Raw genomic sequence first — 72,089 nt, forward strand, 5'->3', positions numbered from 1 at the left:
CTCGTGCTTAGCAAGAGGTTTGTCGCTTCTATGGGGGAGCTGGAGTATCCATTAATGGTTGAAATTGTTGATGATCGTCTCGTGCGAGTATCGAAGGTTCAACGTGGATGTATATTGGAGTTATTTATTGAGCGATATCCAATTAACTTGGTTCCCATTCCCTTCAACGAGAACAAGGTTATTATAGGGATGGATTGGTTGAGCCCCAATGGGGCGGTGATTGATTGCGAGCATCAGTTGGTGCATATCCAAACTCCAAGTGGGGGAGAGTTAGTGATTCAGGGAGAGGCTGTTCAACGTGGGTCGGCTCTCTATTAAACAGCCAGGGCCAAGCGTTATCTTTAGTAAGGTTGTTTTCGGTTTGTAGCATATGTGATGGATACCCGAGAGAAGGGTAAAACGTCAGTGGGTGATGTACCGATTGTTTTGGAATACCCGAATGTTTTCCCGAAGGAGTTTCCTGGAGTGCCACCGAAGAGGCAAGTGGAGTTTCGGGTTGATTTGGTTCCAAGTGTGGCCCCGATAGCCAAAGCTCCTTATCGGTTAGCACATCTGGAGATGCATGAGTTGTCTACACAACTGCAGGAGCTGTTGGACAAGGGATTTATCCGGCCGAGTAGTTTACCATGGGGAGCATCGATTTGGTTTGAGAAGAAGAAGGATGGGTCATATCGGATGTGTATCAAATACCGGGAGTTGAATAAGCAAAAAGTGAAGAATTATTATCCGCTCCCGAGGATTGACGGTTTATTTGACCAACTTCATGTTGCATCTTGGTTATCCAAGATTGAACTGCATTCAGGTTATAATCAGATGAGGTTCAGAGAGGAGGATATGTAGAAGAAGGCCTTCCGGACTTGCTATGGTCATTACGAGTTCGTGGTGATGCCCTTCGGGCTCACCAATGCTCCATCTGCATTCATAGATCTCATCAATCGCATATGCAGGCCTATGCTAGATCAGTCTGTGATTATGTTTATTGATGACATCCTAGTCTATTCCAACACCCAGGAGCATCATGAGGAACATCTGAGGGAGGTATTGCAGAATATGAGGAGGGAGAGATTGTATGCGAAGTTCTCCAAGTGTGAATTCTGGTTGTGTGAGGTGCAGTTTTTGGGGCACCTTGTCAACCAAAATTGTATTCGGGTCGATATGACCAACATCGAGGCGATGATGAGGTGGGAAGATTCGAGTTTTCCATTTGAGATTCGAAGTTGACTTGGTATGGCGGGTTACTATCGAAGATTCATTCAAGATTTCTCCAAGATAGTGCTTCCTTTGACCTGGTTGACGAAGAAGACCATCACATTTTGTTGGGGGCCTGAGCAGCATGTAACTTTTGAGACTATGAGGCAAAGATTGTGTGAGGCGCCGATTCTGACCCTGCCGGAGGGTATTGAGGATTTCATGGTGTATTGTGATGCATCAATCACGAGTTTGGGTGAGGTATTAATGCAGCGAGGTCATGTGATTGCTTACGCTTCGAGGCAGCTGAATCCTTATGAGGCGAATTATCGTATGCATGAATTGGAGTTGGGGGTTGTGCCGTTCGCCCTCAAGATTTGGCAAAATTATCTTTATGGGGTTCGATGTACTATCTGATGGGTTTTAGCCAAAAGAACATCCTATGTGCTCATTGAAACCCTAATGCTTGGATCTAGGTTTCTCTAATTGTACATGCTTTCATCCAAGACTTTTAAACACTAGATCTAATAAGAATAATTTGAAATTATAAGACACAAATCAGATCTAGATCATTACCTCTTGTTGCTTGATTCATTCTTCTTGTCTTTGAAGCTTAGAGTGACAAGTGTCACTCCTCTAATGGCTTACAAACAATAATAGCAAAAGAATGATCTTGGAGAGAGGTTGGAGGCTTCTTGAAATTGGCTCTATCACTCTTAGTGTTAGGGTTAGCCGATTTCTGTTGCCTAGGGGTCCTATTTATACTGTAGCTGTTAGGGTTTCAACCACAACCCTAATGGACAGCTTAGGCCTTAAGTTATACAAGGAAGTTTCTGGAATAGGGCCTTATGGCCGAAATTAGGATTAACACATCCTAATTTCGCCCATGCATAATCCAGAAGGCTCCTCAGCCCAATACTCAACTATCACACATTTGACAGTTTAAGTCCCTGATATATTAAATTAATGTCTTTTAGTCACATAATTCATTTCTTAATTAATTCTTGTCTAATATTAATTTAATTATATGATTTCTCCATTAATACATTATTCATATATTAATAAATCATAATAACCTCTTTCTCAATATATCATCCTATCATGTTGCTTTGGTGAAGGCAACCCAAAAGGACCATGCACAACCGGGTCAAGTACTTATCAAATATAGTTACGGGCTTAGACACTAATCCAACAGTCTCCCACTTGGATAAGTCTAGTAACTACAAATGCAAATACAATTCGATTAGCAATCGTAGCTCTCAAAGACGCTATCAAACTTTGATCTCATCAGCAACCTGTCCTTTAGATAAGGGATCGCATAGTCCTCTGTTCTAGATGTCGTGCTGACAATTACATGGAACATAGTGATACTTATTGTCCAGTAGTTTGTTTCTCGATCTCTGATTCGTTCGACATAGAACTTAATTGAACACATCAATGCAGTCCTGACCGGGCCCGACACATAAGTCAAACCAAATCATTGAGGGGCCCTGATATCGCTTTTACCCTCCTAGGATAAAAGGAACAGATAAACTTCACCTTATATGCATTTACTATCCACTAATCAAATCATACACAATAATGCGTTTTATAACATCAAATTACTGATGCATTTACGCATTATCAATGCACAACCAATTAGCAAACAACAAACCATATATCTAGGTTTTAAGACCATATGATATTATCGTCTCACGATCACTCGTGATAAATTCCATGAAGTGATTCCAGCAAGCGTGGGTTTATTCCAATGGTCAATTCAAATTGATAAGCACTCATGAACGTTGTAGCAAACTTTTGCTATGTCTAATACATTTTAGATAATCTACACACCAATTCATGAAAGTCTTCATTCATACCTACTTCCAACATATGAACGACTGTGGACCGTTCGAATAATCTCATTATTCAGGAAGTCAAAACATGCAAAGTGAAACAATAGTTAAGTAATCGACATAAGACAGTAACATTACTAATAAATAACACTCTTTTAATTAATCATCAAATGTTAATTACAATTTATCTATTACACGTTTCTAAACTATCTAATCTAAACTAATATCGTCCTTCAGTCCGATGCTCCTAGCGTGCTGTAAGTGTTTAACCCTGCTTAGTCCCTTCATAAGTGGATCTACTAGGTTATCTTCTGACGATACCCTCTTTACTACGAGGAGTCCTTCCACCCTATGTCGAATTAAGTGATATTTTCTATCGAGATGTCGAGATCTACCATGATCCCTTGGTTCCTTGGTCAAGGCAACTGCTCCTTCATTATCACAAAAAATTTCCACAGGATCCTTTATGGATGGCACAACTCCAAGGTCTCCAATGAAGTTCTTCAACCATATTGCCTCCTTTGACGCTTTGCTCGCCGCTATATACTCTGATTCCCACGTTGAATCAGTTACGGTCTCCTGTTTGGAACTTTTCCAAGTCACTGCTCCTCCACTTAGGGTAAAGACCCAGCCTGACTGTGAACGGTAGTTGTCCCTGTCGGTCTGAAAACTGGCGTCACTATACGCTCGCACTTTTAAGTCATCACTCCCACCGAGGACTAGAAACCATTCCTTAGTCCTCCGAAGGTACTTAAGAATATTCTTGACTGCGGTCCAATGTGCTTTGCCAGGGTTCCCTTGATAACTGCTGACCATGATCAAAGCGAAGGCCACATCAGGGCGAGTACAAGTCATAGCATACATAATGGAGCCAACTGCGGAAGCGTAAGGTACTCGGCTCATCTCTGCTATCTCGACTTCGGTACTCGGACTTTGAGTCTTACTCAACTTGGCATTACTTTGGATTGGTAACTCCCCTTTCTTTAAATTCTCCATACTAAAACGTTTTAGTACCTTGTCCAAGTAAGTATTCTGACTAGGTCCTATTAGTCTCTTACTTCTGTTTCTTACTATCCTTATTCCCAAAATATAGACAGCCTCTCCAAGGTCCTTCATAGCGAAGCACTTCCCGAGCCAGGACTTTACTTCCTGCAGCGTCGGGATGTCGTTTCCTATGAGTAGTATGTCATCGACATACAATACGAGGAAGCTTACTATACTCCCACTGGCTTTGACATATACACATGATTCATCTTCGTTTCGCAGAAAGCCAAACTCTTTAACTTTCTCATCGAAACATAGATTCCATCTGCGAGATGCTTGCTTAAGTCCATAAATGGATTTCTCAAGCGTACACACTCTATCGGGATGCTTCATATCGAGAAAACCCTCTGGCTGAGCCATGTAAACATCCTCAGCCAACTTCCCATTTAGGAAAGCGGTTTTGACATCCATTTGCCATATTTCATAGTTATGAAATGTAGCAATTGCTAGCATCACCCTGATGGATTTTATCTTGGCAACTGCTGAGAAGGTTTCATCATAGTCAACTCCGGGAGTTTGAGTGAAACCCTTCGCAACAAATTGTGCCTTCTAGGTGTGTATATTCCCATCCATGTCGGTCTTTTTCTTGAAGATCCACTTGCGCCCGACCGTCTTACGACCTGGCACATTATCAACCAAATACCAAACTTGGTTGTCATACATGGACTGAATCTCACTGTCCATCGCCTCTTTCCACTTTGCACACTCCGGGCCTGCCATGGCTTCCTTATAGCTGTTACGTTCGTTCAAATTTATTAGTGTACTATCACTAATATACGTATCCCCTTCTGTAGTAATATGAAAACCATATAACTGGGGTTGAACCCTAACTCTTTCGGTACGCCTAAGAGGTAATGACTCGTCTATTGGTTCAACTGGAGTTTCCTCCTCGGGTTGAAAGCCAGTGTTAGAAGTTCCTTCATCGCTCGACTCTTGAAGCTCTTCAAGGTCGATTTGCCTCCCACTGTCCCCTTGGCTTATGAGTTCTCGCTCTCGGAAAACCCCTCTCCTCGCAACGAAGACAACATTGTCACTCGGTCTATGGAAGAGATATCCAAAGGACTTCTGTGGGCAGCCGATGAAAATACATCACTCAGTATGAGGTTCGAGCTTGTCGTGAGTCTCTCGTCTTACGAAAGCCTCGCAACCCCAAACCTTGATGTGTGCTAACGAGGGAGCTTTCCCTGTCCACATCTCGTGAGGTGTTTTGGCAACCTTCTTCGTAGGGACTAAGTTAAGGATATGGGCTGCAGTCTCTAAGGCATACCCCCAGAATGAGATAGGTAGCGAAGCACGACTCATCATGGAACGAACCATGTCTAGCAAGGTTCGATTACGCCTCTCAGCCACACCATTCAACTGTGGTGTCCTAGGTGGCGTCAATTGCGAAACAATTCTGCATTCCTTGAGGTAGTCGTGGAATTCAAGACTTGGGTATTCTCCACCTCGATCAGATCTAATCATCTTGATTTTCCTGCCCAACTGATTCTCCAATTCTTGCTTGAACTCTTTAAACTTTTCAAAGGTTTCTGACTTATGCCTGATTAGGTAGATATAATCATATCTGCTATAATCATCGGTAAAAGTCACGTAGAAGCGGCAGGCATCCCTTGTGGTGGATCTAAATGGTCCACATACATCTATATGTATGAGGTCCAATAAACCCTCACCCCTCACACAAGTGCCAGTGAAGGTTGACTTGGTCATCTTTCCAAGTAAACAAGATTCGCACACGTCATCGTCCCTAAGGTCGAATGACTCCAATACTCCATCCTTTTGGACCTGGGCTATGCGCTTCTTGTTGACATGTACAAGACGACAATGCCACAAGCATGCTTTATCAAAATCATTGGAAGAATCAATACACAACACATCATTTCCTAGTTTGTCTACAACCATCACAGTTTCATATATTCCATTACAAGGCAATGCTTCAAAATATAAAACACTATTAAGATAAGCATAAATAGAACCCTTTTCATTATCAAATGAATATCTAAATCCTTGTCTATATAAACCATGAAATGAAATGATGTTTCTTGCCATATCTGGTGACTAGCAACAATTATTTAAATCTAAACCTAATCCATTACTAAGAACTAAGGAATATACTCCAATCTTGGTGACAGGCGACGATCTTCTGTTTCGATGATTAGGTTAATCCTTCCACGCTCCACATCCCTATTTCTTCTTAGTCCCTAAAAATCAGAACATATGTGAAAACCACATCCTGTATCAAGAACCCAAGAGATATCATGCGATGAATCATTAGATTTAATAGTGTAAATACCTGCGAAGGACGGCTTGATCTTCCCATCCTTGATAGCTTGCAAATATTATGGGCAGCTTCTTTTCCAATGCCCTATCTTGTGGCAGTGGTGGCACTCTGCCTCCTTTGGGTTAGAGTTGGGTTTAGCAGAACTAACTTTGGTTCCACTAGAAGAGGTACCATCATGGGACTTTCCCTTGTGGTGGCTCTTTGAGGGAGCCTTCCTCTTCTTACCTTTCCCTTGCCCTATTTCCAAGACAGGGGCAGCAGTAGGGGTTGGAGTTGATGCAACAATTTTATCTTTGAGGTTCCTCTCAGCAGTCCTTAGCAAGCCTTGAAGCTTGCTCAAAGTGACCTCTTCCTTATTCATGTGGTAGGTCATGCAGAACTGGTTATAACAGGGAGGAAAGGAATGAAGGATGATGTCAATTGCCAACTCTTCATCAAACTTCACATTCAACTTTAGTAGGCAATCGACATATCTCTCCATCTTTTACAGATGAGCAGTAAGGGACTCTCCATTACCCATTTTGGTAGTGATCATCGAAGTGATGATCCCGTACCTTTCTTGTCTAGCGCTTTGGTGGTACCGGTCCAGCAGATCCTGATGCATTTCATTGGGGTACATGTCCTCATAGGACTTCTGGAGTTCTGCAGTCATAGTCGCTAGCATGATGCAATGGAATTTTGTGGCATCACGCTCATGGGCCTCAAAAGCCGCGATCTCTTCAGCAGTAGCAGTGTTGAGCTTGATCTCCTTCAGCTTCTCATCAAGGACATACTCTTTGTCCTCGTAACGAGTGACCATTCGAATGTTGCGGATCCAATCATTGAAATTGGATCCGTCAAAGATCACTCTCCCACACAAGTTTATGAGTGAGAATGAGCCAGAGGAAGTAGAACCAGAAGCGTTGTTGTTGACGTTCGACATCTGAAAAGGAAAAAGAACAAAGTTTGATTAGAAATGAATCCCCAATTAAACACCCAAATGAGAAATTAGGGCTAGGATCCAACAACATTATTTACAAATTAGAAAAGGGATGCCGTAATCTAACAAGTAAATAATTTGAAGGTAAGTGAATGATGATTCACTAATTCTCCACCATGAAAAACGAAAAAGGATGAAGTTTTAAATGTATTGAAAACTCCTAGATCTTTTTGAGATTCATTGAACTTTTCAATGGCATGTTTAAATCTCGATATGCCCCTCTAGTTTGTGACTGGGATGACGAGGATCACAAAGCGGGTGTGAATAACCATGAAAATATACATGGTGCCCTCATTGTTACAGTCACCTATTCGATGTGCCGGTTAACCACAGACGCTCCATCGAACTATGGCAAACAATGAGTCGCCCTTTGCCTCCTTTGCTCAGAACCCAATTAGTGTGTCGGTTAACCAGACACGCTCCACTAACGTCTTATCAAGGGTACAAAGTGTAACTTCATGGGATTGCATCAATTCACTTTTGCCTAAAGTAACTAAGATTGTGAATTTTGTAAAAACATTTAGTTACTTTTATAAAGATTCATTATACTTTTAATGAGGAAAGTTTTTCCCTATCCTACCCGTTCGGCTAACGACCCTCCACCAATCAAGGAAGCGGTGGGTGAGAGTGGACACCTATTAAACGGTCATTTTATAGGCCATAACCTTATACTCCCCTTATAGATCGGCTTCGTGAATGAGGCCTACTAACGGTAAGACTAGCATTTTAAGTTTTTATATATATATATATATATATATATATATATATATATATATATATATATTAATCTTATAATATTATAAAGTATAAGGTTGAATTTTAAACTTGAAATAAAATTCTAGGGTTTGAAATTTAAATAGTTCAAATTAAACATCTTAATCATAAAATTTAGATTTCAAAACTTGAGGACAAGTTTTTGAACTTTTCAAAACACAAAGGATCAAATAGCAAATAATTTAAATTGAACAATAATTTTAATGATTATCTAAATTTGACCTAATTAAGATTATTTACAAGATAATTCACCAAATAAATTCAAATAATCAAATATTATTAAATAAGGAATTTATTATTTAAACAATTGGTAATTATGTTTTTTTTTGGTAAGGATAATCATAAAACAGTAATAAAATTTGGATTTTATTATTCAAAAACGATTTAGGTAATTATCCTTAAGCAAAACAGCAAGAAATCCCTAAAATCCCTCTAACAGACGCTCCGACTCGCCGAGTCCCCTTATGGACTCGTCGAGTTCATCCTACTCGTCGAGCCCACTCTGGGACTCGCCGAGTCTGTCAGTCAGGGGGCAAAAAATTCGATTTTAAATATTGAATGAAAACACAAAGCATCAATACAATAGAAGCCAATCAAGGCTTTGATACCACTGACGGGTTTTAGCCAAAAGAACATCATATGTGCTCATGCAAACCCTAATGCTTGGATCTAATAAGAGTAATTCGAAATTATAAGAAACAAATCAGATCTAGATCATTACCTCTTGTTGCTTGATTGATTCTTCTTGTCTTTGAAGCTTAGAGTCACAAGTGTCACTCCTCTAATGGCTTACAAACACCAATAGCAAAAGAATGATCTTGGAGAGAGCTTGGAGGCTTCTTGAAATCGGCTCTATCACTCTTAGGGTTAGGGTTAGCCGATTTATATAGCCTAGGGGTCCTATTTATACTGGACCTGTTAGGGTTTCAACCTCAACCCTAATAGACAGCTTAGGCCTTAAGTTATCCAAGGAAGTTTCTGGAATAGGGCCTTATGGCCGAAATTAGGATTAACACATCCTAATTTCGTCCATGCCTAATCCAGAAGGCTCCTCAGCCCAATACTCAACTATCACACATTTGACAGTTTAAGTCCCTGATATTAAATTAATGTCTTTTAGTCACAAAATTCATTTCTTAATTATATGATTTCTCCATTAATACATTATTCATATATTAATAAATCATAATAACCTCTTTCTTAATAAATCATCCTATCATGTTGCTTTGGTGAAGGCAACCCAAAAGGACCATGCACAACCGGTTCAAGTACTTACCAAATATAGTTACAGGCTTAGACAATAATCCAACACTATCTACACGGACCACAAGAGTTTGATGTATCTGATGGATCAACCAAATCTAAGCATGACATAGCGTAGATGGTTGGATTGTTGGGTTTTGAGCATTCTAACACTCCTATGGTGTACATGCAACCCTATAAACCTTGGATCTATGTTTTCTCTATTATACATGCAAATATTAACTATTCCAAGGTTTCATCCTAACTAGCATATTATGAAGCACCTATACTACAAAGTTCTAGTTAGATGACATACCTTTTGATGTAGCTTGATGTCTTCAAGCTTTAAGAGCTTAGCCCCAATAGTGTGGAAGCCTCAAATGGAATCACAAATCACCAAAACACCTTGGAAGAACTTGAGAGAATATGTATGCACACTAAAATCGGCCCACTCTTATTTTCACACACTTGTGCCAATTTTGTGAGCCAATGACCCCTTTATATATTATGGAGGATTAGGGTTACATCCATGTAAACCCTAATACCCATGACCTTTCATTTACATAGGATCCATGGGTTAAAAGCTCCATGGACCATCCATGAAAGCTTAGCCCAACCTAAATGAACTTGGCCCATTCCATATATATATAAGAGTCCATATTTAATTAGTTCTTTTTGATCACTTAATTAAGTCTAAATTAATTCTTGATCAATACTAATTAAATAATATGATTCCATATTAATATAATAGAACTTATAATATATTAATATAAATCATAAATATACTATTTTCAAAAGACTATCCATATAAATTGTGCCGGTGAAGTGCAACCCAAATGGACCATGCCGGGTCGGGTCAAGTACATACCAAATATAGTTATGGACTTAGACATTAATCCAACAGTATCCCACTTGGATAAGTCTAAAACTATTATTGAGTATGACTTCAAAACCTAACTGGCAATCGTAGCTCTTAAAGCCGCTGTCGAATTCTGACATTGTCAATGACTTGTCCATTAGATAAGGGATCATATATTCCTCCATTCTAGATATCATATGGACTGAGACATGGATTATAATCATTCTCTCTGTCCATTTGTTGTTTCGCGATTTTCGATTTATGATGACTGACTGATTGAACAAATCAAATCAGTCCTGGCTTGGCCAAGCACTCACATGTGTCATCGTTAAATCATCGAGGGGCCCACAGATATCGCTTTTATCCCGAAGGTAAAAGGAATGGATAAACTTCGACTCATATGGCTTGTTCTACTACTTGTTGAATCATACATAAAGGCACGTTTTATAACATCGAGTTACCAAATGCGTTTTCGTGCAATCAATGTATAACCAACTCATAGTAACAACTCATATCTCTAGGTTTGAAGAATATAACATATTATCGTCTCATGATCACTCGTGATAAAATCCATGAAGTGATTCAAATGAGCGCGGGTTGAATCCAATACTCAGAACTTATGAGCACTCATGAGTGTTGTAGCACCACTTTGTCCACCAACTTGGACCTCTACAAACCAACCCATGACAGTCTTGATTCATATCTACTTCCAACATATAACCGACTGTGGATGGTTTGAATAACTTAATCATTCAGGAAGAGCGACTTAGTTATTCTGGAAGTCAAAACATGCAAAGTGAAACACAAGAATAAATGAATTAAATATGGTATCAAACCCTATGAATATAAATAAACATTTTTATTTATCACCATACTAATTACTCATTATTCATTGTTTCGGTTTTATCAACTTTATACTTGAATTAATAACACTAGTTGTCCCATGCTCCAAGCATGTACACTATGTTTTTCTTAAATAATAGCTTTGCCATACACCAAGTATGCACTCTATGTTTGTCTATGATCCTTACTTTGTGAAATAAACCAATTGAACATAATTTCAATGATTCTAATTTCAGACTACCAAATTCTTATCGAAAAATGTGAGAATTTCAATTTCCTATTATTTATTGAAATCTGTTTAGATTTTAAACTTATATGCACTGACACTCTTGTAATGAATATGTACAAAGTCACAAAGACTTGTCAACAGTCATTATAAGGTATTCCAATGGAGATCAACTCCATGGAAACTAAGTCTCATATTCAAAGTACATTGCTTTGGACATGCTTCTTGCATTAAGTTTTCTAATCTTACACAGATAACTTCCACCTATGGAGACAACTCCATATTCTCATTTTGACTATCACTTCTGAATAAGAGATGCCTCTTTTCAGAATATGTCAATATGGTCCTTCCAAAATTAGCACTATACTTCCAACAGTCCCTGAGCAACCAATCTTTGGTAAACCTCAGATTGTCCTCGACAATTGCTTAATCATTTTAGTCATATCTAATTCTAGACCTTTTCCCTTCTTAATGCCTCTGGGCATTTGGAAAAATTTAGAAATGACAAATATTATAGCACATGCAATCGATCATGTACCCAAAGCAAATGGTACACGATTCATGATGTCTCACATAAAGACATGATTCTAGACCAATCTTTTGCTACAATATTTTTATTTGCCATGTTTTCAAAATTTGACTATGAAGAGGGATGCCGTAATCATAATCGAATTTTAAGAACGCAATATATAGAATTTCCTTAAGTTGAACCAATCCAACATGAAATTCATATATATATTCTTGACTAAAGATGATTAAGGTCTCAATCTAAGCCTTTAGAACTGAAATGAAGTATATCCGCTCCCTTAATTATAAGTGAAATGAAGTATATCCGCTAACTTGCAACACTAACAATAATTATCATGCTCCCACTAACATGATGATTATTAGCATAACACTTATGCTCCCACTAGCTTTGACATGCACTCAGAAATCAGCAGGACTTCTAGAAATTAATACTTTATTGACTTTCTTACCAAAGTTCAGATTTCTGATACGAGATGCTTTGATAAAACTTTATCAAAATCATACGCCTTTCCTTAGATAGCATGCATGTGTGTCTAAACAATTTCAGAACTATGAAAAGGGATGTCGTAATCATAGTCTCAATTGTTTAGACCTTTTGCCATCTGCTTCAAATCTACTTGGTGGAAGTGTTTCCTCACCATCATTTTCATGAATCAGAGAGAAAACTTATGACCCTTAGATTTTATGGTGTATGTGTTCTTATCCATGTGAATCGTCAAAACCATAGTCACAAGACAAGGATAATGACAAATCCAAACTCATATGGACTGAACTTATGCAATCTTAACTTCTTGCCACCTGGCAGTACAGGGCCTGCCATTGCTTCCAAGTTGTTATGCAACCAATTGAGAACTTTCAGAACTCCTATGCAAAGCCAACTTTAACTGGAATGGGCACAGAATATGTCAACACGATAGGTTATAAACCTCAAGTGGTGTGCTAGTGAAGAACCTCAGGTTTTATTCTTGATTAGTTCTTGAAATTCTTTTTAGGATCTTTAAGACTCCCACTATCCTCTTGACATATAAGACTATCTTGCCAAATATTCAAGAGATAGTGCTGATTCTTTATCAAGACAAACACTTCACACAATTGGCCTTAGTTGGTCTTTGTTTTATCCAAAACATCACAACTTACCAATTTCAAATGTACAAGAGTGGGACACTTTTACTCTTACATTTGACAAGTGTTTTAAACCTTTCTTTAAGATATGTCACTCAAGTTACAATCTTGGAGTATGACTCTAAGAATTGTTTTGGAACGAAGTATGACTCATCTTCCTGATCTAACCATTTCAACAATTCATGACTCCTCTTCTTAGTCATAAGAATGCACTAAGATGACCTTTAGAGGACTAATTGTGATATGATTTATAAATTATTAAGATGATCACAAACATGATACTAAAGTACTTTCCCATCTTTTCAGATTTGAGAAACTTTTATCTTTTTGCCTAATTTGATTCTTCCCATTTGTTCTGCTATACATTGAGACTTTTCCAATGATTCAGAATTATACTTAAACTTGTAAGTATAACCATATTTACTAAACTTTAGTAAATCACATAGTCTTAACGAGCTTTGTGGTGGACATGACCAGTGCACAAGAATGTGTACTCAATCCCTTTAGTCCTTCACTTGACTCACACATCCATGTGAACAAGTAATTAGTCTTGATTTTCCAATGCTTGAAAGTTATCATTCATCATACTATTCAACTTGCATGATTCCAAGTTTCAGTCCAATTGAAACTTGGGTGATGAGGAACTTTCCTGATTTGGTAAATTTAGACACTACCACAAATGAAAGAATCAAATCCATTTTCCAATATTGCTGTCAGTGGAATCATATAAGCAACAATTTTCCACAAATGCCATTGTAAGGATACTTCAAATAAATAAAATTAAACAATTTTCTTTTATTTTAAAACTTTGCGGAAAAACTTATCCTTACAATCCACATGGAAAATTGTTGTTATCTATTCCTTAGCAATATATCATAACTTCTTAAGCAACTGCTCAAAATTCTGATGCGATCGAAATCCACCTTCGCGATCAGAATCAGCATATACTTCCTTTAATATTTCTCTCTATTATTTGATTCTTAAAACATCAACATGTGACCCAGTCACATCATGTAATGAGGATCTCAGAATAGAACTTAACAGAGTTAGATAATGGGCTCTACCTGATGTAGAGTCAAACTTATTGACTTTAACATCCTTAGGTAAATTTGGCAGCTTTGCAATCAACGCCCCTTCCTTTGGCAAAATAAACATATGGACCCTTTGGTAATGGGACTATCTCAGACTTAGCCTTTCTCTTTACCATTTGGTCAACCGGGTTGACTATGGCCAATCCCTTTCCATTGGGAAGTGAATGCTTTTTCTGGATTTCCAGTGTCACCATTGTCACTGTCCATAAAGTTTTTGGGAGGTTGATCTTCTAATCAAATTTGCTTTACTATCGTTCCAAATCATTGCTGATTCAGCAGAACCAAGCAAATAGATATGATCATTAAGGTTCATGTCATAGTCTGTTTCATAGTAGTCCCAAAGGAACTCACTATGTGACTTAGAAAGTGATTGAACATCCAACTTTCTCAAGACTTTGACACCCAACTCTCCCGGCTTGTCAATATGTGACTTCATCTCTAAGATGTGATCACACATAGACCTTGCTTGCCATTAGGGCTTGAGTGACCTTGAACTTGTGGGTTAGGGAGAATAATTGGAGGAGGTGGAGGAAGAGAAGTATGACTTCCATGAGCCAAACTCGGGAAGTCATATTCATTAGGAAAGCTTGGTTTGGGAAGATCATTGTTCTCTAAACCAGACATCAACAATGGGAGAAATTCACGTAAACTTGATTTAAGTCCTTAATATAACACCCAATATGATATATTAAGGCTAGGACCCAACAAACTATTTTATAACTTGGAAGAGGGATGCCGTAATCCAAGCTATAAAATATTTGAAGGTAGGTGAATGACGATTCACCAATTTCCACCAAGATAAACGAAATGTATTATTAGGTTTTAATTGGTTTTGAAACTCCTAGATTCTTTTGAGATTCATTGAACTTTTCAATGGCATGTTTCAATCTCGAGTGTGCCCTTCAGGTTTTGTGACTGGGATGCCGAGGATCACAAAACAAGGTGTGAAGTAACCATGCAAATATACTTGGTACCCTTAATATTTACCCCTCAATCGATGTGTCGGTTAGCCACACACGCTCCAACGATACTATGATAAACATTAAGTTACCCTTTGCCTACCTTGTTAAGTCCAGGTTAGTGTGCCGGTTAACCACACACGCTCCACTAACAGCTTAAACAAAGTGCAAAGTGTAATTTCATGGATTAGCACCTTATTCACATTTTCCTAAGTAACTAAGATTGGGAATTTATAAGTGTTTAGTTACTTAGTATTTATCATTATATTTATAATGAAGGGATAATTATAGTCCTTGTCCTACCTGTTCGGCCAACAACCCTCCACCGGTCAAGGAAGCGGTGAGTGAGAGTGGACACCCATTAAACTGCCATTTTATAGACAGTAACCTTATACCCCCCTTAGAGACCGGTTTCGTGAATGAGGCCTACTAATGGTAAGACGACTTGCTCTTATACATATAATATATTAAACTTTTAATATTATAATAGTATAAGGGTGTATTTTAGACATTTAAAATACTTGTTGGTTTAATCTATTAATTAAACTAGACTTTTAATTTAATTAAACTCAAACCATATATTTATGGATTAATAATACTCTTTTAATTAAACGCTTTAATTAACTATTAATAAAGTCCATAAGAGTTAATTTGAACTATTCAACAAAACATCATAATTCCAATTATTAAACTCAAAATTAAAACCATTTAATTAATTATTTAAGTTATGAACCCAAGAGTTTTAGAATTCAATTCTTTTTTCATAAAAAACTTTTCTCAAATTCCAAAACTTGAGGGCAAGTTTTGTAATTCTTGAAAACCTTTGGATTCCATAACTTATGGAATTAATGGTGTTTTATGATGAAACTTTCCATGTTCCATAACTTAAGAACAAGTTATGGAATTCTTTAAAACATTAACACCAAATTTTGTAACTCCATAAAAACTTTGAATCAAATTTTTTTTTAAAAAAAAAAACTTTCATATCCATAACTTATGGAAGTTTCAAAAACCCTTAAGATCACAACTTTAAAAAAAACTTTTGAGCTCCAAAATTTTATGACAAAATATGTAACTCCTTAAAACATTTAGATCAAACTTTTAAAACTAATAAAATAATCATATCATTTTATCTTTTACTAAATTTGACCTAATTCAACTCATATAACAAATGATTCAAATTTTACAAATAATTCGTTTTTCACAAAACAAGTAATTATCTTAAAATTTGACAAACGTCATGTTTTTTTCCCTTTTTTTTCAACTTGAAAATAAAACATTTGCATCAATATAACAGAAAACAACTCATGGCTCTGATACCACTGTTGGGTTTTGAGCATTCTAACACTCCTATGGTGTACATGCAACCCTATAAACCTTGGATCTATGTTTTCTCTATTATACATGCAAATATTAACTATTCCAAGGTTTCATCCTAACTAGCATATTATGAAGCACCTATACTACAAAGTTCTAGTTAGATGACATACCTTTTGATGTAGCTTGATGTCTTTAAGCTTTAAGAGCTTATCCCCAATAGTGTGGAAGCCTCAAATGGAATCAAAAATCACCAAAACACCTTGGAAGAACTTGAGAGAATATGTATGCACACTAAAATTGGCCCACTCTTATTTTCACACACTTGTGCCAATTTTGTGAGCCAAGGACCCCTTTATATATTATGGAGGATTAGGGTTACATCCATGTAAACCCTAATACCCATGACCTTTCATTTACATAGGATCCATGGGTTAGAAGCTCCATGGACCATCCATAAAAGCTTAGCCCAACCTAAATGAACTTGGCCCATTCCATATATATAAGAGTCCATATTTAATTAGTTCTTTTTGATCACTTAGTTAATTCTAAATTAATTCTTGATCAATACTAATTAAATAATATGATTCCATATTAATATATTAGAACTTATAATATATTAATATAAATCATAAATATACTATTCTCAAAAGACTATCCATATAAATTGTGCCGGTGAAGTGCAACCCAAATGGACCATGCCGGGTCGGGTCAAGTACATACCAAATATAGTTATGGACTTAGACATTAATCCAACATGGATGTGGTGAGGGATTATGATTGTGAAATTCTTTATCACCTAAGAAGGGCCAACATGGTGGCCGATGCTCATAGCCGCAAGGCGGTTGCTGCCCCGATCAGGGATGTGGTTTGAGGATGACAACGATTACCCCACTTCTAGAGCAGATTCAAGTGGCTCAGTTCGAGGATATGAAGGAGGAGAAATGGAAGAGTGAGCGTATAGTGGGTCAGGTGGCTTCCTTTGATTATGATAGCCGGGGGTTATTGACCCGTCATCGGAGGGTGTGGGTTCCATATTGGGGCGGTGCATGTCAGGTATTGATGCAGGAGGTGCACAAATCGAGATTCTCTATTCATCTCGGAGCAACAAAGATGTATAGAGATCTCCTACCTGATTATTGGTGGCCATGTACGAAGTGAGACGTGGCCTGGTATGTGGAGATGTGCTTCACTCGTAGAAAAGTCAATGTCGAGCATTAGCGACCCCACGATAAAATGGAGCCGTTGGAAGTCCCCCTTTGGAAATTGGAAGAGATTATGATGGATTTTGTCACCAAATTGCCTAGGACGGCGCCCGGAGTGGATTCGATATGGGTCATCGTGGATCGATTGACCAAGAGCGCGCATTTTATTCCGATCTAGGAAAGCATTTCGGTAGAGAAGTTGGCAGATATCTAAATGCGAGAAGTGGTGGCATGTCATGGGGTGTCGGTTTTTGTGGTTTCTGATAATGATGTTCGATTTACTTCCAGGTTCTGGAAGAGATTCCACGAGGAGTTGGGTACACATCTGCATTTCAGCACTACTTTCCACCCGCATATTGATGGTCAGAGTGAGAGCACTATCCAAACTTTGGGGGGCATGCTACGGGCATGTGTTCTGGATTTTGGCAGTAGTTAGGATATGTATCTTCCATTGGCGGAATTTTTTTATTACAACAGTTATCACACCAACATTGATTGACCTCCTCTTGAGATGCTCTACGGGAGGAAGTGTAAGACCTTGATATGTTAGGGTGAGGTCAGTCAGCGGGTCATGGGTAGTACCGAGGTGGTACCGAAGATGACGCAATTGATTTAGTAGGTTCACAACAGACTTCAGACAGCTCAGAGCCGACAGAAGAATTAAGCAAATTGACACTGGTCAAACTTGGAGTTCTAGGTTGGGGACATGGTGCTCTTGAAGGTGTCAACTTGGAAAGGTTTCATCCGATTCAGGAAGCAGCGCAAGCTCAGCCCCAGGGATATTATTCCTTTCAGGGTGTTAACTCGGGTGGGCAAGGTTGTGTATCATTTGGATCTGCTAGCGGAGCTCAATCAGATCCATAGCACTTTTCATGACTCTCAGATGCGTAAATGTTTGGTTGATGATTATGCAGTGGTTCCATTAGAGGACACTCAGCTAGATGACCGCCTAAATCGTATAGAGAGACCAGTGGCGGTCCTTGATATGAGAACGAAGACTCTACGAAACAAGGTGGTCGATCTTGTGAAGGTGCAGTGGTAGCACCAAATGGGTTCAGAATGTAACACCCGATTCAAGGTATTTTTCATTTAGGACCCTTGGTGTGTAATTTGTTTGCAATTTTGGTCCTTAGGGGCATTATCGTAAGTTTTGGTAGAAGGGTGCGTACGCTGGGCGTACGTAATCAAGGGACAAAGCCTAATTTTAGGGTTTGGAGCCTATTTAAGCAACCCTATGTCCCAAGGTTCTCTCATTTCCCAGCCTACATTGCCCTTCTGAGTCCCATCTCGAACCCTAGATCATTTCAAGAGAGAGTTGACATTTATGTGTGTTTTGGTGTGTGTTTGATGTAACTCCATAAAGAAGAAGCTTGGAGAAGGATCTTTGATCAAGGAGGAGCTTGTAGATCCAAATTTCACTCATCATGTCCAGCTTCATTGAGGTATAAATCTTGGACCTTACTCATTCTATGCTTAGATCTAGTTATTGTGGAGTTTTTGTCACTTTTGGTCCCATGAATGAGATCTAGTCGAATATTACCACTCCAGAAGTTATGAGTTGCTTCTCTTGATGTTTCTAAGATCCTTTGAAAGCAAGAAACGATCTGCATAAACAAGGTTTGAAAACTCAAATCCTGAATCAACTTAAGATCAATGTTTGAAGTTATTAACGATCCAGTCAAGTCTTGTAAACCAGTCTTTTCTCAAAATAGAGATATTCAACAAAGTATTCAGGATATAAAATGATTAACAAGTATAAACAATGTAAATTAAAGTAACTTAAGAACAATAAGAATGTAAGAGAGAATAATTTTACTGAATGATTCTTGGTATTGATATGATAAAGAATGTTGCACTCATGCATGCAAAAAAAGTTAACCTTACATCTCCTTAAATAGGCAAGGAGTGAGACAAATAAGACAGATCCCATAAAATGCACGAACTAGAAGACAACTGAAGATCAACAGACTGTCATACCCGCATATGTTGATATTGTCCCATGTATTGTACGATAAAACAACTACTAAAAGAAAAGCTAATACTAGGAATAATTAATGCACTATATAGGCTTAGATAGCAAGTAATAAAAGGATGTGTCTCGGATAGATTTTCTCTTTGGAATAGGCATAATCTCAAAATTCTTCCACCTTGGAAAAGGCTTCACTTCGGATTGCTAAGGGATAAATTTTATGTTTTAATAATCTCCCCCTAAGTGACCTTAGCAATCACTTGGCTTATCACTTCGCTTCATCAAACACAAATAGGTAAGTACCTTGAATCCAACTTCAAACATCGATGTACCATCTAAGATGCTCAATAAATTTCTTTTTCACAGGTTCAGAAGAATCAATCTTGGCCGCATTGGAGATGAACTTATGGAGAATCTTGGTAGGAACAAGATGTTTGTCTAGCAATAGGAAAAATTCCTTTTGATTGGTCTTCTTCTTGAGGTAGATGTAACCAAGTTATGGTTCTTCGATGGGTCCTTCAGCTAAAACCTAAGCTTTAGGAAGTTTGGTAGTGATTTTAGCCAAGAATTTTTTTGTTCCAAAAAGATGAGCAAACTCTACATTTAATCGACATAATTCAAAGATGTAGTCCTTCAGGAAGCAGATAGATGAGTTATAGGCACCGATGCTTGATTCATTTGATTGACGATCTCGGAGGTGAGCAACAATGACAAGAATGACATTAGGATTTATGGAAGGAAAATCAGTATTCGAGATTGCGAAGGTAGATTCTTTGTTCTGAGAAGCGAAATATTTGTATAAGAGACAATTAAGGTCAATCTTGCTCTGGACTTTTCTACCATGACCAATTATCTTGGTGATTCTTTTTCGCGACCACACTTCCTTTTGGGGTCGTGCGTTGGTACACTACTACAAAAATACCCTTTAATGACACACATTGCGTGTCGTAAAATCCTTTTGATTGGTCTTCTTCTTGAGGTAGATGTAACCAAGTTATGGTTCTTCGATGGGTCCTTCAGCTAAAACCTGAGCTTTAGGAAGTTTGGTAGTGATTTTAGCCAAGAATTTTTTTGTTCCAAAAAGATGAGCAAACTCTACATTTAATCGACATAATTCAAAGATGTAGTCCTTCAGGAAGCAGATAAATGAGTTATAGGCACCGATGCTTGATTCATTTGATTGACGATCTCGGAGGTGAGCAACAATGACAAGAATGTCATTAGGATTTATGGAAGGAAAATCAGTATTCGAGATTGCGAAGGTAGATTCTTTGTTCTGAGAAGCGAAATATTTGTATAAGAGACAATTAAGGTCAATCTTGCTCTGGACTTTTCTACCATGACCAATTATCTTGGTGATTCTTTTTCGCGACCACACTTCCTTTTGGGGTCGTGCGTTGGTACACTACTACAAAAATACCCTTTAATGACACACATTGCGTGTCGTAAAATCCACAGATGACACGCAAATGCGTGTCAATGAAGGCCCTGTCTTAAAAGAAGACGACACGCTTTTGCACGTCGTAAAATTACGGGGCACATTTACGACGCTCATTTACGACACACATTGTGTGTCACTGAAGCCCCTGTCATCAAGGACAACGACACACAATTTGCGTGTCATAACCTTACGACGTGCATTTACGACTCACATTATATATCATTAAAGCCCATGTCTTAAATGAAGATGAAACACGTTTGTGTGTCATAAACTTCAGCAACCATTTACGATACGGATTTACAATGTGCATTTACGATACACATTTACAATGTGAATTTACGCATAATAAAGAAACAAATATATACCAAAACATTCAATTTCATCTAAATGTCAAACAAGTTAACAAAAACATTGTACAACACTACATGTCAAAAGAGGATGCTACCTAACATTTTACAAAGTTAACGAAAACATTATATACCACATGTCAAAAGACGATGCTACCTAATATTTTACTGTTAATAAATTTTTTTGTGGATACAAAATATCACCAATAAATGAAGCTTATAAAAAAAAGACAACCATTCTTCACGTATTTCATCACTATCATCATCTGTGTAGTCAACTTTGCCATCCCCGACCTCATAAAAAAATTGCATATAATGTTTCAATTATAAAAAATGATCATTTCTTGAACAAAGAGTAGTAGTATGCTATATTCAACAAATAAACATAAAATGTAAATTCTCCTTTCTTATTAGAGCATTGTATTTTCAAATAAATGAAAGTATGTTTCTATTTTGTGCATATAACATGAGCATTGTATTTTATCCATTACATATTGCTATTTACTATTATGGGTTATATATTGTTATTATCTGTAAAAAGAAAGTGTAAGTAAATTGCTATCATGGGAAAAAATATGTAAGTAAATTGCTATTAGAGAATAATAGAGTACATGTCGGTAAAAAGAGTAAAGTAGGTTTCTATTTACTCCAATTTTCCATAGGAATTAATCTAAGAAGTAGCATTCAAGAATTTACCTTGAGGTAACTGACTTTGTATGTTTGATGTATCTTTGATGAAGCTAGGGATCCTTAATTGGTATTGCCTACACAAATAATATATTACATTAAAAAAATGTACTACAAAATGAAAGACAATATTTTTGCTTCTCATCATCCTTCAAAACATAGTTTTCAGCAAAAAAAATCAACGAAAATTATTACCTCCTTGAATACATGTTCTTTAAGTAAGTCGCTATGGTGGACGTGAGGTATATCAGTGTTATCTACATAAGAATATAAATCAACATCCACAATTTATTTTGTAAATAGAAATAATCTATAATAATCTGACTAACCAAAAGAAAAACACAATTGCACACAATATTTTCATAGGAAAAGCATCTTGAAATATTATTGTATCACATCATATATTTTGCAACTCATGACAATAAAATTGAGGCATCTGCCTCTTGGACTTCGTATAATTGAAATTGTTCCGATTTAGAAAAATTATATGTAGAAAGGTATAGAGAAGAGATTATTCATATGCATTCATATTTAATTTCTTCTTTGGAATCTCGGTTCTTATAGGGTTTAAGCTGTCCCATGAATCAGAATAAAAGAAGGAATTTTAGTATATGCTCCCTTCATCTGTATCCTGCAAAAAACAATTGTGTGATAAGACGTTGGTGCCCTCCTCATAGAGAGTAGGAGTAAAAAGATGGTTGGGATTTAGGAAGATGGTTTAACTTATTAGGATTGTAGTAGCATTGATATCCCAAGCTGATGCGTCTGAATCATAATGAGTGTCAAAGGTACCCCATCCTGATGCCTCATCAAAGGCTTTTTTTCACTAGAAATAACCAACTCTTGACAAGAAAATTGATGATTCCGTCATTTTCATATATATGGTTCGATCCTATAACAAATAAAAACAAAATAATTAGAAATGAAGTGAAAGATTTAAAAAAAAATATATATATTAATTTATTTACTAGTTCTTAAACGTTCTTCACCATGAACAGAACATAGTCCAACATCCATCAAGTAACCAAAGAATATCCATCCGGTTGGAACTTCAAAATACTTTAAGTTGAGACTTTTTGCTACAACATCAAGAGCAATAGATGTTGGCATGCTCCTAAAATAAGATAAAACTCACAGATAATAAATAAAATACATGATTTTTTATAAAATTGTAAAATATGAAGAATGGTGGTGACCTGGCGACGCCCTTTAAACCGGGATATAAGTAGGGAAAGGATTGGACTGCATTGGCAGTAATGATGGAAATGAAATCGAAAGGGGTAACAAAGAACATGAAGGAAGAAGAAAAATATATGTAAGTGGTTAGCTTTTTGATATTGTTAATTTAAGTGGGAATCTAATTTTTGTTAAATGTTGGTGTTTTAGGCACATTTTCATGGGCATAAAGTTTGAAAGCATTATAAACAGGGTTTATACCCAAAAAATGAAACCAGAATTAAACCTTCAAGTTGATGGCACAAACTCCCATTCAGTTGAAGGGTGAGAGATTGTGAACATACATAAGAAAAGAGACTTATCCATGATACATCAGATTGAGAGAAGCAAGATGGCAGTTTGCCGACGTGGCACTAAACTTGCAAGGCCTTTTTCCATACATTTCCCATTATAGTTTTATAGGGATAAGATTTCTCTTCCAATGAATTGATATTTCAGATTCTTCCATGGGTTGGTAAATAACAATAGAAGGCAAAAAGCTAAAATCAAAGTAAATGGAAAAATAAGCATGTTAATTGACAAAATTACCCCTGAATTAAAAGATGCACACTTAAACATAATTAAAATGGGTTAACAATAGAAAATGGGTCAAAGACTGAGAATGAAGTATGAATGTACAAATACCTATATCAATTTCGAATATAGGGCATCCAACTTGACAAAACTTCCCCAAACTAAGTATCTAGGAGAAGTGAAAAGCGCATTTGAGAGGTTTATCTGTAGAATATACTTCACCTCTCTCAACCTTTGTGGCAGATTCTTAAAACATTTTTCCAAATTCAGACAACAAGAACGTCCTACGCCACATGAAAACACCCATCAAATCATATTTTATGCCATAAACGTTTTAGAGAAACAATCATCATAACATCAAAACTTAAAGCACATAAGCAAAAGCCTCTTCAAATAGAAAATCCAATATTAAGAAAAATACTTGCTTGTTTTTAAAAGAAAAAAGTCTACCTGTTGCCGAAATTGATGATTATGGTTTTGCAAGATAATTAGTGCAGATGTTTGGAGTTTGAGAATTCAAAGGTGTGGTTTATGCAAGAAGATATGTATAGGAGACTGTGGTAAATTCTATTCATTCAAAAATACCCAGGTCTTTTGGTTGAGCGATCGAACTCAGCACCAAGTGTCATTGTAGTCGAAGGAATGGTAGTATGAGAAAGATGAACATAAACCCAAATAGCTATTTCATTCATTCCCTATATGAAAAATAAAGACATCGCTTCTAACTTCATCTTCTATCTCGATCTGAGATACGAGCTTGGTTGCGTTATTCCATTAGGATAAACAAAAGGAATTCGGTGGTGGTGGAGGCGGCTTAGGGATTGCAGTGAAAAGGAGAGGGAGAGTGTGAAGGTTGTCGGCAGGTGGAAAGGATGAATTATATTGTGAAATTAAAGTAGGGTTTGAGTTAAAGCTATAAGTTAGATTTTTCACACTTACGATAACTATTAGGGAAATAAAGACTTCTGAGAGGTAGAAAATGGTGGAGAAGAGAGGATATTCGTCGCCGTTGACCTTCATATGGCTGCTGAGGTCCAATAATACGAAAGGGAGAAATATTGTCGCCAACCGCACAATGTTATTGGGGTTTTTTTGGTATAGGATTTGATAGCATACGAAGGAGAAGGAGGAGACGCAATAGACGGGGTTTAACTTTTTGGGATTTCATTTTAACCCTTGGCTATTAAAAAAAGCCGAGAACGCACTTCCATAGAAAAAATTATAAAACGACACGCTTTTTATGATAGGTGCCTTTCGTATTTTGGTTGGACACTAACTTTACAACACGCATAAATACGTGTCCTCTATCTTTCAAATTTTGGTAATCTGAAATTATTTTTTGGGCATGCACAAATACGTGTCCTATATACTGTGTGTCGTTCTTCGCATGTCATTAAAGGGTTGATTTCTAGTAGTGGTAGAATAAAAGCTGCTCAATCTCTCACGCTCAGTTTAGATGATAGTTTGAGGATCATCATTTGGATGCAAGGTGCGAACTTGATGTAGAAGCATCCATGTGAAGAGATTGGAAATTCCATTTGATCAACATCTTCAGTTGGAAGATCAAACTACATAAAGGGCATCAAATGTATGTCATGAATGATTCCTTCTAAGAAAAGAGCAGAAATGCCCAACATCAGATTTGGGTTGTCGTTGAGAGCTTGAATCCTAATGCTTGATCAATTTGTTCCTAATACCATCCCTCAGACTTTCTAAACGTATTCACTGGGTTGTCCGAGTTTGTAGCAATCTTTTTGTCTTTATCTTGGGGATTGTCACCTTTGCCAGAAATGGAGGAGATGTTTTGACGACCAGATTTAGTGATGAATATTTCGGATGGAGAAGGAATCAGAGGCTCTTCAAGGATATCATCTGGTTTCCAAGTAGGAGAACCTTCATCAATTCGAGCGATCCTTGGAGAAGGAATTGGAGGAAGCATGGGTTAAGTGGCTCGGAATGCATCAATTCTCATTTTGGTTTTGAGCTTGGCCATGTCTTGACTCTAATTGAACACTTCTGCTAAAGATTATGGCCAAGAGACCAAGGACCATTTCATATTTTCTGCTTCCGAAAGAACTGTCATAGGTTGTTTCCTGATGGCTTGAAGTTCTAAGATCACATTTTCAACTAAGTCTTCATCTTCTTCATCCTCTGTTTCAAAAGGTTCGACCTCCAGAATTTTATCATCGGCTGATTCATCTCGGAGCACAAAATCCGAGACGGGTTTTCATAGAATTGTTCTTCTTTCCCTTTCTCCCCTCTTGCATGCGACGACCCTACCTCCGATGCAAGTACAGACTCTGACTTGAGTTCCTCCAATCATTCGAAAACTCATTGAAAACTTGAATTGATCTTCTTGGTGAGAGCGTCATTTGCCGCGACTGTAAGAGCTTGAGCTTTGAGGTGTGAAAATATTTCATCAATAATGACAAGCTCTCATCGAATTTGTTGTTTGGAACATCCACAATATTCAAAGTTAAGAAAGTGAGTTTGATGAGCGCCGCTTACATGACCATGTTCATGGCATTTTTTTCACGAATCTCTTTTTCAAGTCGTTGAATATGTTTCTCATGATGAACATGAGTCTTCTTGATGAGATCATTGGTAGCATTAACCATATCGTCAAACATTTTAAGCATGATGGTGCTGGTGGAGATGTGATGATCGAGATTGTCATTGTACATTTGCTCAAATTCTTCGATAGTGTGCCTGAGACGAAGGGAAATGAGTTGGTCGAGTTGATTGGTTCGATCAAGTTCAGAGGGAGTAGCATCTTGGATCTCAGAAAGGGATTTGAGGATGAGCTAGAGCTTGGAATCAAGATGTGCAGCTTTCTGATCATGTTTTGAATCAAGGCTTGTGACTTTCTGATCAAGTGAATCAACTTCGGAGTTGGCTGAGGCAATATTGTCTCGAAGTCCCAACAGGGAAAAAGGATCTACAATGTTCTCATCTGAGGATCTTGTGTTTCAGGTGAAACTTTCAGATTTCTTATCATCTTCATTTTCATTACCATTTGGTTCGAAAGGATTGGAATCGACAACAGGATTATCTTGAGCTTCGTTACCTTGAATATCGTTCACGGTGCCTTCAGGAGGAGGAGAGGAGTTCTTGTTCCCTTCAATATTTTCATCATCAAATTCCTCGGAGGATGAGAAAAGACCGGAGTTATAATGTGGTTTCGAGGAAGATGGCTTCTGAAGAAGATTGAGAATTGTGGGGATCGAAATAGCACAAACGAAAGTGTTATCATATTCAAATATGATCTCCTTGGAAATATCTTCTTTAGCATTCGACTCAAGACCTGCTGCACTTGTAAATGTTGGTGGACCATGTTCAGTGATTTCAAAGTAGGAGGGAAATATCCTGCTTCAGAAAGCTTAGAATCAGAGGCAGGGGCCCCTGATTGTGCTTGTGAAGAAATGATATGGATTTCCAAAATGACTCGTGAGTGTGTTCCAAGGGGCTTCAAGGGACTTTGTTCAATACCGGCAACATCTTTTTGAGAAGATGTGGGTAGATTATGAGCAGACTCGCCGTGAGTATGTGTAAGTAATTTTGAAACTCCGAAGGGTACTTCGGAAGAGTTTCTAGGTTGGGTAGACGGAGATCCAGAGTTAGATTGAATGTCAATTTGTGAATCCTTTCAAGAGGATTCACTAGCTTTGGTTTTTTTGTCTCGAACGTTAGAGGGTGATGCCTTTCACTTGGCAAGTTGTTTGATGCGTCCTCCACAGGTGGTGGATTTGTTCTCATTCGAGGGGGTTTCAACCGAGATCGGGGTAGGTTGTGTTGGGAAAAACACAACCGAGATCTCAAGATGATGTTTGAGATGTGGTGAGTAGAATGGAACCATGGACAACATATGCTCAGGTAGACGTCTAATAGGTCAAAAAGCATATTGACTAGGTAACCTATAAGTCTTAATAGTTTTGAAAGTGCATGATGCCGCTTGGATGTCTGAGTTGAGAGGAATTGCATCATGTCTCTCTGAGTCGAGTTGTTGTAGTGTCAGAGCTCAAAATCTCGGACTTGAAATCTTGTTCGGCTTCCTTTTGACTGCGAATATCCGAAAATCATGCCATAGCACCTCCAACAGGTCGATAACATTAGTTCTTCCGGTGAAGATGTTGTAAACAACGTAGAGCCATTCTTTGCTCATGGTATCTGTACCACCATGTTTTCCGGATAAAACTCAAAGAATCAGGTGCATCAATATGGTCCAAAGACCAGGAACAACTGAGTTCCTTAAATTCTTTTGCCTGTAACTCCCCATTGTAACCGATTTGGCTAAAAATGACTGAAATTCTTCAGACGTTGGTTCCTGCACTTGAAAACCTTTGGGGTTTTCTGCATTTCCTATGGCCTTCACTACTAGAAAATAGCCCTTTAATGACGCGCAAACAATGACACGCGCTGATATAGGACATGCATTTGTGCGTTCCCTAAAAAATAATGTCAGTTTTGCAAATTGAAGGATAGAGGACACACATTTGTGCGTGCCCTAAAATTAGTGTCAGAAAAGAAAAAAAAGGAAATGCGGAGGGCGGCTTTCATAAAATGTGTTTCATCTAAGTGTGTTGTTTTATAATTTTTTAATGAAACACGCGTTTTAAGGCGGGATTTCACCCGCCTGCTGGATCCCAAAAATCAAAACCCCCAGCCTCTTCTAATTAGCAAGAAAAATCCTTGGGGCCTTCGTCTTCATAGCAGCATCGCTCCACCACCCAAACCTCCGATCTCACACCGCCAAGTGTAATCGACCATCTTCTCCAACCATTCTTTCCTGTCGCACTATACCGATAACAAAACCCCCCATCATGATATGCTAATGTTTGTATTTCTGTCAATCGAGATCAAATCATTCATGGCATAGGTGCTCATGCTTCACGTTCGTATGATAAAACCCTAACCGTAAAAACCATCATTCTCTAGGTCGAGAGCAACGATTCCATCAAGAATGTCAAATACATGATCCAGGTTCCTCTTTCTGCTCTATTCTTACCTCTAATTTTGATTTTGAAACTTCTCATCTTCTCCTCTATAAAACCCTAACTAGAAAAATCATACGGGTTCAATTGTGATTTCCTCCTCCATACTCGATCCCTACTTCTACTCTCTACGCATCTCAGGTAGGATCCATTCTTTCTCCCTTTTTCTCCTTCTTTTTATTTGTTTTCTCAGGTACAACATCATTCTCCCATACTTTTCTACTTGTGCATCCCATTCAGATACTTTTCAGAGTCGCACACAACACCACACACACATGCTCACATTTACTATTTTTAGCATAAATTTTGATACTTGTTCATTGTCATGTTCTTTAGGAACTCAATCATTTGATTCTGGCTGTTCCAATTCCAATCACCAATGCAGTTACACATTCCAGTATGGAGATGGTAGCGGGACGTTAGGTATTACATTTCTGATCTAATCCATCTTGATACAATCATCGGCGATTCAAAACCATCAAACGCTTCAGCATCTATCGTATTTGGGTAATTCATCCCAATCCATTAACCCCTTTCATTTTTCATTAAAAAAACCCTAATTGACTTGGCAAGTTCATGAACCAGATGTAGCACATCCCAAACTGGGGGTTTAACCAAATCCGATAGAGCCATTGACGAAATCTTTTGATTCAGTCAACAAGGACTCTCTGTAATCACGCAACTTTCTTCACAAGGGATCGCCCCAGATGCTTTCTCTCATTGTCTCGTCAGAAACGGTGGTGGCGGTGGGATTTTGGTTCTAGGTCAGATAATCGAGCCAACCATGATGTATACTCCATTAATCCAGTCGCAGTAAGTTCTCTTTCGCTTATCTCTTATCATAAAACATTAACAATGCTAACATGTGCATCCATGCAGACCACATTACAACATAGATCTGTTAAGCATTTCTGTGAACGGACAGCCATTGCCATTCGATCCATCATTATTTGCAACATCAGGGAATCGAGGGGGGACGATAATTGATTGTGGAATTACTCGTTCATACCTTGTGGAAGAAGCTTATGATCCTTTCGTTGATGCTGTAAGTTGAAATTGGAGAAAATTTTGTCAAATTCATTGTCACTTTCATCTAAACAACTACTTCTGACTTCCGTTCATGCAGATTACACAGTCTGTTTCATAATTCGTCCGACCTATTACCTCAAAAGGTGACCAGTGTTATGTGATTTCCTCAAGGTTTTCTTCATCAATCAACTACCCATAACCTACATTTCCTTTCATCTATGTTTTACATTGCGATGAAAGTAACACGGAAAACCTTCTGATAATATTTCAGTACGCCGAAGATATTTCCAATTGTAAGCTTGAATTTTTCCGGCGGTGCTTCGATGATTTTAAGACCCCAAGACTATCTTCTTAACCAGATGTAACATTCCAAGTTCGGAAGCAAGAAGTTGAAGGGTGCTAAGTGAAAATAAAGGAAGGGACTCGGCGAGTAGGTCTCTTGACTCGCCGAGTCGAAGCGGGTGCGTGGCACGGGGTTAAGTGGCCTGACTCGGCGAGTCGGCGGCTGGACTCGACGAGTCAGTACTGGTCGAGGAAAAACCCTAATCTTCAGGGTTGCACCCTATTTAAAGGAATTAATGAATCGTTATCCTTGGCTTTCCCCTTTCTAGATCCATTTTCATGGAAGTTTTAGGGCTTGTTTGGAGATGATATGATGAAATCTTGGTGTATAAGTTAGATATGGTGTTGAAACTCCAGATTTGAGCTCTATTTGGATCAAAGATGCAGAAAGCCCTTTTGGTTGCTATGCAAAAGCCTTTCCCCAAGAGTTAAGTCCCTTTCTAGCTTGGTTTTTGGTATTATGGGGCAAGAAGCACGTAAAGGTAGCAACTTTATGTTGCTAATGGATTCTAGAGACCCCGATCTATTGTTTGGAGCAAAGGAGCAGCTCTGTGTCACGAGATTTTGGAAATGCATGTATGGACTCGACGACTCTGGGAGATGACTCGGCGAGTCGGGCTAGAGATCAGACTTTGAGTCACGTAGTAACTCGGCGAGTCGCATGGGTGACTCGGCGAGTCTTATGATGATGAGCTTGGACTCGACGAGTTGGAAGAACAACTCGGCGAGTCTATTGAAGATTGTCGTGGACTCGGCGAGTCTGTTCTTGGACTCGGCGAGTCTGGTCGCAGAACCCCTAACCCCTTTTGGTTAAGACGCAGATCAGTGAGTCGAGGGGTGACTCAGTGAGTTGGACAGGATGGGACTCGGAGATCGTTGGACTCGACGAGTCTTGGGGTGACTCGGCGAGTAGACTCGGGTTATGGGAATTTCTGAGTATAGGGACTCGACGAGTCACGGGTCGACTCGGCGAGTAGAGTCAGTCAGGGAGGTTGACTTTGACTGAGGACTTTGACTTTGACCAAGAGTTGACCAGTTTGACTTTCAAGGGTATGTTGGTGATTTTGGTATTTATGGAATTGGTTCTTTGGTAGTGTTCGGTGGTGGAGTTCGTGTCGGTGATCGGAGCAGCTGATCTTATTCTTTCAGTCGGCAATTGAGAGGTGAGTTATCCTCTCTATATCGGCAGGGTCTACGACACCAAGGCCGACCCTTTATCGGATGGAAATCCGGGTATTGTTTGTTATGTTATTGTTTTGGTAGATCTGCATCCTGGTATTTAGGATGGTGTTATGTTAGTGACCTGGTTAAGGTCGGTACCCGAGATATAGGGTAATGTTATGCTAGTGACCGGTTAGGTCGGAATCCTGGTTAGGATGTTGATATGCTATGTGATCTGTTAGATTGTTTGTCTAGTTGAGGATTGTTATGGGATTGATTGTTTTATGTGCACATGGTTGTTTGATGGGGGTTGGGTTGAGTCGGGTCCTGCTTTGTGCTGAAAGCCAACATACCCAGGGCGGACCGGATATTCCAAAGGCCCAGCGAGCGGTCCGGATAGGCTGAAGGCCCCAAGAGGGCGGACCAGACGTACCGAGGCTCGGGGAGTGGACCAGGCCGACTGAAGGCCCGATGCGGGCGGACCAGTCATACTGTAGACTCAGAGAGTGGACCAGGTGGATTGAAGGCCCGGTGCGGGTGGACCAATCACACTGTAGACTCGACGTACATGGCTAGACTCGGAGGGTGGACCAGGTGGACTGAAGGCCCGGTGCGGGCGGACCAGTCACACAGTAGACCCGATGTGCATGGTTGTTCTATTTATGATATGTTATGAGTGTGATATGTGTGGTTGGTATTTTGGGGCTAACTCACTAAGCTTTCGGGCTTACAGTTTCAGTGTATTGTTTCAGGTACTTCAGGAGATCATGGCAAGGCGAAGGCGTGATCGTACCGCTCCTCATGTTTTATGATTTATATGATATGGTTCTGGGGGATACTCTGATGTTTAAACTATTTTGAAAACGAGTTGTATGAACGTAATGGTTTTTGAATGATTAAAATGTTTTAATTTGGCTCAAATTTTATGGGTGTTACAAGTTGGTATCAGAGCCTTGGTTTGAGTGAATTGGATGAATATTCGTGTGAATTCAGTCTCAAATCAGGGAGGGATTTTCAAAATGGTTTTCAAAAGGTTTTCGAAATAAGTAAAGGAGGATGCAGAGGGATCTTCAGGAATTGCATGATAGAATTGCCAGTAAGTAGACCCCAAAATACCATACAAGTTATTTGATTATGTGATATGTTAGAACAGCATGCTAGTACTAGGCTAGGGATCTTCAGGAATTGCATGATATAATTGCCTTATTATGTGATGCCTATTAACCTAGGGTTTTCCTTATTTGAGATATGCAGCTTTTCCTCTAGGAGTGAGGATTGAGCGGGTGTGTGTATATGGTTAGAGTGTTGTGGTGATACTTGAGACAAATATGGGTAGGTGTGGAAGGTATGCGCCCGTACTACTGAAAGCACAGTACCCATACGCGTATCAAGGAAGTCACAACTCTCTAGGGTATCGGTTATGAGATAGTCCCCAGATGATTATGAGATGTATCTAAGGGTCTCGTTGGTGTATTGTAGTATGGCGATGACGAGGCGTTTCGGGGCAGGATCCAGTTCGGGATCAGGATCGGGAGAGGGTGGTCAGGATGGGTCAGTACCACCCGAGGTCATTGGTCAGATGAGTACGGACGAGGTTGATGCCAGGATTCGTGAGATCCTGCATGACGAGGTTGTTGCCATGTTCCGGGACGAGTTGCCGGAAATGTTTGGGTCGATCAAGACTTCCATGGTTGAGTACTTTGATGAGCGCTATGCAGCTCTTGCGGAGGCGGCTGCCGCGGAGGCGGCTGCCGCGGCAGCTACAGTGGCTGTAGTAGTAGCAGGGGGAGGAACCAGTCGAGGTTTTCAGTATCGGGACTTCGATAATACGAAGCCCCTACTTTCGATGGAGTTCAGGATCCGATCGTTGCTATGAGGTGGTTGTCAGACGTGGAGGGATGTTTCTTCATGTATTCATGCCCTGCTGATCAGAAGGTGAGGTGTGCTCTGAACCTTTTGAGGCTCGGAGCGAAGGATTGGTGGAGGTTGACTACGGGATCTTATTCTGACGCGCAGCGGGCTGCGGTTACGTGGGATCAGTTTCGGGAAATGTTCAGTACCCGTTATGTTCCACGGGTTGAGAGAGAGAGGTTGGCTCAGGAGTTCCTGGAGCTGAAGCACGATTCAGATCGGTGACGGAGATCACCAGGATGTTTACTAAGAGGGAGATGTTTTGCCCAGAGTTTGCTTCAGAGCAGGCTCAGATGTCCTGATTTCTGAGTATGCTCAAGAGGGACATCAGGCAGTTTGTGTCCACGCAAAGGTGTGATACCTTGTTAGAGCTGCAGGAGGCCACCAGGCGGCGGGAGTTAGAGATTGAGTTGCAGTTGCGAGAGCAGAGGCAGGCCCCAGTGCAGTCGCAACCGGCGCCGAAACGGTTCAAAACCGTTGACTCCAGGATTGGGAGTCAGAGCAGCCACACTTGCGAAAAGTGTGGGAAGGGTCATACCGGAGTTTGTAGGTCCGGTGGTGCATGCCGCAAGTGCGGAAGAGAGGGGCATTATGCGAGGGATTGCCGTCAGTCAGCCCCGGTGCAGGATATGAGGATTTGTTATCATTGCCATCAGGTTGGACACTTGAGGGCCAACTGCCCACAGTTTGCTGCAGGAACGGTGTAGGCTCCAACACCGGCCACTTTGAGGATTACTGGCAGGGCTCAGGGTGGAGCGGAGCCTCCGAGGGCTCAGGGACGCGCTTTTCGGCTTACAGCAAAGGAGGTCAGGGTAGAGCCGGATGCAGCTGCGGGTATGTTTCCTTTTTGATATCTTGTTATCTTGTTGATTGTGTAGTATTGTAAATCTGTCTGCATTGTTCCGCATGTTTCATAGTATGATTGAGGATCTTAGTAGTTAGGAGTGGTAGTTAGTGTTCAGGAGGATTCTTGGTCGAAAGATAAGGTATATGATCTCGTTGCTTGGAATAGCGACTGCGTTGCGAGGAGTGTTCAGTCGAGATTCGAACTTCCTTGGAGTTCAGGTGTGCGGTGGTGGAAGGGTTATACGGTGAAGGTTACTCACTCGCGAGGGAGTCAGTTCATGGATAAGAGGGAATATATAGAGTAAGGGCGTTTGAGCCATGCCGGTTTTGAGAACGGTGGTTAGTAGTCGATGCACTAAGTGGGGGAGAATTAGAAAATTCTCCGGTGGAACAACATATATCCAGGGATGGTTAGCTGTTGGATTTCAGTGTTGTGCTAGCTGAGAATGTGGAGATAGACACATGGGGAAGGGAACAGACCATGGTTTTCAGAGAAAGTGATTGGTTGTTGAGAGGCCTGGGATCAGGCCGTGGTAAAAGATTCATAGAACGGATGTGGAGTTCGGAACCCCTAGAGGGCTAGAACAGACTGCATGGGAGGGATTCCCGGAAGGAATGGTTCAGGGTGATGTGTGACGGCATTTGAGCGGTCCGGATAGACTGAAGGCCGGGAGGCGTACCAGTCAGGCCGAAGGCTCGGGGAACGGTCCAGATAGACTGAAGGCCCAAGAGGGCGGTCCAGACATGTTGAAGGTTCTGAGAGTGGTCCAGATAGGCTGAAGGCCTGGGAAGACGATGCAGTCATGCTGAAGACTCTGTATGTGTTCATGGATTGATAGGAGGAGAATGAGTGAATAAGTCACCATGCAATAGTAATCGATATGGTCTGGCCCCAAGTATTGATCATGATGATGGAGTCGGCCGGAGGTTCAGGGAACGGTCCAGACAGGCTGAAGGCCCAGGAGGGCGATCCAGACATGCTGAAGGCTCTAAGATTGGTCCAGATATGCTGAAGGCCTAGAAGGGCGGTCCAGTCATGCTGAAGACTCTGTATGTGTTAGTGGATCGGTAGAGTGGGGTTTAGCTCAGTGGCACTTATAAGTGCGGTTATGGTTGTGGAGTAGACTTCCTGGAAAGGAAAGGTATGTAGCTCCGGAAGGAGTGTGGGTCCTCTGAAAGGGAGGCAGTGGAGTAAATGGATGATCGAAAGTGCTTCAGTTATTGGTAGTAAGCACTAGGAGTGTACCAGATATATGGAAGCACATACGGGTTGGATGCCCGTTGAGGTTGTGGCAATGTTGGATGATGCGCAGGCATGTTTTCGGTCTCCTTGGAAGAGGAGGAGGATAGTGGTTCCAGATCGGGGAATGGGACAGAAGAAGGTGATTCAGCAGGATAACAGACTCGGGAGCAGTCTGGACCGGTGCTGAGGACTGCATAAGGATATTACAGTCGGAGGTCAAGGACCTAGAGATCGCGATAGGGAAGTGTGGGTGGATTGCACTCTGTTGTGTCGAACCGAAGGGTTCGAGGGTAATGCAAGGACAAGGTCCTTAGTTCCGAGTATGGTTATAGGCTTGGGTTATGTATGTGGAGGTATTCCAACCTGGGGTATTCCATCATGAGGATTCGTTCCAGGTTGCTAGTTGTCAGGGTTATCGCCAATCTTTGGCGAAGGAAGATGAATTAGTGTCTTGGCGGAGCTCAGTGGGTGTTGTGGTATCCAGTTTTCGCAGGTTGTGAATGAATGTGTAAGACGGAAGTAAGGTAGTGTCTTCAGGTGGCACTTAGTTGATGAGTGTTGTCATCAGAGAAAAGAAGCCAATGGCCGGCTTGAAGCAGTTGATCAGGACCCTGCAAGGGAAGAGATGGATTTTAGGGATTCGATAGCAGTGATTGAAGGAATCTGGGCCGGTTTGATATCAGTGGATGCATTGTGGGAGTATCATCCGGAAGTTCGTGTTGCCGCAGGCTTCGAGGACGAAGCCTAATTTAAGTGGGGGAGAATTGTAACATCCCAAGTTCGGAAGCAAGAAGTTGAAGGGTGCTAAATGAAAATAAAGGAAGGGACTCGGCGAGTAGGTCTCTTGACTCGCCGAGTCGAAGCGGGTGCGTGGCACGGGGTTAAGTGGCCTGACTCGGCGAGTCGGCGGCTGGACTCGACGAGTCAGTACTGGTCGAGGAAAAACCCTAATCTTCAGGGTTGCACCCTATTTAAGGGACTTAATGTCCTCCCCTCAGCTCCCTTAGCCCCCTTTGAGACCCAGAAACCCTAGAATCATGAGTGAGAGCCATTGGAAGCAAATTGGAGCATTGTTAAGTGTTTTGTGAAGAGATCTTGAAGATCAAGAAGCTTGGATCAAGGAGATTTGTGGAGATTCAGATTACTCTTCAGCAGGAGGTCATTTTGGAGGTAATGAATCGTTATCCTTGGCTTTCCCCTTTCTAGATCCATTTTCATGGAAGTTTTAGGGCTTGTTTGGAGATGATATGATGAGATCTTGGTGTATAAGTTAGATCTGGAGTTGAAACTCTAGATCTGAGCTCTATTTGGATCAAAGATGCAGAAAGCCCTTTTGGTTGCTATGCAAAAGCCTTTCCCCAATAGTTAAGTCCCTTTCTAGCTTGGTTTTTGGTATTATGGGGCAAGAAGCACGTAAAGGTAGCAACTTTATGTTGCTAATGGACTCTAGAGACCCCGATCAATTGTTTGGAGCAAAGGAGCAGCTCTGTGTCTCGAGATTTTGGAAATGCACGTATGGATTCGACGAGTCTGGGAGATGACTCGGCGAGTCGGGCTAGAGATTAGACTTTGAGTGGCGTATTAACTCGGCGAGTCGCATGGGTGACTCGACGAGTCTTATGATGATGAGCTTGGACTCGACGAGTTGGAAGAACAACTCGGCGAGTCTATTGAAGATTGTCGTGGACTCAACGAGTCTGTTCTTGGACTCGGCGAGTCTGGTCGCAGAACCCCTAACCCCTTTTGGTTAAGACGCAGATCAGTGAGTCGAGGGGTGACTCAGTGAGTTGGACAGGATAGGACTCGGAGATCGTTGGACTCGACGAGTCTTGGGGTGACTCGGCAAGTAGACTCAGGTTATGGGAATTTCTGAGTATAGGGACTCGACGAGTCGACGGGTCGACTCGGCGAGTAGAGTCAGTCAGGGAGGTTGACTTTGACTGAGGACTTTGACTTTGACCAAGAGTTGACCAGTTTGACTTTCAAGTGTATTTTGGTGATTTTGGTATTTATGGAATTGGTTCTTTGGTAGTGTTCGGTGGTGGAGTTCGTGTCGGTTATCAGAGCAGCTGATCTTATCCTTTCAGTCGGCAATTGAGAGGTGAGTTATCCTCTTTATATCTGCAGGGTCTACGGCACCAAGGTCGGCCCTTTATCGGATGGAAATTCGGGTATTGTTTGTTATGTTATTGTTTTGCTAGATCCGCATCCTGGTATTTAGGATGGTGTTATGTTAGTGACCTGGTTAAGGTCGGTACCCGGGATATAGGGTAATGTTATGCTAGTGACAGGTTAGGTCGGAATCCTGGTTAGGATGTTGATATGCTATGTGATCTGTTAGACTGTTTGTCTGGTTGAGGATTGTTATGTGATTGATTGTTTTATGTGCACATGGTTGTTTGACGGGGGTTGGGTTGAGGCGGGTCCTGCTTTGTGCTGAAGGCGAACATACCCAGGGCGGACCGGATATTCCGAAGGCCCAGCGAGCTGTCCGGATAGGCTGAAGGCCCCAAGAGGGCGGACCAGACGTGTCGAGGCTCGGGGAGTGGACCAGGCACACTGAAGGCCCGGTGCGGGCGGACAAGTCATACTGTAGACTCAGAGAGTGGACCAGGTGGATTGAAGGACCGGTGCGGGCGGACCAATCACACTGTAGACTCGACGTACATGGCTAGACTCGGAGGGTGGACCAGGTGGACTGAAGGCCCGGTGCGGGCGGACCAGTCACACAGTAGACCCTATGTGCATGGTAGTTCTATTTATGATATGTTATGAGTGTGATATGTGTGGTTGGTATTTTGGGGGTACTCACTAAGCTTTCGGGCTTACAGTTTCAGTGTATTGTTTCAGGTACTTCAGGAGATCGTGGCAAGGCGAAGGTGTGATCGTACCGCTCCTCATGTTTTAGGATTTATATGATATGGTTCTGGGGGATACTCTGATGTTTACACTATTTAGAAAACGAGTTGTATGAACGTAATGGTTTTTGAATGATTAAAATATTTTAATTTGGCTCAAATTTTATGGGTGTTACAACAGAACTCGATGGTAATTTATAGATTCATATCTAACACTTTAAATTATACAGAAATTAGGATTACGTGAATGATTATAATCTTGAAAAGTAGCAAAATAATGATCTCGTTTCTATAGGGTGGGGCTTGACTATGGTGCATAGGGTTTCAGAAAATTCGTGGACAGGGAATTACCATTCTAGGAGGTATATATAATAAACAAAAATGTGAAAAAAAGATTACGTTTTCATTGTTTTTAACTTGTATTGTTATTAATTTGATGCAAATCTTGTTTTAAAAGATAGGATTGTTGTTTATGATCTTGGTGGTCAACGGATTGGTTGGGCGAATTACGATTGTAAGTCTAAATTTGATCTTTGGAATACTCTACATTCTAACTTGACTATTGAAAGTCAAAATTTGATGGGTTTTGGTTTCGATTGTTGATGTTATTAGGTACGTCATTTGTAAATGTGTCGACGAGTTCAAGTGGTGGAAGAAGTGAATATGTGAATGCTGGTCAGATCGGTGGTAGTAGTAGTGGTAGTTCATTAGAAAATAATCCTTACAAATTGATCTTAATTGTAGTGGCTTTTGAGTATATATATATATATATATATATATATATATATATATATATATATATATATATATATATGAGTAATTGTAATTATTTGTGTATTTGGAATGCAACATATGATAATCTGCTTGGGACAAACAAGCCTTTTCCAAAGGCGATTCCTTTACCTGTAAGTTATATATATTTTCCTTTTGAAACTTGGTTGCTAGTTATTGTAGTTTTGACTCCAACTAAAATGTGGCAGGAAATGGTGAATTTTCTTGTGGATGTATGGGAAGAAGAGGTGTTGTATGACTGATGAGAATTGTTTTTGTACTGAGATTGGTTTTATAATTATGATTGGATATAATAATTATAAAATTTATTAGCATTAGTGTGATAAATTGGTTTCATATACAACTTACTAGATTGTGATAATGCCATTTGCTTATACTGTTTTCTGTACCAGTACTCTCATAATAGGACAAATGCATGGAAAGTTTCAAATGGTGGTTGTCCGACATACCGGCCATGCGATCAAGGTGAAAATTTGGTCTTTTCAAATAAGTTCTTTTTTTTGATAAATTTACACAGACACCCAACATTTATAACCATTTTTGCTTGTGGTTTGTTATTCATGTGATCCGACTGCCACATGTCAGCAGGTTGATGAGTATGGAGGTCATGCAGAAGTTAGATTACAATCTTGTGTCAACTGAACTTTGTTTTTTATAACTAATTTGAAATCTTCTATATACAGGCGGTGTTGGTGGCAGCAGCAGGGGCGAAGATGTCATTCAGCCCTTAAAATTTCCCATGAATATATCTTTAATGGTACTTCCCATAAAGTCATGTATATATAGATTATAGAAATCACTTTTTTAATGTTTTCCAGCCTGACACTGTTACCGGTGATATTAATTTGTAATTTTTTTTATTTAAAATGATAGTTATCATAATTATCTAATGTTTTTTTGGTTGTTTAAAGGGTGATTGTACAGGAACTAGTATGTTAAAATTTGGTTGTCAGGTACTTTCAACCTCATATTTGACCTTATTACCCCATTCTTAAAGTTATTTTTGTTTTTTTGGCTTATTTTTAAAAATTGGGATTTGTTGGTTTATGTGAATCTAATGGTTGCATTATTCAAATTTGTAAGTGTTGTTGATGTGCATAGTGTCAAACAAAGTAGCTTGGATGTTGTGAAGGTGGGCAACAAGTTCTTGTAGTTCAACTATTATTGGTTGATGACATTCATCTCTTTCACATTTGATGTATTACATTTGTCTACTATTGAAATGATTATTTGTATGACATTAACTTTTATGCAATGGATTGTATTTTTTGTATATGGTATTTTATTTTCTATTATGACACATGAAATGAAAATTTAATTTGAAAATTAGTAAATCTATAAAAAAAAAATTTAAAATTTAAAATTACGATACGCAAAAATGTGTGGCATCTTCATTTAAGACATGGCCTTTCTTGACAGCGGCTTTAATGATACGCATTGCGTGTCATAAATGTGCATCGTAAATGCGCGTCATCTATAGACGACGCGGAAAAACGTGTCGTCTCTCGTTATGACAGGGCCTTCCTTGACACGTATTTGCGCATCGTCTGAGCGTTTTACGACAAGCATTGCGCGTCGTAAAAGGTTGTTTTTCTAGTAGTACTTGAGGAGGGTACCTTTGTGAACTGATACAATTTTGTAATTTGTGATCTTCGTTTAAAGAACTTCTTTTGTCGATCTTCAGTCATTTAAAAACTTTGTGCAGAAGTTGTAGAGGAAAACTAGGGTTAGGGATTTTGTTGAAAGGAATGGCGATGGGATGGAGGGAGATGAACTCGATCATGCTTCGTATAGATTCATCATAATCCATGGGACCGAAAGAAAACAATTGAGTTGTTTCTCTGAATATTAACTCAATGGATGAGGACGAAGCAGATCCCTTGGATGATTTGTTCTTAGTTACAGTTTGAATGCCATTTGAGTGGATTTGGACGCAACTGAAGGAGTTTGGAAAAGCTTTAAAGAACGGAGTATGGATGAAATCATTCTAGGAAGAAGATAGCTAAAGAGAAAAGTGGGAACGGTTAGGATTCAAAATCCTTATGTAGGTTGGATGTTTCGGGTCGGGTCAAAGAATGAAATGATGACACCTGAAAAAACGAAACAGGTTGCATTTTATGCATAGCCCAAAAGGGCTTCCTAAGTGACTGTTACGAACAAAAAATGGGATGTTTGGTTGTTTAGAAGAGGTAACTGTCGATTCAGTTCAGAAAAATACTCAATACTTTATCAGAATGTGTGCCAAAGTGTGTTTATTGAGATTTAAGAGGATAATCATAAAGGAAATTATTGTTAATGTATCTCTAAAAACCTTATCGGAATTGATGAGAATAAAGTTCTCTTAGATCGATAGATTCAAACAGATATTAACATGACAATAACAAGCAATAAGAAACAATGAACACCAACGTGAATCAAACGAATGTCGAATGATTAAAACAGCAACCCTCAGAAGAGCTCGATGAAGAACTTCTACTTTAGAGGGTACTAGGGTTACAATACTTGTCCAAAGAAATATTCAGAAGCTTTTCGAACGAGATGCATGCATGCACCATAAATACTAAACCCTAAAAACAAACACGCGGTTGGATAGGCCCAAACCGTGAATACAATTGGACCGCACTAACAAGGCCCAATGGCGCAACACATAAACTCAACAATCTCCCCTGTTGCGCCAATTAAGGCGAGAGATCACTTTGGTTGAGTAACTGTATTTTTCCTCACAGTCTTGCACAGCTTGGGGATGATGGCAAGAAGAGTTTGACGAAAAAGAATATACCACCGAAGCATATCCGTAAACATCTTTTTATCGGTTTCACTGTTCTGATCGCACCCGTGTATGATATCAAGAATATGCTCCAAGCAGGCTGTGGAGAACAGGTGTTTGTCAACAAGAGCGAACAGACATTTTTAACCTTCGCCCCTGATGAACATGACTGTATGAAACTTGGGGTCGATTTCGCCCTTAATCATCAAATTGATGTCGCTTGCCTTCCCAATTGGCTTGAAAGTGGGCTTCTTCTTTATGGCAGAGGTGATTTCCTGATCCATCTTTGTGACTTCAAGAATATAACACACCGAAATTCGCTTGATGTGATCTATAATAGGCTCATACTCCTTTTGATTAGTCAACAAAATATTGTTCAGGAGAATCCAGTCATGAGGATTCAAATTTGGCAAATCAGCCAGGGAGATCATATGAACTGAACTGTCTGAGCCTCGGGTCACTTTGAACTTGATATTGATAAACTTCCCTGCTGAAGTGGGTTTCAACACCTTGACTGTTGTGATTTTCTGATTACTCCAAGTAAGGTATTGAGGTTGAGCAAACTTAAGATAGTACTCAAGTAGGTCTCGATCAACCTTTCGGTCAGGAGAGGGGATGGCAACTGTTGACTCAAAACAATGAAAAATGAATGCCTTTCGGGTGATTGGCATGTCAAATTGAGAATCCTTGGAATTCTCAAGAGCGAATGAAAGAACCGGTTCAAGCCAATGTGTGCTTGGAGCTTCAATTACCTCCTTCTGAAGCTTTTCCATAGTCCACAGAGGGAACATAGATTTCCTCTGTTCTAATACTTCGTTCGCTTTCCTCTCCTTATCAAATACTCCCTTCGCTTTTCAAACCTTTGCCTCAATCTCTCGATCATCAGGCTTGACTTTGAGGCTTACGGTTTTAGAAGCTTTTTCTCCTGTACCAGTCACATCATTGATTTCATCCTCATCATCATCACCAATCTTCTTCTTTCGTTTGTCCTTCATATTGCCCGAAGCTTCATTACCCTTCGGCTCAGCAGTGACTTTCGGTTGGGTGATAGGTTTGCTTTTTGGAGGATGTTGCGATTGACCCTGAGTGACATTTTCTCCCCCTTGTTTCGGAGGGACAACGGGCTCCGGAACACCTTCAATCCTGCTAAGAATGTCTAGAGCATGTCTCAATTTCTCAGCCAAGTGGCGTCGAATTGAGATAGTAAGAACCGAGTCATGGGATTCTAGAAGATGTAGAAGAATGGAGTGTACATCACCAACCGAGCTTTTGACTACTGCTCTTTCAGACTTAAGTTGTTCAATTTCCTTATTCGCCGTTTTGAGCTTCAGGTTCTGAATTTTAAGCTGTGAAATTCGTTTATCAAGCTCATCCATGATCTTGCTTTCCACAGCTAGTTCGACTTCAATTTGAGAGAGACGGGCACCAACAGAGGTTTGAAGCTCGGTGTTGGCAGTCTGGATTGCTTTGCGTGTTTCCTCAAAATGTTTCTTTTCAGCCTGAAGCGAACGGGTAAGATTATCCACAGAAGCATTCACCGTTTGAGCATTCTTCTAAGCTGCAGCTTGAAGAGAGTCAAGGAAAGGTTGAGGCTGCAACTAGTTTTTCGACGTTTGCGGTCGCTTGCTTGCAATATTTGGTGGAGGCTTCAACTGCAATAGAAGCTTTTTGACAGGTGGAAGTGGAAGCATCGATAGCTTTGACAACATTAGTAATTGAAGAATCATGCTCTTTGACAAAGGTTGCCAACAGAGCCTTGATTGCTGCTTCAGAGTATGCACTTCCGGAAGAAGAGGAAGAAAGCAATTGGTCAAGCTTGTCATTCATATCCTTTAAATGCTTATTCGTTACAGGAGCGTCATCATCTTCATCGCTCTGTACTCGATATGGACTATAATAAACAGAATCGAATTCCATGCCTTCTCCTCCAAGAACAAGTTCAGATTCTTGTGAAGGAGGTGGGGATAAAGGTTTTGAGATAATTGGTGGTTCAGAACCGAAAGTAGATGCCCTCGTATCAGATACGTTGACACGAACATTAGGTTCAGTTGGAGAAGTAGTATTTGTGGTAAACTCGGTAAATAAAGGGGTTGGAATTGGAATCGAGGTGGTATTTGAAGATGAGATGGGTGGAGGAAAGGGATCAATAGTTATAGGAACCGATTGTGTAGGAGAATGAGGAGGTGAGTTTTAGTTACCTTCATTAGTTGGTGAGGGTGGAGGTGAATTACCTCGAGGCAGGTTGTCATGAAGAGAAACGTCATCATCACTGGACTCTGGTTCGGGCTGTGGGTCAGATGGAACATAGTCGGAGTCACTTGAAGAAGGGGAAGGAGACTTCAGCTTGTGTGCTTTCTTCTTGGTCTTTCGTTTCTTTGGAGCAGTAGGAGCTACTTGTTCAGATTTTTGCATCTTGGGAGTAGAGACTTTTGAGGATTGACCTTCCTTCTCCCCTTTTCTTTCAGGCTTCTTCCCTCTTTTCACTGGTTTATCTACTGCATCTAGGGAGCTTTGCATCTCTGGAGTAAGCTGCCTTGGCCCTGTAGGGGGTAGCTTCTTGTACTCAGTTATCACCTTGCTTTCACTGGAAACACACCTGTACATAGATTCCGGAACCGAACCAATAAAGAGAAACTTCGATGGATCTGAGACAAGTATCCTCGTCGTGTGAAAAGTAGCAATAGATGACTTCAGTGAGTCTGCCATTGTTGGAACGTGAAACTTTTCCATCGCCCATTGAGTAACAAGAGTCCAAAGCCTAGCACAAGAAATTTTAGAGTAGCGTGAAGTAGAGCTTATACTCCGAACCAGTTGAGACCATAAGATAGTGCCAAAGTCCAGGTTAACGCCATCGTACAGACCATAAAGAAGGGTCATGAACGCCCTGCTCGCTCCATCAGAACCTGCAACCCTCTCCGATAAACCCTTGGGGAGGAGGGTAAATAGACCGTTCCACTGAGGAGGAAGACATGATTTCTTGAACTTTGTGACAGTGGTGAGAATCTCGGTGTACCCCATATCATAGAACATTGTGAAGAGTTGAGTGGTGGTAATGGAATCAGGGTTGATCATGGAGTCGTCGACAGCAAGCCTTAGCAACAAACAAAACCTAGCTTTTCAAATCGATGTCTTTTGATTGACGATCTCAAAGAAAATATGCTCCTTTGCTTCATCGTAGACAGCGGTTGAGTAGACTTGAGAAAGAAGTGACATTGGAACACACTCCACCTGGGTCAGGGCTATGACGAGTGGTGAATATTTGAGGCATTCAACCACTTGCAGCATGTAGGGATCATACTGGAAAGGTGAGAGTTCAATGATGAGGTTTTGATTCGGTTTAATGGTGAGAAGAGATGACTTAGCAGTTTGTTCATAAACAGATGAAGATTCAGCCATTGTTGCAGGTGTGAAGAAGAAGATGAACAGTAGAAATTCGCCGGTGTGTGCTTGAGAGAGTTGAGAATTGGTAAAGTAGTCCAACAGGTGTGAGAAAACCTTATATAACATCTCCAGGAGAGAGAAAGAATCCACAGTAATAATTTGACGATCTTCTGAATCGACGCCTAAAAAAGCATGATTTGACAGCTGGGTTTCCCTAGGAAGACATCATCAGGCGTGATGTTAGGAACCGTTTCAAATTCACGCGCCTGTTTCAAATCGTATCCAATGACGTGGTTTGAAATCTTATCTTGTTACCACCGTTTCAACTTCGAAAACTTTTCAACTTCCTTTTCAAACGTTGAAAAACCCCTTTCGCGTCATATAAGGCTAGCAATCTTCGCTCCTTAACATGATATGCCTCCATAGCATTAACAACCGAAACATCAATTCTGAAAAATAGCCATTAGTACCACGAGCAAGAATTTGAAAAATTATAAAGATCTTCGTGCAAGAGTGTGCCAATAGAAAAGAAATAAACCAAAGTATTTGTGGGATGTAAGTGATGTCTATTTAGACACGAAACTATGGATCTCGGGCACGGATCGCTTCCTTCAAAGTCAAGAGAGACTTACAAGTGTCTGTGTGGTTTCCCGTTGAATTATGATCAAATGTTTATTAAGAAACATTGAATGGCATCTTTTCAAATTTAAGCTATAAGGGATGGCTTAGCTTCAACCGAACTTCGGTACTTGACATATAAGACCAAAAGTAGGATGAAGTACTTGTTAGACCAGTGTAGCCTATTAAACAAGTAGGTTAGATAATATATTCTGTAACTTGGTGATAATTGTACAAATCTAAAAAAAAATTAAACTAGATCTTATGGGAAGAAATACCTTGGTGTTAGACAGTTTTATAAATACCGAACAAAAAATAAAAAAAGAGATTTCTTGGTACCTTCCACTAAAGTGGTTTCGTTAAAGCGTGGGTGAAAGCTAGAACATCTGATTGTTCACCGTCAATTCATTATTGGTGTTGGATTTTGGATTTCACTTAGCACGTGGTGAAACGAAGCTAAGATCATTAACACAGATGTTGTGTAACCATAAACCTCAGTGGTAAATTCTGAGAGTCTCAAGGGTGACTATTATGAACCGAAATGAGATGGAGAAGAGTGATAAGGAGGTTAAAGAACCGAAAGTACCTCTGCTATATAGTAAGGATAGAGCAGACAACTCTTAACTCAATGGGAGACGAGTAAGGTAGCTCGTGACACAAGTGATTTTATCAGCCTGATTGGGAAGATTTAATTTGTGTATATCAAATCAGTAAGGCATCACTTGAAGTCTTTGAGGCTGTGGTCAACATACAACAGCATGCTTCTAGGGACACTAAGCTAGTACTAAGATAAAGAAATATATACTTGTCCCAGCTCCATCATTTGAATGATCGATGATACTCTTCAGTGATATTTTTGGAATTTTGGATTTTAATGAAAAGAGACATAAACAAAACAAAAACAAATATTTTTGGATTTTATGAATTTTCTGAAAAAAGAAATAAAAACAGAAAGGAAAATATTTTTGGATTTTATGAATTTTCTGAAAAAGAAATAAAAACAGAAAGGAAAATATTTTGGGATTTTATGAATAGAAATGAAGTGAGAAAAGACATACACAATGTACAAATTATACAACTGAAACTTCACCTAAAAGGAGTGAAGCGAAATAGACCGAGCGTTCGGTTCATTTCGGTTCCTAAAAAATCAGGAACCGAAATAGAACGAGCTTTCACTCTATTTCGCCTTCGGTCCATTTCGGTTCCCGAAAATTCTGGAGTCGAAATAAACGGAGCGTTCGCTCTATTTCGCGTTCGGTCCATTTCGGTTCCCGAAAATTCAGGAGTCGAAATAGACCGAGCCTTCGCTCTATTTCGCTTGATCAATTTTAATGAGGCGAAAGTAGTTTCGGTACTGATTCAGCTTCCATCATTCCTAAGCCTTGGAGAATTTTAATAAAACTTACTTCAGGTAAGGCTTTCGTGAAGATGTTAGCTAGTTGATCAGCAGATATAACAAAATGGATTTCCACATTACCATCTTCAACGTGATCTTTGATGAAATGGTATCTTAGTGCTATATGTTTCGTCTTGGAATGCTACACTGGATTATGACAAATCCTGATTGCACTTTCAGAATCGCAGTAAAGAGGAATCTTCTTCATATTCAGGCCATAGTCTCTAAGTTGGCTTTGTATCCAAATGACCGGAGAAGTGCAAGATGCTGCAACAATATATTCAGCTTCGACTGTTGAGAGTAAAACGCATCTTTGTTTCTTGGACTGCCAGCTGACGAGTTTACCATCGAGGAATTGACATCCGCCTGTAGTGCTCTTTCGGTCCAAACCACATCCTCTAAGATCAGCGTCAGAGAATGCTTGAACGAAAAATCCTGATTTAGCAGGATACCATAGACCGAGAGATGAGGTTTGCTTCAAATATCTGAAGATGTTCTTAACAGCCACCATATCAGGTTCGCGTGGATTAGCTTGGAACCTAGCACAATAACAAACAGAAAACATAATATCTGGTCTACTAGCTGTTAGATACATTAGAGACCCTATCATTTTCCGATAGAGGGTCATATCTACAGCCGGTTTCTCCAAAGATGGTGTTAACTTCGTTCCAAATGCCATAGGAACCTTTACTTTGGAATCTCCAATCATGCCAAACTTACCTAGTATGGTCTTTGTGTAAGCCTCCTGATTGATAAATATGCCTTCGGGTCCCTGTTTAATGTTCAAGCCAAGAAAAAAGTTAATTGGACCCATTGAGCTCATCTCAAACTTAGTCTCCATCAACTTCCTGAATTCAGCTGTGAGGCTGGGATTCATGGAACCGAAGATGATATCATCAACGTAAATTTGGACAATCATTAAATGGTCACCCTCTTTATTGCGAAAGAAGGTTGGGTCAACCGAACCTTGTTTAAACTTTGACATTTTTAGAAATCGATTAAGGGTTTAATACCAGGCTCTAGGAGCTTGCTTCAAACCATAGACAGCTTTATCCAGAATATAGCAATGATCAGGGTACTTTTCGTTCACGAAACCTGGAGGTTGCTCAACGTATACAGTCTCCTCTAGTTCTCCATTTCAAGAATGCACATTTGACGTCCATTTGAAAGACTTCAAAATTCTTGTGAGCAGCGAATGCTAGAAAGATCCAAACTAATTCTAGCCTTTCTACAGGAGCGAAGGTTTCTTTGTAATCTATACATTCTTCCTGACAGTATCCATTGACTACCAGCCTTGCCTTATTGCGAATTACATTTCCCTCTTTATCCGTCTTGTTCCTGAACACCCATTTCAACCCAACCACGGATGCATCCTTTGGTGTGGGAATTAGTCTCCAGACTCGATTTCGCTCAAACTCGTGGAGTTCGTATTGCATTGCCTGTACCCAATCGGAGTGATCGAGTGCAGTAGAAACCGTTTTAGGTTCTATTTTCGAGACGAATGAATTAAACATGCAAAATTCTACTTGAGAGAACAGAGCAGTTTGCTTCGCTTTTATTTGAGACTGAGTAAGAACGCCTTCTGATGTTTCACCGATTACTTGAGTCTTTAGATGATCTTTTGTCCATTTTGTAAGAGGAGGGTAGTTTGGATCATAGGCAGGATCCAGTTCAGCATTTTTTCTTCTTCGAATTCTGATTGAGAATCTTCGTCATTTGTATTGTTTTTCTCCCCCTCGAATGACGAAACAACCTCAACATTTGGTTCAGAATTCTCCCCCTCGATTGGACTTGCATGGGTCATTGATGGAGATGGGTTCTCCCCCTGGAATGGTAAGTCAGGTCGCCAAGGTGTAGATGAACTCTCCCCCTGGAATGTAGAGGATTTATGAGGAGAATCACTCAAGCTTTGGGGTTTACCTAGAACAGGAGGTTCGCATGAGCTTTGAGGTTCGCTTAGACCTAGCTGTTTGGTTGGTCCTTGATTTTCGCTTTCCAATTCTTATGCTGCTTCATTGATAATTTTATTCAAGTTGTCGATATTGTTGTCAGCAGCTTTTGCCTCAGAATGAATTACCCTCTCTGGTTCATCAAATAGCAACATGTATTCTTCAAATAGATTGGAAATAGGAACCGAGACTTGACCTGATTTTGGAAAGATTTCCTCCGTTGACACTTTAATGGACTGCAGTTTCTTCACATAATTATCATCAAAGGTGACATAGTAGGTTTCTTCAAGTTTCTTTGAACGTTTATTCAGAACCCTATATGCCTTTAAAGTTAGTGAGTAACCAAGAAAAATCCCTTCATCAGCTTTGACATCAAACTTGTTTTGGTTCTCTTTAGAGTTGAAAATAAAGCATCTTGAACCGAACACGTGGAAGAACTTGACATTTAGCTTGCGATTATTCAAGATTTCGTATGGACTGATGGAAAATCTCTTGTTGAGGAAGGTTCGGTTCTGAGTATAGGAGGCAGCAGCAATTGCATCAGCCCAGAAGTACAGAGGTAGAGAAGCGAAACTTAACATGGTTCAGGCCGCTTCACACAACGAACGGTTTCGCCTTTCAACTACGCCATTTTGTTGTGGAGTATAGGGAGCTGAGAAGTTGTGAGACACTCCATTTTCAGCAAGAAATTCTTCAAACTCTTGGTTTTTGAATTCGAGCCCATTGTCACTTCGGACGTTTCTAACCACCTTTCGCAATTGAAGTTCCACTTGCTTTATAAATGCTTTTAGCTTTGGAGTTGCCTCTGATTTCTGTTTAAGAAAGAAAACCCAGGTGAAACGTGAAAAGTCATCAACAATAACTAAAATGTAGTTACTACCACCAATGCTTTCTATGGCCGAAGGACCACACAGATCGATGTGAAGCAGCTCAAGAGATTTAATGATCTTTGTGTTGACAATTGTGGGATGACTCTTTCGGCTTTGCTTTCCCATCTCACATGTTGCGCACAAGTGTTCCTTATCAAATTTGAGAAGTGGAAGTCCTCATACATGATCACCGATCACCAATTTGTTGATATCCTTAAAGTTAAGATGTGAGAGCCTTCGGTGCCATAGCCAACTTTCGTCAGAGTGTGCTTTCGTTAATAAGCATACACTCCCTTTTCAGCAAGAAATTCTTCGAACTCTTGGTTTTTGAATTCAAGCCCATTGTCACTTCGGACGTTTCTAACCACCTTTCGCAATTGAAGTTCCACTTGCTTTATTAATGCTTTTAGCTTTGGAGTTGCCTCTGATTTCTGTTTAAGAAAGAAAACCCAGGTGAAACGTGAAAAGTCATCAACAATAACTAAAATGTACTTACTACCACCAATGCTTTCTATGGCCGAAGGACCACACAGATCGATGTGAAGCAGCTCAAGAGATTCAATGATCTTTGTGTTGACAATTGTGGGATGACTCCTTCGGCTTTGCTTTCCCATCTCACATGTTGCGCACAAGTGTTCCTTATCAAATTTGAGAAGTGGAAGTCCTCATACATGATCACCGATCACCAACTTGTTGATAACCTTAAAGTTGAGATGTGAGAGCCTTCGGTGCCATAGCCAACTTTCGTCAGAGTGTGCTTTCGTTAATAAGCATACAGTCGGCTTTCCTCGAATTGGGTTAAGATTTAGAGGATACATCTCTCCCTATCTCTTGGATTTTAACAAGACGACCTTCGTTTTCTTTTCAACAATCTCAGAGCCTTCATCATCAAACGAAACCTTCAGGTCAGTTCCCACTACCAGTTGAGAGACACTGATGAGATTGTGTTGCAATTCCTCTACATATGCTACCTTCCTGATTGAGAATTCACCATTTGTGATCATTCCGTAGCCTTTGATCGTGCCATATGAATTATTCCCGTATTTGACACATCCACCATCCTTAAGAGCCCGAAACTCCCTTAGCTCTTCCCTCCTTCCTGTCATGTGACGTGAGCAACCACTATCGATGTACCATTCGTCGTCGAACTGCTCATCACTTATAACCTGCAAAATTAAGGAGATTTAGGAACCCAAAGTTTCTTGGGTCCACGTGAGCCTTTTACAGAACAGGGAATTGCAATAGAAATATCAACCATATAAGTTCTTTTTATTAGTGTGGTTGTATCTTTTCTCTTGATGGTGAAGACCTTGAGTTTGTTTAAATCAGATTGAGGAATTTTATTTTGATTCTTAACGAATTTGTTTTCATATTTCCTAGGGTTAGCTGACGTCTTATTTGTTTGTGTTTTGACTTCAGAGACGAGCTTCCCTTTTCCCTTGATATCATTGACATCCTTGTTGGGATTCTGCTCTGGTTGAGAACGAGGAGGATGGGATTCTACTAGACTTGGGACCGAAAATAGTATTTTGGTTCACTTGACTGCAAGATTGGCAGTGGGTGCATAGACCAGAATTATCCTTTGATCCAGATTTCGCCTTGAGATTTGACGCCTTTTCTGTGCGAACATAATTGGAGTTTTGGGAGTTCCAAAACTGCTTCCTTTCATTAAGATTCTTTTGATATCTTTTGTTTCATTGGCGTTTTTGTTCAGAAATCTGCTTTTGAGACTTGTGAATATTTTCTCTTGGCTTCGGTCTCTCAGCACGAGTTTCGCTCTTCAATGAAGAGGTTTCGCTTGCAGCCGTCATTGGTTCGCTTGGGATTTCTTTGGTACCACTTGTACTTGGTACATCAAATCTTGTAGGCTTGTTGAGCGGTTCTGCCACGTATCTTCCTTTAACCCTCCATGAGGTTCTCTCTGATAAACCGACAATCTCATTTGCATTGTCGATTGGAGCAGACCGAAAGTAATCATCACAACCACCTGCGTTATCTTAGTTTACTATGGTTGTCAGTTCGACTGTGTGTTTTTGCGTGACCCATGTCGTGGCGTAAACGTGATTTGGTACAGTTTGTACCTTTTGATAAACCACTGCTTTCGGTTTCAGAACTTTAGACTTATCTAGGGACACTCGAGCGTACTCAACCGAATTCTCAGATATAAGACCTTTGGTAGGTTCGGTTTCGCTCTTGACAAGTTCAGAAGTGTTTTCAACATTTATCTTGTTTTCTGAACATAACTTAGCATTCAATGAGACAAATTTTTGTATGGTTTCGGTCTTGATTTTCAATTTATCATTCTCGTCCAGAAGATTTTTAAGCATGTCCTTATGGTCTTTGGACTTGATAAAGGACTCGATTTTGTCCATACCAACTCTATAGGCGTCAGAGATATTATCTGAAGAGACAATAGATTCACATTTATAACCATCAATATCAACTTCGTCCTCCTTTAACTCAAGGAAGGGCAAAATTATTTTGTGAATTTTTTTGCCAATTTCACAATCTAAATGCAATTGAGTGATATTTGTATATAAACGTTTAGCAATTAAGCAAAAAATGTTTCTTTGTTTTATAAGTTCAAATTATCACGTTGCAAATAAATAACTTCATCTCTTGTCCTAAGTAACTCTAACTCCGTCTTCTCTATCCACATCCTTCGCTCCTCACTCTTGGATGTCACCCTGCTAAGTTGATCGGTTAGGTTAGCATTTGTGAGGCGTGTTTTCATTAGACTACCACTTAAACTAGAAAATTTGAATTTCAAATCGTTTAATTCCTTTTCATAGTTAGTTACAGGTATTTTAAGTGATTCGAGAACGGATTGTACCTTCTGGATCAACTGATCGCACTCATTGATCCTCTCGCTCACAGGTTTGGCAGCAAAACACTTATCTTCCTTCTGATTTGCCTCCTCATACTCACCTGCGGTTGTGTAACCCCTCATTTGTGACACTCCAGTTGTCACCATCAAGCATCTCCCAACAAACTCAACACTCTTTTCTTTTGCCACAAACGCCTTTCCATGTGTGGGTTTACGTACTTCCTCATCTTCAGAGTCTGTGGACCAGACCTCTACACCACCGAACTCATCATCCACAACGTTCTCCTGCACAATCAAAGCATTCATTGAACTGTTAGAGGCTTTCTTTTTCTTTATCTCCTCCAGCTTGCGCATATAGTACGCTTCATCATCTTCACCCTCCTTCTTCTCTGACAGCTTTCTTAACATACAATCTTTGGCAAAGTGGTTTTTGCCATGTCAGAAGTTGCAATCGTATCCGGAGTCTCCCACCAATTTGCTTTCCTTCTTCTCTTCTTCTTTCTGAGGAGTATTTTTGATCTCCTCTTTGGTCTTTTCTGAGCTATAGCTTCCCTCCCAGTTTCGGTTCTTGGCAATAGGAAACTTCTTGCGAGCAAACCTCGTCGGGTTGGAAACCATCATTGCGTATTCTTAGTTTATCAGATCACATTCTGACATCTCTGACTCTTCTTCATCTTCTGCCACAGTCTTCGCTTTAGAGAGAAGGGCCAAGGATCCCATACGTGACACCAATTTTGCTTCCTTTGTCACAACACTTTCATGAGACTTGAGAATACCTACCAGCTTCGCCAGCGAATAGGTTTTAAATTGCTCGTGAGCCTTCACCTTTGATACCACAGCCATCCATTCGGGTCTTAAACCATTCATAAAAGTGACCTTTTGTTTGATCACTTCTCTTCCAATGTCGTGCTTTACCATCTTTCTCAAAAGATGGTTGAAATGATCGAAAGTCTGAACAAGTTTTTCCTCAGGCTTTTGTTGGAAAGCACCGAACTCAGAGAGCAATAGAGTTTGAATAGAATCCTCTAGGTCTTCATCAGTGGAATACAACTCTTTAAGTCTAACCCAGATTTCTTTTACCGTGGTGCATGAGCTTACTAAGCGAAAAGTATCAAACTTTAAAGCAAATCGAATCATTCTCATGGCTTTAACGTTACACAGCAACTTATCTTTTTCGTCTTGAGGAATCTTCTCCACATTAGTTACGAGCTTGTTGTACACCTTTTGAGTCTTAACAGTTGTATTTGCACCAGAATGAACAAAAGGAACCAATGTTATCACTTCCCAAATAAGATAACCATTGTCTTCGGATCCAACGATGTAGTCCTAAAAGTGATGCGTCCAAACTTCATAATCTTGACTGTATAGAATCGGGATTCTGGTTGTAGATCCAATGTTGTTGGAGATATTGATCGGACTGGTTTGTGAATATTTGTGACACATGATGACCTTTTTCAGATATTTGCTTAGATCTAGACTTGTAAAGATTGAATAGGGTAATATCGAGATCTGTGAACAACGTCAATGAAGGAATGACGACTTAACAGATCCAATAAAAGCAGAAACCCTAATAAAATTCTTCAAACAGAAGAGATGCGTATGATTTGCATAGCCTCCTGCCCTGATACCAATTGATGAGAATAAAGTTCTCTTAGATTGATAGATTCAAACAGATATTAAGAATACAATAACAAGCAATAAGAAACAATGAACACCAACGTGAATCAAACGAATGTCGAATGATTAAAACAGCAAGCCCTTAGAAGAGCTCGATGAAGAACTTCTACTTTAGAGGGTACTAGGGTTACAGTACTTGTCAAAAGAAATATTAAGAAGCTTTTCAAACGAGATGCATGCATGCACCATAAATACTAAACCCTAAAAACAAACACACAGTTGGACAGGCCCAAACCATGAATACAAATGGACCGAACTAACAAGGCCCAATAGCGCAATACATGAACTCAACAGGAATAAAACTTTAACGATAACCTTAGAATCTTGGAATAATTAGATTCCGAGATACGAAGTCATAAGATACTTCGGAAGAAATATGAACACATCATTTGTACATGATATAGAGTTCGAGATGGCACAATCTCAGATTGAATATCAGAGGTAAAAATTCATGAAGATCTTAGAGGACAAGTTTTGAAAGAGAGTGGAAATTCTGAGATATGAAGGAACAGAGCTTGGAAGGAGATAAGTGATGAAATCACATTACCATTTCGGATTGTTATTCTGAGGTGTACTTCAGAGATATCATTCCGAGGTGAGATATTCAAGGATTTCCGATGTAACTATATTGGACCGAACTTCATATGATTAGGATGGCTGAAAAACTTAAGACTAGAGGAAATAATTGAACTTTCTAATGTTTCCATTAGAGAGTGCGTACATCTTGGAAGAATTGAGGATCATGCATCATCATTCCAAATTTGTTCAGAAACCCATTAAATTTGGTTTGGCCTAATGCCTTAGTAAATACATCAGCAATTTCACCGTCAGATGGAACAAAAATGAGCTCAATGTTACCTTTTAGAAAATAATCTTTAATTAAATGGTACCGAATATCAAGGTGATTGGTCATGGAGTGCTGAATTGGATTGTGAGAGATTGCAAGTGCACTTTGAGAGTCACAATACATAGGAATCTGTTAAAATCGATAACCATAGTCCAAAAGTTGAGATTCCATCCATAGAACTTGTGAGGTGTAGCTTGCAGCAACAATATATTCCGCTTCAGTTGTTGAAAGAGCAATACAATTCTGTTTCTTGGATGACTAGCTAACCAATCTTCCACCCAAAAATTGACAACCACCAGACATGTTTTTTCTATCAAGGTAAAGTCCTTCATTGTTTGATTTAGAATAGGCATGAAGAAGGAAACATTTATTTGCAGGGTACCAAATTCCGAGGTGCTAAGTTCCTTTGAGATATCAAAAGATTTTCTTGACGGCCAGAATATGAGACATATTTGGATTAACCTGGAATCTAGCACACAGACATGTAGAGAACATGATGTCTGGACGACTTGCAGTGAGGTAGAATAGCGATCTAATCATTACCCTATACTTCTTCTGATCAATAGAAACACCTAATGGGTCCATGAATATCTTATGTCTGAAACCCATTGGAACCTTTGCAGAGGCACAGGTGTCCATTGAATATTTCTTCAGAAATTCGTAAATGTATTTCTCTTAATGAATGAAGATTTCTCTATTGTTCTGTTTAACTTGCAGTCAAAGGAAGAAGATCAATTCACGATTCATACTCATTTGGAATCTACTAACCATTAGTTTTGCAAAATCAACAACCATCGTTGGATCTGTTGATCCAAAAATGATGTCGTCGACATATATTTGAACTAACATGAGATGGTTTCCATTTGATCTTTGGAATAATGTAGGATCAGTAATTCCTCTTTGAAAACCGGAATGCTTCAGCAAATCAGTGAGTGTCTTGTACCTGGCACGTGGAGCTTGCTTGAGTCCATACACAAGTTTTTGAAATATGTAACAGTAGTTCGGATACAAAAGATTTACAAACATAAGAGGTTGTTGAAGTTACACTTTAGAGTCAAGTTCACCATTGAGAAAGGCACTCTTGATGTCCATTTTGTAAACTTTGAAGCCTTTTGAGCGACATAAGCGAGAAAGATGCGGATAGCTTCAAGACGAGCTACCGGGGAAAAGGTCTTTTCATAGTCAAGTCCTTCGATCTGAGTAAATCCTTTGGCTATCAATCTCACTTTGTTTTTTAGTATAACTCTGGCGTCGTCGAGTTTGTTTCGGAAGACCCATCTTGTACCAACAATAGGGTGATCCTGAGGAGGAGGAGGGACAAGAGTCCTCACTTGATTTCTGTCAAATTATGCTAGCTCTTCTTGCATGGCTTTAATCCATTAAGAATGTTCTAAGGCTTCTTTGATGGATTTGGGTTCAACCATTGATATGAATGCCACTCATTTTGCATTTTGACAGGAGAGCGAGTTTCGACTCCAGCATTAAGATTTCCAGTAACTTGATTCGAAGAATGATCCTTTGTTCAGATATGCAATCTCAGAAGTTCTTGTGCAGTGGATGATCCGATATCAACAATCGGGTTATGTTGCTCCCCTAAACAATTTGAATTTGAAGATGATGCTCCCCCTAAACTTCTAAATCAAATACGTCAAGGTCATCATCATTTGGAAAGTCAAAGAAGCTGGCATCATCTTCATTGTTGTTCAGAATGGGATCAAATTCAGCGAATTGATCTGTTGCATCTTGAAATCCATCAACATTTGATTTAAGGGTTAGATGACAAACTTGAGAAGGTTGAAATGGATCGGAATCAAATGGAGGAAAGGTTGTGGTCGAACCAGAGACATTTTGAGAAACCGGAGTGTCGGTAGAGGAAGGTCTTGCTCGAGATTTTGAATCAAGAGCAGTCTCTATTGGTCCGAACAGACTTTCAAAATAAACTTCATAGATAATTTGAGGATTCAGAGACCCAGGAGGTAGAGTATTGGACTCTATGGTGTGTGTTGTCACATGAGTAGGATCTGAGTTCCGAATAAAATTATCATAAAAAGTGATATCAAAACTTTCTTCAATTACACGAGTTTTATATTTAGCTGAGTATCCCAGAAATATGGCTTCGTCAGATTTTGGTTGGAACTCGGTGAGTTGATCACAGTTGGTTTTGATAAAGCATCTACATCCAAAAACATGTAAGAACGAGATACTCATATTTCGAGCATTCATTGCTTCATACGGGGTCATGTTGAGATGAAGATTGATGATGCTTCGATTTTGAGTGAAGCAGGTAGTAGAGACGGAATCGGCTCAAAGATAAAGAGGAAGATTTGCAAAGTTCAACATCGATCGAGTGGCTTCAATAAGAGTTTTATTTCTTCTTTCAACCAAACCATTTTGCTGAGGAGTGTAGGGAGCAGATAAATTGTGATCAATGCCTTTCTCGAGGAGAAACTTTTCAATGGTGGTATTTGTGAATTTCGATCCATTGTCACTTCGGATTCTTCGAACAGGAAGTATTACAAGCACTTCAATTCCTTTGATGAAATTTATAATTTCAGAGGTTGTTTCAGACTATAGCCTAAGGAAGAAAACCCAAGTAAACCTTGTGTTTTCATCTACAATCACAAGAATATACTTTTCGTGATGTAGACTTTCTACTATAGATGGACCATAGAGATCAATATGAAGCAGTTCCAGTGGTTCCGAAATGGACTTTTAAATGATCACAGGATGACCTTTCTTTGATTGCTTCCCACATTCACATGCAGCTCAGAGACAATCGTTATGAAATTTGAGGAGTGGCAGGCCTTGAACCATCTCACCAGAAACCAGATCATTCATGTATCAAAAATTGAGATAAGCAGGCCTTCGATGACATAGCCAACTTACGTTAGGAATGACCTTTGATAGAATAAAAAGTTGAGGTTTTTTCATGATCACATTGATGTCAAAAGGATACATATTTTTGATGCGATTTGATTTGATAATACATTCTTTCTTGTCTTCTGTCATAATGAAGCTATTCTTCTTGCAGAATTCAACTCTCCGATTAGCACCAGTGAGTTGAGCCACACTGATTAGATTGTGCTTGAGATCAGCCACATACACCACATTTGAGACAAGAGAAATTTCCATTGGTCAAAACGCCATAACCTTGAATTTTGAGAATTCGATTTGTTGCCATAAGTAACATAACCAGCATTAGGAACGAGCTTCAGATCACGTACAAAGTCTTTGTACCTAGTCATATGCGTGGACGAAGCACTATCATTATGCCATATTATATCTTGTTCTGAAGCACAGAATGCCTGCAAAATCATTGAGTTTTGGACTTTTTAGTCTCCGAGTTAGATTTAGGGACTTTAGCATGGGCTTTGGACTTGGTTTGTGATTTCTAAGCAACTAGTATCTCTGAAGGCTTTTTCTGAGAGTATTTTGTAATGATGCAGAATTTCAAGGTCTTTTCATTTATCCAAAAGTCATAGTTAACTGATTGTTGTTTCGACATTACTTTCCTCGGAAGGACAGTTTTCCGATATGATGCTGGAGGAATCGTTTTCACATGTGTTTTAGTTGTGTTTTTAGAATTTTTCACTTTCCATTTAAACTTTTGTTTCAACCTTTAGCAGGTTTCCAAGCAATAATGTTCTAAACACCTTTCCCTTTGTTTGTTGCATTCGATGGCACATTAGATTTTGAAGCTGGTTTAGGTTTCAAAATTGTGCCATCCAAGGTAGCAATAAACACAAAAGAAGAAGAAACTGTCCAATTAGAGCTAGTTTTTTTTATGAGGTCTCAACAATTACAATTTTAACACAAGTGACAGATGTGTTCCGAACATTCGGGCTAACAGGATTTGACGGCCTCTTAAGGATCCAAACAGGCATGAAATTATTGTGATTCCTAGTCGCTGGACTAAATGTTTGAGACACTTTCTTTTCATATATCTCAAGAGACTTAGAACAATGACTAGACATAGTTTCTTTTTCAAGAGATTTTCTAGCTTCGGTCTTTGGATGAGCAATGTATTTCTTGTTCAGCCAGGGTTTCTTCTGAGAGTCAGATGATGACTTGAAAGTTTTTCCAATCGATGGATTGTTGAAATGAGGCTTAATTGGACCTAGATTCGATTTTGAAACCACCTTGGAATTGGAGACACAGGAGTCAGACGAGACGCATCATCACTCGCAAGCTCTACATCAATATTAAGAGACGCCCAAAATGATTTGGATTGATTCGAGTCATGTTCATTTGTATTAAGAATGATTTCCTCAATAATGTAATTGTAAAGAGGACAAGAATTTGGAAAATGAGCTCCAGTATAGCCTGTGTTAGGTAAGGACTCCAAAGACTGATTCAGGACCATGGATATTAGAGGCAGAAGAGGCGTGGAATCGGGAAATTTAACAGTGATAGGTTTGAACTCAAGAATCAGAGATTGATATTTGTCTAAAGTCTCAGTAAGGGACGACAATGGTGAGACAGGAGTATCTGAATAAGTATTGTTCAAAATGTCTCCCATAAACGTTAGGTTTTAAAGTTCCTTCAAGGGACAAACAACGGGTTTCAGAAACTCTCTTCCGAGACTTGGTGCTTTGCACCACGGGTGACGAAAATTATGTGCCAACCATTCGTTAGCTTCAAGAACATCAATATAGTTATGCAAAGCATTAATTTCAGCATTAAGACGTTGATTATTAGTAACTAAGATGTTTCTTTAACTAAAAGTAATTTCACATTTGTCTTTCAAAATAATACATTCATCTTTCACCATTACAATTTCCCTCTCTAATGATTCAGTCTTTAGCATGCGGTCTGTAAAACGTAATCTAATACGAGTCAACTCACTATCCAAATTTCACTAACTTAAATGGCAGATCCATAAGCTCTATTAATAACTGTCATATCTGATTGAATTTGAGTTAGATAAGGTTCACAAATAGTCAAATCAAAGTTATTATCATTGATCATGGATTTTACCTGTTGGATGATGCTTTGGCCAGCTGGATCGTTTGTTACCATGTAGCAGTAGTTGGGCTCAGCATCGTCATTGTCATCTTTAGAACCAGAAGACCAATACCCTTCATCACATTTAATTGATGGTCTAGCCACCAGACACATGTTCCTAGTATATTTTTCTTCACCCTCGTTTCCGGACGACCAATACCCATCAACTTTCCTTGAAACAGTGGTAACAAAAGCTTTTTTTGAAGTTTCCACTGATAGCATTTTTTTAAAACTTCTTGTCCTTATTATTAGAGTAATAAGCAACAGCTTCATCTTCAGAAATGAGTATAAAACCTTTTTTATTTTCCTTACCTTCATCATCAGAACCATTCCCTTTCCCAGTTTTAGAAACAAGTGCCATTGGACCACCAAAATTCATCTTGTTGGTCTCTTCAGCTATCTCCTTCACTTCAGACTCATGTGCTATCAAGATATTGTAGAGATTCGACAGAGAGTGGGTGATGAAATTCACCTAAGTTTTGATGATAAGGAAAATTTTCTTCCATTCTTTCCTCAGAACAATGCTATATCAGTTAAACTTGTAAATAAGCTCATTGAATATATCATATTACTGTTTGATAGACTGACTCGCCTTCTGCTTGATATCAGCCAACTCCGATAAGCATTGAGTGATTGAACTCTTCTTGGTTCGTTCATTTCCTTGATACTGCTCCTTCAGACTATCCTAAATTTCTTTTGTTGTCTTGCAACCTTGAATGTAATTGTAAACCACTGGTGGCAAAGCACCATGGAATTAACGAAGAAAACGCTTATCATTCACCTTCTTCTTCTTTCCTTGAGCAATCATATCATCTACAACACCAACATATCCAACTGCTTGAATAATATCAGCGTGCTAAGGACATTTCACGATTGAATGCTAGAGATCCTTATCAATCCCCTTGAGATAATCTTCCATTCAATCTGACCATTGATCGTAACAATCAGGAAGCAACATCGGAATTTTCGTTGTAGATCTAAGAAATTTAGGGAAGTTCATCACGGTGTTGACATTCAGATTTGCGACTTTATCTATTGAAAAGAGAAAAAACTTTTAAAAGAAAGAAATTAGATGCAAAATGATTGACAAAACAAATGCATAATCGTTTAATCACAAAAATTGAACGAAGAATTACATTTCAACTTGCGGAAAAATTGAATCGAAGCAAATAATTCAATTAAGATTAAAACGTGAAAAAAAATAATTGAAAGGGTGTTTGAATTTAGTTTATATCAATCGTAAGCTAAATCAGAGTAAGTGTGAACCCAGAGATCGAAATAAGATCTGGTTTTAGCTCAATATATCTGGAATGAGTACAAGAGAGTAGTAATGAGAAAGAAATCTCAGTGCGTACAAGTGCAAAAGTTACAAACCTGTAAGGTACCTACGTTATTTATAGGATACTCGTAGATACAAAAAATACTAAGACTTCATCATTACATAACGAACCACTAATGTGCCTAGTAAATAGATACATAATGAAGTCATATGGACCTTCATCATTTACAGATTATTCGCTAACAAGATAACTACCTAAGGTTCGACATATCATAACATAAATGGACTCTATAACCCCTATGATTAACAAGATGCCCCAATAACTGCACCTCGCACAAATAGAACTCACACTTGGAGAATTTGGCATAAAGCCTCTCCCACCTCAGCGTCTCCAGAACCTCTTGCAAGTGATCCTCATGTCGCTCCGTGTTCTTAGAATAGACCATGATATCATTAATGAAGACAATCACCGAACGATCCAACATCATCCTGCAAACACTGTTCATGAGATCTATAAATATCGTTGCTACATTGGTAAGCCCAAAAGGCATCACCATGAACTCGTAATGACCATATCGATTTATGAAAGCTCTCTTCTGAACATCCTCGTCCCAAACCCTCCTCTGATGATATCCTGAACGTAGATCTATCTTTGAGAACCAAGACGCACGCTATAGCTGGTCGAACAAATCGCCAATCCTCAAGAGTGGATAACAATTCTTCACTGTTAACTTATTTAACACTTAGTAGTCCATACATATCCTATACGAACCATACATCTTTTTGAAATAAAGTATCGGTGCTCTCAATGACGAACTACTCGGCAGGATAAATACCCTGTCAAATAGCTTCTACATCTTTGTAGACAGCTCCTGTATATCTGGTGGTTCTAAATGATAGGGTACCTTGGCTATTGGAGCTGCACCCAGAATCTAGTCAATTTGAAACTCTACCTACCTCTCGGGAGGTACTCTTGGGAATTCCTTAGGAAATAGATCAGGATATTCTTGAACAACGGGCATACCAACAATGGTCTTCCTCCCCTCAACCTAAGTACCCTTCACGTAAGCGAAAAATCCTGAACATCCCTGCGGAAGATACCATCTAGCTCTCGCAGCTGAACAGAGAGTCTGACCACGTTGTGCACCCTCGACATGAATAACTATTTCTCCCCCACTTGGGGTTCAAACTCTCACTAACTAGTGCTCGTAATGTATCATAGTCCCATTAGGGCTTGACCAGTCCATCCCCACAATCACCTTCGTCTCACGCAATGGAATAGGAACCAACTCGATCGGGTATCTCTCACTCAAAACCTCCAAAATACAACCCTGATGAACCCTTGAAACTCTCATTGGATGATCATCAACAATCTTAACCTCCAACGGGTAATTTAGCTCACAAGGGAACGTCGTCAAACCTTTTGTTGAGCGCAAGAGACACGGAAGATCGAGTAGCACCCAAATCGAAAAGAACCAAAGCAAGCAATCCGTTCAGTAAGAACGCCCCTAAACATCAGAACAGGAAACATAAGCATAAAAAATAAGGAAATTGAATAATAAATAGAAAACATACTCGTGACCATAACAAGAGTCGCAAGCGCTTCCTCGGCCGTCAACTGGAAAGCCCTGCTCTTCACAACGGGGGTCGTCGCCTTGCCCTTACAGCCATCTGTGATCCTCAGTGTAGCTGGAGCGGGTGCCGCCACCACTCCTCTTGTCAACCTCAGGCAATCAGCCTTCTTATGGCCCGTCTGAGTGCGATGGAAGCTAATCATACCCAATCCCTGAGGACAATCTCTGATGAAATGACCCGTCTTGCCTCACTTGAAGCAGCCATCACCCTTTTCTCATCAAGTGCCCTCATGCGCCCTACCACATCTGCCACATCGACCACGGCCATGTCATCCTCCAGATCTCGTATTATCAGTCTTGGGTCTCTTTGCGGGACCCTTCATTGTCTGCACCTACATTGAATTCCTATTTCCAACTGCTAAGAGCAACCTCAAGGATAAATATGTTGCATCAACTCCTACTGTCGTTGCCCCCGTCTTGGCTATTGGGCAGGGGAAGGGTAAGAACTGGAAGGCTCCCTCCAAGAGCCACCACCAGGGAAAGTCCCAAGAAGGCACCCCTTCTAGTGGAACCAAGGCTGCTTCCACTGCACCCTCCTCCAACCCGAAGGATGCAGAGTGCTACTACTGCCATGAGAAAGGGCATTGGAAATGAAGCTGCCCGAAGTATCTGCAGGACATCAAGGATGGAAAGATAAAACCATCCTACGCAGGTACTTATACTATTCAATCTAATAACTCATCGCATGCTATTTCTTGGGTTCTTGATACACGATGTGGTTTTTACATTTGTTCTAATTTGCAGGGCTTAAGAAGAAATAGGGATGTGGAGCATGGGAAGATAAACTTGATCATGGGGAACAGAAGAGCATCGCATGTCACCAAGATTGGAGTTTACTCTTTAGTGCTTAGTAGTGGGTTAGGACTAGAGTTGAATAATTGTTGCTATTCGCCAGAGATGGCAAGAAACATCATTTCTTTTCATGGTTTATATAAACAAGGTTTTAGATTTTCGTTTGATAATGAAAAAGGTTCTATTAATGCTTTCTTTAATGGTGTTTTCTATTTTGAAGCATTGCCTTGTAATGGAATATATGAAACTGTGATGGTTGTAGACAATTTAGGAAATGATGTGTTGTACATCAATTTTTCCAATGATTTAGATAAAGCATGCTTGTGGCATTGTCGTCTTGGACATGTCAACAAGAAACACATAGCCCAACTCCAAAAGGATGGAGTGTTGGAGTCATTCGACCTTAGGGACGATGATGGGTGCGAATCTTGTTTACTTGGAAAGATGACCAAGTCACCCTTCACTGGTACTTGTGAAAGGGGTGAGGGTTTATTAGATCTCATACACACCGATGTGTGTAGGCCCTTTAGATCCACCATAAGGAATGCAAGTTGCTTCTATGTGACTTTCATTGATGATTATAGCATATATGGTTATAGCTACTTAATCAAGCACAAGTCCGAAACCTTTGAAAAGTTCAAAGAGTTTAAGCAGGAAGTGGAGAATCAGCTGGGCAGGAAAATTAAGATGCTCTGATCCGATCGAGGTGGTGAGTACCTTAGTCTTGAATTCCACGACTACCTCAAGGAATGCGGAATCGTTTCGCAATTGACGCCACCTAGGACACCACAATTTAATGGTGTGGCTGAGAGGCGTAATCGAACGTTATTGGACATGGTTCGTTCCATGACGAGTCATTATTCGTTACCTATCTCATTCTGGGAGTATGCCTTAGAGACTGCCGCCCATATCCTTAGCCTAGTCCCTACAAAGAAGGTTGCCAAAACACCACACGAGATGTAGACAGGGAAAGCTCCCTCGTTGGCACATATCAAGGTTTTGGGTTACGAGGCTTTCGTAAGACGAGAGACTCACGACAGGATCGAACCTCGTAGAGAGCGGTGTATTTTCATCGGCTACCCACAGAAGTCCTTTGGTTGTCTCTTCTATAGACCGAGTGACAATGTTGTCTTTGTTATGAGGAGAGGGGTTTTTCGAGAGCGAGAAGCCATAAGCCAAGGAGACAGTGGGAGGCAAATTGATCTTGAAGTGCTTCAAGAATCAAACAATGAAGGAACCTCTAACACTGGCGCTCAACCTGAGGAGGAAACTCCTGTTGAACCGATTGACGAGTCCTTACCTCTTAGACGTTCCAGTAGAGTTAGTGTTCCACCTGTGTTGTATGGTTTTCATATAACAAGTAAGCGTGATATTTTTATCAGTGATAGTACACTAGTAAATTTGGATGAACCTGTGACAACCGTCAAATTTCGGTCAAGTCAAAGTCAAACAAAGTCAACAAGTCAAACCGGTCAACTCCAATAACCTTTGTATGTTAGGGTTTACGTTATGTAATCACTATACAATTAGCTATTTTAATGAGAAATCATCATTTGGAAAGTTCATGTGTTTGATTTTCCTTAGCCTTAACAGTGCTAAACAACGAACCAGAGCGATAAAACACTATTGCACAATCATCGGGATTGTGTACGACACTAAAACACGGTTTAACGGGGTTTACGAACCTTGCGTTGTGAAGCCGGACACTCAAATTAATCACAAACGAAACCTCTCTAAATCGTTTTCACTCTATCTCTTTCTATTTGAAATCTCTCCCAAATCTCTCTCAAAAGTTACTTTAACTTTTTGTAATCATTTGGGTCATATCGACCCTTAACCGGGTCAAAAATCGCTTGAAACGGGGTAAAAACGGGTAAAATAGCCTTAAGGACCTGGAACTGAAGCTTCAGGACCGAAGCCTCTCATCCGAGGCCTCGGATCCGAAGCCTCTCATCAGGACCGAAGCTGAAGCCTCTCAGGAGACCGAATCTGAAGCCCTCGGACAGCAGCCTCGCATGCGAGGGTCCGAAGTCTCGGCCCCCATCCGAGAGGTCTCGCAGACGGCCCCTTTTTACCGGTTTTTCGACTACGACTTCGTTTTAACTCCGTTTTTCATTATTTTAACGTGGGATTTTCACCCAAAACTTTATTTTATAAACTAAGGCCCCAAAATATATAAATCTCCAGGGTTTTATAAAAATATCTTAAAAGAATTAGTGGTTGAACTAATTATTGAGGGAATATTTGCTTTTCCTTAATTTATGGCAAAAGCAAACCACCACCACCTCACTCTATGATCAGCCACTCTTTCCCACTACCCCTTGTCTCCTTAGTGGACCTTTACACCTAATCTCCAGCTCTTCCCACGTTCTAAGAGCTGGAGGATTGATCCTCTCTCCTCATTCTCCATAAAGTTCTTTCATTCTACACTTAGCAACCAAAGGACACTCTCCAAAATTCTCTCATCTTTTCTCTCAACTTCAAGAACTTCAAGGCTTTCTTCAGGGATTTCTTTCTTCAATTAGTAAGTATCTTCATCATTCATATAATTATTACACTCCATTCTATTCAAATCATTGATATCTTACACAAATTCCATCTTATTCGATGTTAGATTCTCGAATCATCAAGACATCTTCTTAGTGTCCTTGGGTTGAACACTTCCTCTCTCTCACTTTCATCTACTGAAACCACATAAGGTGAGTTCATACCCCTACATTTACATGTTTTTCTTAAGTTTTAAGGGGGGGAATACAAGTAAAATCATCAAGAACACAATTAAACTTTTTCTAACAGATTACATCAGAAACGATGAACTTCGATCACGGACTCTTTTGGTCAACTTAAATATTTTAGTTTTCAAAACTGTTCCAGGTGCAAGTAGTTCAAACTCTTAGCTTTAAAATGGCTACTTGCACATCTCCATATCATTTTTGTACAATTTATGGTGATTTTTACAAAACTTCCTGTCATTTCAGAGGCAAACCCGGACCAGTCTGTGATTATGAACATTTTCACCTCTGTTAGAGATCACTAAAAATCATGATAAAATTTACGAACAAACTAGACTCATATTCCAAACTCTCAGAATTTGTGGATTTGGATTTAGAGCTTTGATGATTTTTCTATACATTTTCTAAAAACAGTAACAGAAACTGTATTCAACGAAAAGTTGCTGTCAATTTCATTTCACCTTGTAACATGTTGAGCAAGGTGTATATCTTTATGTGATTATATGTTATTGCAATATATGACATTTCATCTTAATATTTAGACACACATCAGTTTACAAATGGATTTGGACATATAAAATATAAAGAATAACAAGTGATTATAATCAAAGTACAACCGATACATTCAAACATTTAGTAAACTATTTTGAATATAGTTTACATACATTACTACGTACTACCCTTGGTTGATAAACTATAGTAGGTATAGTTTATGATACATTACATAACACATACATTTAAAAAGGGTACATTTATACAAATGATATTTTCATTAAGCAAGGTACGGCCATACGGTACCAAGTTTTCATAACACGTAATTCCGTTAATGACTTTGTGAGACATTTACTTCAAACTACCATTAAGTCCTGTATTGTAACCAGAGTCTCCTTGAGGGAGAGCGTGATAGTTGTGTATAGATCTATATTGGGTTTGACAAACCCACACCTAAACTGCATGCAACAGTTAGACCGATAGGTCTGGGGTGACAAATGTCATAACATTTCCGACGCCCGAAGAACGTCGTTTTAGGCAACCTTGGTCATAGCGTGGTTATAATAAACTCACACAAAGTATTAATAAATATTGGAATTTACGGGAACTTCATTAAAATTAAACGAGTTTATGTCGATTTAAACTTACATTATTTATTATAAGTAAGAAAAGTTACTTGTACATTTCGGTCTTTGAATTTAAGACTACATTTACACATTAAGGAAAATATTGGATTTTCTAAAACAAATACTACTTTTACAAACGAAAGGCTTTTAATAATATCAAACAAAAGCTTATGAACTCACCAACCTTTGTGTTGACACTTTTCCAAACAACTTGTATTCTCAGGAAATCATTAAACAGGTAACCAAGTGCTTTTGAGGATGGGACGCTAAGGCGTCTACTATTTCATATTTTGTCAACATATTGTAATTGATTCGTAAACATGTAATTCATACAATGATGATACTATACATGAAGTCCTCCACCCCCGGACGTTTCCGCCATCCTTGGTTTGGGGGTGTGACAGATTGGTATCAGAGCACAGTTTATAGTGAATTAAGTATATCAAACCACATAAGATATACAAACTATAATCACAATTGGGACTAATAGTCTCTGAATTGTGCATTTTTCAAATAAATATACTTTTAGAAAATAAATGATTTTCTTGATTAAAGTATACATACATACATTACATACTCGCATGATATCATGACTAGAGAAAACATAAAGCAAAAGAAGAAGAGTTGAACATTTTGAGTATGCCTTAGTATATGTGGATTAATTCTGGGAAGGATATAGCCTGATCAACTATATTAGTCCGACAATTGACTTGCATATACCGGGGGATGGTCAGGATGGGCAACAAATCTAACAACCTAATATCACACTACAAAGGATACTTTAAGAACTCAAAACTAAATATTTACAAATACTATAGGAGTATTTTGTATTACTATAATAAATATATTAATTATGTCCCGACTAAATTAGCATATGGGAAACTCTTACAAATGGTCATATACTTGGAAACAAGGAAACTCAAATAAAATATTTTAGACTTTCATTTTACCTCATAGCCCAATGTATTGGGTCAATTAAAAGTATAAAATCGTATGTATCGTAAACATATCGGAAAACAACGTAATAATATACTTTATGTATAAAAGATTTCTCTTCCTATAAATATACTTGTACTAAAAGTACATTGGTTTACAACTTATGACAGAACCATGCCGCCAAGGAAGGAGATTAGACCATCTAGCAGTGCAGCACTACCTCCACCACCACTACTAACACCTCCACCACCATCACCGACTCTTCCACCACCACTACCAACACCTCCACCACCATCACCGACACTTCCACCACCACTACCAATACCTCCACCACCATCACCATCACCGACACCTCCACCACCATCACCATCACCGACACCTCCACCACCATCACCAACACCTCTGCCGCCACTTCCACAATTTGATCCAGCAATACTCCAAGCTGCAATAGCAGCAGCAGTAGCGGCAGCTGTGTCCCAAATTGTCTCTAATGGAAATGGTGGATCTGGACCAGGTGTTACACCCTCTAACCAGGGTGACAAATAGGTGCGCACAAGAGAGTGTACCTACAATGACTTCACCAATGGCAAACCCGACAACTTCAATGGGAGCGGGGGAGTCATCACTTTAATGCAATGGTTTGAAAAGACCGAAGTAGTCTTTCAGGTGTGCTCTTGCCCCGAAGCGAGCAAAGTTAAGTTCGCAGCCTTCACTTTCACCGGCCGGGCCCTTACTTGGTGGAACTGCCGGATTAATTCACTTACTCTCGAAGTGGCTAGCTCCATAACCTGGGCAGAACTAAAAACGTTGATGATGAAGGAGTACTGCCCGAGAGGTGAGATTCAAAAGCTGGAACAAGAACTTTGGAACCTCAGGATGACGGGCTCCGACCTTGAAACCTACACCACCCGATTCAATGAATTGGCTCTCCTCTGCCCAACAATGGTTACTCCGGAGGAGAAAAAGGTGGAGCGATACCTTTGGGGACTGTCTCCCCAAGTGCAAAGTAGTGTCCTGGCTTCAAGGCCAACTACTTTTCACAGTGCCAGAGAGCTGGCACAACAACTTGTTGACCACCGAGCCGGTCATAATACTACAACCACCACCACTGATCAATCAAAAGGGGGAAACAACAAAAGGAAGTTCTAGAACCAAAAGAAGAGCCAACCAGCACAGGACCCCGCTAAGAAGCAACAAACTGTTGCTGTCCATGCTGCCACTAATGCTGCCACTACTGGACCACCGAAGCCATATGCTGGAACCCTACCCAAGTGCAACAAGTGCAACTTTCACCACAATGGTGCTTGTAGGGAGATGCACTGTATCAACTGCGACAGGAAGGGGCACACTGCTCGTTTCTGTAAAGCGCCGGCTCGACCAATCAACCAAGTCGCCAGTACGGGGGCAACCCGAACCTGCTACAACTGTGGAGACGCAGGTCACTTCAAAAGAAACTGCCCCAAAGCACAAGCCCCTAATGCTGGTGGAGTAGGAAGAATCCTGGCAATAGGACATGGGGAAGCAGTTGAGGATCCCGCGGTGGTTACCGGTACGTTTCTCCTCAATAACTCTTATGCATGCGTACTATTCGATAGTGGAGCGGAGAGGAGTCTCGTGAGCCACCAATATAAACAATTACTTGAACAAAATCCCGAATCACTAAAGGATACTTATGTAGTAGAAATGGCAAATGGGAAAGTAGAACGCACTAGCGATATATACTCAGAGTGTACTCTCACTCTAGACAACCATACATTTAAAATTGACCTGATGTCGGTCACCATAAAAAGCTTCGACGTAATCATCGGGATGGATTGGTTAGTTCCTCACCGTGCCGACATTCTATGTTACGAAAGGGTCGTTCGCCTCAATCTACCAAATGGCGAAACCCTTCTCATCTATGGTGACAAACCTAGTGCGAATTTACAAATCATCTCATGCATCAAAGCCCAAAAGTATCTCCGGAAGGACTACCACGCCTTCTTGGCCCACGTAGTAGACAAGAAACAAGACGTGAAAGACATCAAAGACATCCCCGAAGTGTGTAACTTCCCGGATGTGTTCCCAGAAGATCTTCCTGGTGTACCACTCGCACGACAAGTCGATTTCGGAATCGACTTAATACCCGGAGCTACCCCCGTAGCCAGAGCTCCATACCGCCTCGCACCAACAGAAATGCAAGAGTTGTCCAGTCAGTTGAACGAGCTTTTGAGCAAAGGGTTCATCAGACCAAGCTTCTCACCTTGGGGAGCACCAGTCCTTTTTGTAAAGAAGAAGGACGGATCCTTTCGCATGTGCATCGACTATCGGGAACTAAACAAACTCACCATCAAGAACCGATATCCTCTACCCCGAATCGATGACCTTTTCGACCAACTCCATGGAGCAAATTTCTTCTCAAAGATCGACCTAAGGTCAGGTTACCATCAGCTACGAGTTCAAGAAGAAGATATTCCCAAAAGTGCATTCAGAACTCGCTATGGGCACTACGAGTTTGTGGTGATGTCCTTCGGTTTAACAAACGCACCTGCAGTATTCATGGACCTACTGAATAGAGTGTGTCGACCCTACCTAGACAAGTTTGTAATCGTATTCATCGACGATATCTTGATCTACTCGCGAAGCGAAGAAGAGCATCGCCTACATCTACGCCAAGTGCTAGAGACACTAACAGCGGAGAAACTTTATGCTAAGTTCTCTAAGTGTGAATTCTGGATTAGAGAAGTGGATTTCCTTGGCCATGTGGTAAGTGAGAAAGGCATACATGTGGATCCCTCCAAGATCAAGGCAATCGAGAATTGGTCAGCACCCAAGACGCCAACCGAAATTCGACAATTCCTTGGGCTTGCTGGCTACTACCGAAGATTTATACAAAACTTCTCCAAGATTGCGAAACCACTCACCACCTTGACGCAGAAAGGTGTGATATTCAAGTGGGAAAATAAACAAGAAACTGCTTTCCAAACGTTAAAACAAGCCCTATGCAGCGCACCGATCTTGTCTCTCCCAGAGGGAACCGAGGACTTCGTAGTGTACTGTGATGCTTCGAATCAAGGCCTCGGATGTGTGCTCATGCAGAGAGGGAAGGTTATCGCGTATGCATCAAGACAGCTTAAGACGCACGAGGTTAATTATACTACGCACGACCTGGAATTAGGAGCAGTGGTATTCGCTTTGAAGATCTGGAGACACTACCTCTACGGCACGAAATGCACTATCTTCACTGATCACAAAAGTCTTCAGCATATCCTCAATCAGAAAGAGCTCAACATGCGACAGAGGAGATGGGTAGAGTTGCTGAATGACTACGAGTGCGGAATTCGTTATCATCCGGGCAAGGCCAATGTAGTGGCTAATGCTCTAAGCAGGAAGGAGTACTCGGGCCGCCGAGTAAAATCCTTAACAAT

General features: G+C 39.9%; 1 pseudogene; it reads left to right on the forward strand.

Annotated features, from left to right (window-relative positions):
• Window positions 1-27,843: 27,843 nt before the first annotated feature.
• LOC145131820 (aspartic proteinase 36-like) lies at window positions 27,844-38,777 on the forward strand (annotated as a pseudogene).
• Window positions 38,778-72,089: the final 33,312 nt, after the last annotated feature.

The sequence above is a fragment of the Lactuca virosa genome, chromosome 8, assembly GCF_052849685.1.
Source record: "Lactuca virosa cultivar CGN04683 chromosome 8, Lactuca_virosa_CGN04683_v6, whole genome shotgun sequence".
NCBI classification, from domain to species: domain Eukaryota; kingdom Viridiplantae; phylum Streptophyta; class Magnoliopsida; order Asterales; family Asteraceae; genus Lactuca; species Lactuca virosa.